Source organism: Bemisia tabaci, chromosome 8 (genome assembly GCF_918797505.1).
Source record: "Bemisia tabaci chromosome 8, PGI_BMITA_v3".
Lineage (NCBI taxonomy): Eukaryota > Metazoa > Arthropoda > Insecta > Hemiptera > Aleyrodidae > Bemisia > Bemisia tabaci.
The window spans coordinates 39,141,852-39,213,940 of record NC_092800.1 but is presented as its reverse complement, the minus strand read 5'-3'; the positions used below and the strand labels follow the sequence as shown (position 1 = coordinate 39,213,940).

At 36.0% G+C, this 72,089-nt stretch overlaps 2 protein-coding genes across 2 annotated transcripts in view; both read right to left on the bottom strand.

The window, feature by feature from the left end:
• Picot (putative inorganic phosphate cotransporter protein picot) overlaps positions 1 to 7,969 on the bottom strand; it is a 63,788-nt gene extending 55,819 nt beyond the window's left edge. Inside the window, exon 1 of the mRNA XM_019051585.2 lies at positions 7,654 to 7,969. Within this exon, the coding sequence (XP_018907130.1) occupies positions 7,654 to 7,720 (67 nt within the window). The 5' untranslated portion in view covers positions 7,721 to 7,969. The remainder of the gene's footprint in view (positions 1 to 7,653) is intronic.
• Positions 7,970 to 13,512: 5,543 nt separating this feature from the next.
• LOC109037090 (Dynein heavy chain at 89D) lies at positions 13,513 to 67,166 on the bottom strand. The gene is given in 49 exon segments (XM_072303589.1): positions 13,513 to 17,611; positions 18,296 to 18,514; positions 19,785 to 19,939; positions 21,195 to 21,366; positions 22,808 to 22,910; positions 26,851 to 27,038; positions 27,959 to 28,111; positions 28,914 to 29,106; positions 29,344 to 29,530; positions 29,869 to 30,013; positions 30,597 to 30,794; positions 31,223 to 31,418; positions 32,374 to 32,491; positions 33,145 to 33,288; positions 33,772 to 33,949; positions 34,232 to 34,420; positions 35,141 to 35,329; positions 36,076 to 36,287; positions 37,078 to 37,189; positions 38,377 to 38,526; positions 38,990 to 39,085; positions 39,552 to 39,578; positions 40,568 to 40,755; positions 41,124 to 41,346; positions 41,848 to 42,108; positions 43,024 to 44,204; positions 44,816 to 45,200; positions 45,791 to 46,117; positions 46,493 to 46,729; positions 47,484 to 47,682; positions 48,444 to 50,233; positions 50,236 to 50,373; positions 51,475 to 51,729; positions 51,862 to 52,038; positions 52,508 to 52,635; positions 53,435 to 53,695; positions 54,420 to 54,567; positions 55,171 to 55,320; positions 55,882 to 56,026; positions 56,440 to 56,687; positions 57,266 to 57,464; positions 58,175 to 58,365; positions 59,439 to 59,712; positions 60,554 to 60,808; positions 61,591 to 61,759; positions 62,985 to 63,372; positions 64,270 to 64,500; positions 64,921 to 64,976; positions 65,891 to 67,166. Coding segments are annotated over 49 exon segments (14,424 nt in total). The 5' UTR covers positions 66,276 to 67,166; the 3' UTR covers positions 13,513 to 15,100.
• Between the last annotated feature and the right edge of the window lie 4,923 nt (positions 67,167 to 72,089).

The following is a 72,089-nucleotide window of genomic DNA, read 5'->3' as shown; positions in this document are numbered from 1 at the left end:
GATGGCATATTACGTCCGCGTTTCAGCGGAGCCGCAACACGAAGCCGCCGACACCGATTCTGACGAAAACGCCTGAAAACAGTTAGTATATAATTACTCTTTCCATTAATTTGGACATTTGCCTACTTTTGGACTTTTTTGTCTGCTGGACATTACTGATATTTGGCCTTTTTAGATTTTTGGGCATTCAGGGTTTGGACTTTTTGACTTTGGACATTTTGTTTTGGACATTTTGACCTATCACCATCTTCACAAGCACGTGCACTTCGAGAATTGCAATCCAAAAAGAGCTAGAGAACTTACACGTGATTCGGTAATTCCTTTCTGTTTCCTTTTCGCTCGCACGTAAAAAAAGCACTAAAGTGCGTCGCAGAAATTGGCCGAATCAGGTGCTTCGTCGTATTTCTGTGCAGATGGTAAAATTTTGAAAACATTACTTCTCCTTTCATTCGACAATTTCAAGGCATTTTGGAAGAAATAATTGCTCGAAACACTCAAGCTGTTTTACTAGGAAACGATGATTTCTCATGTATGTAGGTATACTTTATAGCAAGATTTTCGTACGATTGTTCCTGTCGGAACTATATTGATCTGGACTAGTTAAGCGTTGGAGGAACAACCGAAATTGGTGCCAGGTAAGTTGGCGGACGCGAAACACACTTTGATAAGATGCATAGAGTCAACACGAGTTGCCGGGTCCTATTTCCGGCCCAGGGCGCCGCCGCACAAAGGATCGAGTCAATTAAAGAGGTCGGACATGAAATTTTTGACTAAAACTGCAAATTTGGTGTTTATTTCGTCACGTTTTAAATTTTAAGAGATGTAGTAGGAAGAAAATTTCACTAGAAGACCAATGAAACCACTTTTAGAGGCTTAAAGTGTTGTATAAACGGAGTTATAAGCGTTTAAAGTTTCCAAATTTGGTCCGACCTCTCCTATTGACTCGGTCCACTGTGCGCCGGCTTGATCGATACAGGGCATGACTGGAGGCGGAGCGACAGAACCGCGAGAGCACGAGAGCAGAAGCAACAGGTGAATTCGCCGACCAACGTGATAAACACGGACGTATTTAAATCGAAAGGAACGAAATCCATTGAAACATGAGCTCTGACATGCGTGTATTCTTAAGGAATTCAGGGCTCATGTTAGAATGATATAGTTGCTTTTGATTTAAATAAGTCCGGATATCCTTCGGTCCCGCGGGATTTGACCCGTCTTCTCACGATCAAAGCTTAAAAATGAGGAAACAAGTCGGTACTCGATGACCTTTCAGTGGCGAGGCGTGAGTGATCGATTTTCGATATTTCCCCATTTGAAGCTATGGTAAAGAATCGCGTAACGAGGGAGTTCGTTTCGGGCACCCCGTTTATCGATCCTTTTCCATAGGTTTAAATGGCAGATCAAACGATATATCGCAAATCACGTTTGTAACCGTCCACTGGAAAGGGGACCTTGATTTGATCCAACATTCAAACGGAAAGAAATGAATTCACATCTAGAGCGAATTGCGAAAAATATGTTCACTGAAAAAAAAACACATTGGATCGAGTCCAGACTCTTAAAAACATCGACAAGAAAAAGTACTCTTGATTCAATCGGATTTTTGCTTGGATCAAGAACCAAGCCTCTTAATTTGAGCGGATTTCCTTTTGATTTAAGCAAAAATCTGATTGAATCAAGAGTATTTTTTCTTGTCAATGTTTTCAAGAGTCTGGACTCTAGATCCAATGTGTTTTTTTTCCAGTGTTTGAAATATTTTCTCCATAGTAAAAGTCGCCATACTGAAAATGAAGTTCAACTTCTTTTCCCATTTTTAAGATGTTTTCCCTGGACTTGGAGTTTATGAGATGAGAAAAGGTATGCAGAAATTACAAAAAAATTTCTTTGTTACGGCTCTGTCAGTAAAAATTGCCGCAATTATGCGAAAGACACGTGAGTTTCACCGTGATTTTGGCCGCGAACCTATTTTTTGCGGCTTTCCCACTGATAAACACCGTTTTCGGGATCTTCCCATTTTCTCACGCGACCGATCATCGGTCGCATAGTCGAGAAGTTTTTGCACCCTTGCCCTCGCATTCTATAATTTAAGCGCTGGGTGCAAAAGGGGGATTTCTAGGTTGCGGTGTTTCAGAATCTTTGCTAACGTTTAGCAAACCTATGGAATCCATTGAAACTTTTACTGAATTTTGTACATGATTTTACAATGCTGAAAATGAAACATTTCAGAAAATTCACCCAATAGTTTCCTCTGTAAAATTTAAATTAGCACAGGCGATTCCGGGACACCGCAGCCATGAAATGCCCTTTCTGCACTCAACGCCTCAATTGCTGCTCAGCAATATACATTTTTAATATAAAACTGTTGATCCGAAAAATCAACAATCGGCGCTGAGAAGAAATTCTCAAAAATTGGGCACTGAAAGGACCGTTGCTGTAGGCGTGCTTCGCTGACTGCAATAGGACGATGCGATAAAGCCTCGGAACATAGCTGCACTTAGCGAAAAGTCGTAAAAATGTTTACTTGCTGGAGAATGCAGCATCCGAAACGTGCAATGTGCGTGCATAAACGCAGGTTTATTCATTTCATCGAAGCGACGCAGTAATGCGAAGACACGATTGAAATAATTTGCTAGACCTGCCGCACAGTGGATCGAGTCAGTTACAGAGGTCGGACACGAAATTTTTGGCTAAAACTGCAAATTTTTATTTGTATTTCGTCACATTATAAATTTCAAGAGGTTCATACAGCAGAAAATGTTACGAGGAATGTTACGAATACCAATGGAACCACTTTAAGAACCTCAAAGTTTTGTATGGACGGAGTTAAATGCGGTTAAAGTTTCCGAATTTCGTCCGACCTCTCCTGTTGACTCAATTGACTCGATCCACTGTGCGCGGTAGGCTCCGTCGAGCACTTCGACGAGTTTTTTATTGATTCTTGGGCAATATGCAGTGAATCCTTTACTGCCAATGAAAAACGCGAAGCGAATGTCAGTGGCGTGGCGTGCTTTGCGATACATCGATTGATCTACCATTTAAACCTACGGAAAAGAATCGATAAACAGGGTGTTTGCAACGAACACCTTAATGATCGATTCTTTACCACAGCTTCAAATGGGGGAAATATCGATAATCGATCTTCACCCCTCGCAACTGCCGAATGTACTTTCGAATTCTGCCAAATTGCCCCGGGTAAAATGTTTATTCTTAAGGAATAGTACTAATATTTTTCATCGAAATTTTCAGATACTTCCGATTGAATTGCGAAAAAAACTGCTCTGAGAAATGGAAAGAAAAATTCGCAAGTTTTCCAGGAAATTTAGGTTGTATCGATGGAAATTCGACAACATCTGAGGGCTCCTACGACGTTCTTCCTTAATACAACAGTGTAAATAATTATTACGCTCTTCCATGCGGAGATGAGATCGGCACCGAAGTTGCCAAGGGGCAACTGACAGATTTTTAATAATGGACAACTAGACACCAAACAGAGAGCGAATTAAAGCACCACAGGACATGTTTTCTCATCAAAACTTGATGCAAAACATGTCAAACATACTAAAAATACCCAGAAATCAACAAATAAGAGAGAGATTGGCGCTTAATGTTCATATTTGAGTTGAAGACTTTAAACTCTGCATTATTAAGGTGATTCGATGGATGCCATATTTTGTGTCAGATGGGCATGCGATATATCGCATCAATATTTGGTTCCATTTTTTCAGCTACTCGTCATTTTTCTTCAATTTTGAGATAGCAATTCTGTCGTCAGGAGACTAAAGCACTCACTTACCGATTTTGACAAAGAAATTCAACGTAATACAGGCGTGGTTTTTTTAGAGAGAAAACATGGCATTCGATACTGATATTGAAACTGCACTCGAATGCGATATTTTCTCTCTGAAAAAACCACGCCTTTATTACGTTGAATTTCTTTGTTAAATTGGCAAGGGAGTGATTTAGTCTCCAGACGACAGAATTGCGATCTCAAAATTGGAGAAAAATGACGAGTAGCTGAAAAAATGGAACCAATTATTGATGCGATACATCGCATGTCGTTCTGACACAAAATATGGGGTCCATCGAATCCCCTTAAGTAATGCTGTTATTCCTCCAGAAAAATTTGCTTTCGTACCTTTCCTCTGAGGACGGTCCGATCAGATTATTCATTACGGATTTAAGATCTTTCGTTCTAAGTTTAATAACTGTCCTTTGATTTTCTCGTATTAAAAAAAAATAAAATAGAATGCAAACGGGCAGCTGTGACTGTTCTGGGAAAAGGACCTTCGTCCGGAGAAAATTGAACTCGAAGTTACTGTCCAGAGTACAGTGAAGTGTCCTACGAGCATTTCGGGACAAAAACCACCCACAAAATGCTAACTCAAACCGGGTTACGGCGAGTTGAAATTCGCAGTTCAAAAGACGCTGTTTCAAAGGGTTGGATCTTTCAGTTACTAAAAAGAAGCTGTGAGTTCAGGGCACAAACGTACTGGGTCGTAATACTACTTTGCGCCCTCTAAAAATTACATAGACAGCTTTCAACTTATTTGTTTAGAAACTTGAGAGTTTTCCGTCGAAACGTCTAAACTCACGAGACACAGGACAGAAAACCGAACTGAATCACTATTTTAAAAGTTTCATGTCTAAAACTATTCGTGGGAAATGATTCACACGTCGGAGAGTTTGGAAATCAACTCCTGGAGAGGATATAAGTATTCATGAGTAATTCCAATAGGTAAATGGCAAATATACGAATGACTCAATCATAAGATTCGTGCTTCATTTGATCGGTGTTGAGTTAACAACTTATACGAGCTAATCTTACGCTTAGAAGTTGCATTTCGAACTTTCCAGTGCGTGAATTACATTCCGCTAGAAGGTAGATTTCTCTATCGCTCACATTTTGATGATGAGGTATTGGACGTGGAATACTAATTCATACCTACGACCAAAATTCGACAATACCCAGCTAGGTATGAGTAAATCGTTCCACTAGAAAATTTGTTTTCCTCACACTCACACTGGAAAAAAAAACACATTGGATTTAGAGTCCAGACTCTTGAAAACATTGACAAGAAAAAATACTCATGATTCAATCAGATTTTTGCTTAAATCAAAAGGAAATCCGCTCAAATTAAGAGGCTTGGTTCTTGATTTAAGCAAAATCCGCGACTGAATCAAGAGTATTCTTTCTTGTCAATGGTTTTAAGAGTCTGGACTCTAGATCCAATGTGTTTTTTTTTTTTTTTTTCCAGAGCACGAAAGTAACTACATTTCAACGTTGCCAAATTTCCCCGCGCAGGTTTTACCAGGAGAATCTTGGAAATTTCTAACTGAAAATTTCGGTGATTTTTCTTCTGACCTCATGAAAAAATCATCCAAATTTTCTACAAAAATTCCGCTAGGACATTCTCGTTAAAAATTAAATTGTTCGAATCAATTTTACAACCTTGGAATGGAGTTACGTGCTTTCGTGTGGGAGACGACGAATTTTGCCACCGATTCTTTCCCCGTGAACGATCACAATTTTACGGTCACCGCAATCGAGGTACGAGTTTCCTGATTTTACCACCGAAATGGAGTTAACAAGCGGACGATAAGGCATTTTCAAGGATCTGATAAGAGCAAAAATAACACGATCGATGGACGCGTGGATGTCAAGAGCTAAGGAGTTACAAGCAAACCTATACAGGAAAAAATCCCAAGCATCAACTGAAAATGAGAAAAGTTCAAGGGTCGTTGAGGTTCTCTCCACTTCTCCTTTCGATCTTCGCTGATTAATTTGGGTAGCAGAAGAACAAAGCAAAATAGGGTTTGATTAAACTTCACAAAACTTTCGCCTGGGATGACAATACTGCCGTTCTGAGGAAAAACGACGTATGCGTCTTCAGACGTTGCCAAGTTTCCTTTGATAAAATAGATTTTTCCGGGAAACGTGTTCAGATTTTTTCTCCTTTTCAGAGAATTTCATTTCAGTCAGATCGAAACTATCTGAAAATTTCAAGAGAACCAGTACATGAATTTCTTCAGAAATGAACTTTCATGGGAGGAAAAATGCGCGAATGCTCTTGGAAGAAAACATTGGATGATTTTTTACATGACGTCAAAAGAAAAATACACCGAAGATTTTGCAGTTCAGAAATTTCTAAGATTCTCCTGGTAATTTTTAATAATTCTCCTCATAAATGAACGTTTTATGGGAGGAAATTTGGCAGCTCTCGAATGCTATCATTCAATTTTTTACCTACAGGATGATGTATGACTTCGCAATTTCTTTCCAAATTTTACTGATTTTAGCTTTTAATCGAAAGAAACGTTGGTCAATTTTTAGTCCGAACTGTCCAACATTTTTTCAATAAAAATTTAAAATTTACGAGTGACAATTTAGCAACGTTGAAATGTAATTGCGTTTTTTTTGTGTTGGTGATCACGGATCATATATACGCGAGTACGTTTCTTTAAAAACAATTTTGGGGAATTGACATGAAAAAATTAATACAATTTTCATGACGCACTAAGTGCTCGCCGTGTAAAAAATGGGGAGGGAGGGTTACTTAGATAAAATGTAAAATGTTGAGATAAGAACCCACCACTTCAACTTCAAAGGTCTCACTATGAGAAGGGACTTCTTTGGTGACAGCTCCAAAATTAAAAAAAACCTCTTCTGCACATGCTGCATAGTTTAAATCAGTGAGAATTAAGTGGAGAATATTTACTTAGATAAAGGATGAAAAAAGTTCTTAATCTCTACTCATTCATATAGTAAAAAGACTCTGTACTACGATGACTGTGCGTAATAGGAAAAAAGTTAAACCATGTGTCATGCTTTCCTCCGTAAGTACAAAGTAAGTGCTTGAGGTACACTACATTGTTGTAAGCTTAGATTATCAAACTGATGAGGATTAATGCCACAAGTATTACGGTAGTTAAGTGAGAGATAAGTTTTAGCACAAAAATGTGCAATAAGGAGATACGGGTTCTTCCAGATCTTCAATTGCTTTGACGATTAATCTGTCTAATCTGTCTGCTGGGTCCTCAAGAACCTCCCTTACGATCCCCAACTTATTTGAGTGATACATCCCCCCCCTTCTCCTACATGTCTATTTCTAAAATAATTGACCATCCTTCTACCCTACAACCATTCATAGTTAGGATCCAGGTATCTCTCACTCAACTGGCCCACTGCTGCCAGAATGCACCTTATCAACCCAAAAGTAGGAAATGCTAAAAAAAGACATTTTCAAAAATTAATGTCTGGCAGTCAACTCAAGGGAGAGGGACTGTGTCATGCCTTTTATCAGCCTCCAACTAGTGCCTTAGAAATTCCTGACTCTCAGTGATGTATGGCTGCACCCTCCTTTTTCTCAGAAATGCTCAGCAGTCAGCACCTCACCCTACAGATCTAGACCTGCAGTGCAGTGAGACACCGTTACTTTCGGTTTCGTTCTCAGTAGATAAATCACAGGACTAAATTGAATTACTAGCGAAGTTTCGTGTGCAGATTTCAACGAACTGATAAGATAATGATTTATAACATAACCTTAAACCGAACATAACGCACCTTGTGCACGAGATATTTTCGAGTTAACATGAGAAAATGAAGAGAAATTAATGAAATGAACATGGGAGAGTGTGATGAAATTTCGGAAATACCTTTAGGTGTGAGGAGGTTCTCTTTGCTGGTGGTGGAATCATCCATGTGCTTGGCCGTCATGGTCATCTTGACGTTATCACAGAAAGTAAACAAAAAAGGGATTCAAAAGCGGCGGAGAAAGACGAAGATGCACTGTTAATTACACTGAAAAATTCACTGATTTTCCGAGATCACAGCACGGTTGGGGCATTTCGGATGGCGTAAACACAGCACCGCGAGAAACCACGAGGGTGAGAGCACATTATCGAAAGCGAAATAGGTGAAGAGCGTGCGGAGAAGGTTCGAACGCGACAGACCGCTCAGCTGACTGACGGCCGGGTAAAAATATACACAATAGGAAAACGGCCGACGCGCCGCGGTGGGAGGGAGGGAGATGCTACTCCACGCTCTAACTTCTCGCTATCTCGCCCCCCTCCCCCCGCCGCGCTGCGGCCGTGGTCACGGCAGATATTGAGGATGACACCTGTGCGACGAGGCGGCCTCCGGTATTGCCAATTCTGCCGTGCTAAGGAAGAACGCCGTATGAGCATTCGAGAGTTGCCAAATTTCCCTCGACAAAAAATATATTTTTGACAAAATTCATGCATATTTTTCCTTGAAATTTTCAGATATTATAGATGAAATAACGTACAAAATTGTCTGAAAATTTTCGGAAAATTTTTCACAATTTTCCCGGTAAATTCGGTTTTTATTAAAGGAAACCTGGCAACGTCTGAAGGCTCATACGGCGTTTATCCTTAGCACTGCAGAATTTTCAATCGAAGTGGTCGCTGTTCATTGCAAAATGAAACACGAAATGAAATTTCAAGATTATTCAGGGGCAGCTTCCGCTGCGTAATGCAATCCGCAATAATTTGACTACATTAAGCAGAAAGGAACCAAGCCACATCAGCGATTGCCAAATTTAACAGGGCAATTTAATTTTTTACACGAAAACGGTTGTGCGGATGATTTTTATGGAAATTTCAGTGAATTTTCTGCATGGTGCGAAGCAGATTCCTCAAAATTTTCAAGCGAATCCATTAAAAAACGTTCTCTTGTAAAAAAAACGTTTAATTGTCTAATTTTTAAATTTGGCAATGGCTGATGTGGCTTGGTTTCTTTCTGCTTGGCGCGGTTCAAGTCCGCGAGTTATATAAAAACGTCGAAATTAATTAGACTCATGGTATTTTTTTTTTTTTCAAAAAATTTCAAAATTAAGATTTTGCTGCTTTTATGCGTTGCACGGTTTATAGTTTCCATTGTAGAGGTTTTGAAAATGTTCATGAAATTTAATTTCATAATGTTTTAAGAAGTAGGTGTTGCGCCTGTGGGATCGACGGCGCAGAGATACAACTATTCGTGCTTGATGGACGTCCGTGCTGCGTCTGAAAAATTGAAGGCGCGATGACGCGAAGCATGCGCTCTCAATGCTCTGCTATTTGTTTGTCAATGAGGCGTCGCTCAGATTCGGGAGAAAAGTTTAGAAAAGAGGACCGAATTCGTCTCTCCTACCTTCGGCTGTGTTACTCACGTAGTGCTTGAAGCACCATTACGAATAACACAAACGTAAACAAACACCATATGGAAATTAAGCGAAGGAAAGGATGAACGCTAACGACGGCGCAGAGATACAACTATTCGAACTCGATGGATGTCCGTGTTGCATACGCACAAAACTGAAGGCGTTTTGACTCCAGACGCTAGCCGCCTCACCAGCGGCACTCAGTGAAGCGAAACAGTGAGAGGATTCGGACTAGCTGTGGAAACATTAGAAGATCATATCGATGTTATTACGGAACGTAGGGTTTTTCGAAATGGTTTCATTAAGCTTCACGTGAAATTACCTTCAAGAAGCATCCCATACAATTTATGATGGGACGAAATTAGCAGCCTATACCTGAAAGGCTCGTTCCATTTTGCAGCGGGTTATACCGCGAGGATCTTCAATTCCTCATTTGAGGAGCTTGAAGGACAAGTGGGATAAATGCAGTTTTTACATACATAAAGCCTCTTTCATAGCTTTTAAATGCAGTTTTTGCTTTTAAAATTAAAAACGTGTTTGAAGTTTCAAAATTACACAGAGCCTTAGGACAAAAAGAAAGTTCAAACTTACCTACTTCTTGATGCTTAAAAATTGGATTTTAGTTCTGAATTTTTCTCGGAATATATTTTCAAACTAGTTTTAGTTGAAATCATTAATACCTCTATTTTCTTCCAAATCTACATTTATCCCTTTTGTCTTCCATGCCTCTCATTTACACCTCGCAGACATCTTTTCTGCACGAATAAAGTATCTGCATTACGCTCAGCACATCGTGATATCAAAACTGAGGCACGCAAGATCCTCTCACTCTACGCCTATACTGCTGTACTGAGGAAAAACGCCGTATGAACATTCGAGAGTGGCCAAATTTCCTCCGATAAAACATGTATTTTTTAGGGAAGTTATGCTTATTATTCCTTGAAATTTTCGGATATTTTAGATTAAATTGCGTACGAAACTGTCTAAAAATTTTGGAAAAAAATATTCACAAATTTCCCAGTAATTTCCGTTTTTATCGAAGGAAACTTGGCAACGTCAAAAGGCTCATGCGATGTTCTTCCTTATCACGGCAGTATATCGATGGTGAAACTGCTGAGATGCGTACCTCGGTTTGCGGCGTTGCAGACTTCCTGCCATTATTTATTTCCTACATGAAAAACTACTGAATGTCATTTTTTCATAATTTCAGTGATTTCTCTTCTCTTTTTAAAGCATATATTCTGTCAAAACTTCCAGGCATGACGCTGGTTCGGTCTTCTTTGACGAAATAAAATAGGAACGGAGATTTTGAAACATAGCAACCGAGATGCAATTTCACCAGTTTCACCGTCGACATGCAACTATTCGTGCCTAGGAGATGTCTTTGTAGTATACTGCCGTGCTAAGGAAAAACGTCGTATGAACATCCGAGAGTTGCCAAATTTCCCTTGATAAAACATTTATGTTTGACAACATTCATGCATATTTTTCCTTGAAATTTTAAGATATTTTAGATTAGATTGCGTACAAAATTATCTGACATTTTCGGAAAATATTCACAATTTTCCCAATAATTTCGGTTTTTATCGGAGGAAACTTGGCAACGTCTGAAGGCTCATACGGCGTTTCTCCTTAGCACGGCAGTGTAAAAGAAGTATTGAAAGGTTTTTGCCTTTTCGGATCCTCGCAGTATAAAAGCTCGCCGCGGGCGAAGCGGTGAGTGCCTGGGACAGTCAAAACGCCTTCACTCTCGTGCGTATGCAACCCGGACATCCATGGAGCCCGAATAGTTGCATCCAGGAGTTGAAACGAAAATATAGTGTTCGTCCCATTATTCTGCACTTACTAAGGACGTTTCGCTTGTTTCTATTACTTCGTAACTTAATTCCAGCGTTGCCTATTGTTCCGATGAAATAAACTATTACTGATTTTCATCGCGACATTGTTAATTTCCCATGCAATGCTCTGCTTGTTTAAATACGTATCGACGGTGTAAGTCCGCAACCACGTATCTCGTTTGCGGTATTTGAAAATCGCCGCTCCGCTTTCATTTTTTTGAAGAAGAACAAATCAACATCATTGGTTGAAATTTTCATAGAATTTTCCTCGCATAGAGAAGAAAAATCACAGAAGTTTTTAAGAATTGCCGTTGAGTTGTTTTCCATGTAAAAAATAAAGTATGACAGGAAGTCTGCCACGTCGCAAACCGAGATACGTGGCTGCGGACTTACACCGGCGATATGTGGAGTACCTACATTTTGCAAAAAGGAACCAGGAGCATTGCAATGTTGCCAAGATTGTGCAACTTCTTTTGTCTCAGAGGAAAAACCTGATCATTAATTGACAGTTTCTATTTGACTCGCTAAAAACTGTGAATTTAAGACAAAAATCACCATGCAAATTTTATATTTTTTCATGATAGCAGTAATATTATTGCAAAAGATGAAGTTGCACAATTTTAGCATCATTGTAATGCATCTGGAAATGGAATCAACCTGTAATGGAAATCAACCCACCCACTGTTGATTCAGAGCCCATCGCGGCAGGATCTGAAGCTTGTAGAAAATATGACTTATGCTGCCGTGATAAGGAAGGACGCCGTATGAACCTTCAGGCGTTGCCAAATTTCTTTAAATAAATCACGAATTTTCGGACAAATTTGTAGATATTTTTCTTCCGATTTTTTAGAGAATTTTGTTCGTAATTTGATCTAAAACTTGTGAAAATTTTGAGGAGAAATATTCTTAACTTTCTTCAAAAATAGATGTTTTCTGAGATGAAATTTGGCGACGCCTGAAGACTTATACGGCGTTTTTCCTTAGCACGGCAGTATGTTACTGATCACTTCAGAATGATCGAATCGGGGCACTTGTGAACTGAGCTCAAAAAAAAGGAGGGGGGGGGGGGACACGACTCAATGATGAATTATTTAAAGGAAGCCGGCCCGAAGTTCTCGCATAAAATTTCAGGCAAGGCGTTGACAAAAATCAATTAAATGATTCTTCTCGAGTTTTTTCCTTAAGTTAGGTATTTGTGTTTTCAAACAACCCTCACAAACATACATATGGAGATCTCACCAGTACAAGAAATCGCTTTTCTTCTTAAATATTCTAAATATAAATATATTACAATTTTTTCACTGTGAAATTGCGATATTTTTACATCCTTCAATCAATAAATGTCGATCAATAAAATGAGAGCCATGCATGCATCAGAGGAAACAGGCAATCGCACTATCGCAGTCATTGTCGCTACGAGGAGCCCCTTCAATTAGTAGATAGGCAGCATGCGTTGCACTCTGATCCAGTAGCTTATCTTACTATGTAATTGCGATTTATTGCAACATGTGTGCCTCTTGGGTGGTGGGTGCTATGACACTACATGAACATGACACCTTAACGAAGATTCTGATCCTTCCCCTCTCTCAAGCAATACGTAATCACTTGAACGCTCCCTCACTTGCAAATTTTAAGTCACGAGAGGCTCTTATATAGAACTGACTTGATTTCACAATCCTTTGTAACAAGGAAATCCGAACAACCACCTATCTGGGCTGAATGACACAGACACATGGCATCTGATATGACATAAGTCTTCTTAACTTTTGACAGCTGCTTTAGAAAGATGAATTGCTTTAATTAAGTGGAATGCACTCATGATAGAAGTGGGTACGAGCGACCCCAGATCGATGGCAAAGACGAAACCCCTTGAATTCAGTTTCCACTCATGAATTTTATGGAGATAAAACGAAAAATCTAGATGCTGGCCAGAATAGCTCTGAGTTAAAAATACTCAATGATTTTAGATGACTTCGAGGGATTCTTGAAAAGATTAGACTGAGTTCGGCACAAGATAGTCTCGTGAATTCAAATGTTGCTGGGATTGCGCAACTTCTTACGAGAGAGGTTTGAATGATCCATATTATATTACAATTTCAACTAAAAGAGAGGACACCTGGGTACTTTTATGCCTTTAATTATTTGTTTTATTTTCACACTTTACTCTTGGTTTTTTTTTTTTTCACAGCGGAGAAGAGATTGCCTGATAGCACAATTTTAGTTGCATTATAATGCTTTATTTTACCCTTTGCACTAGATCCAAATTGAATTTTTTCTCTCTGAACGAAAAAAATGCTCTCTCGGTAAAGACTGTCAACATAATACATAATTCACATGAGTTCTCAGATTTAAATTCGCTCAAATTACAAAACATATTTTAGGTACATTATTCTAAAATTTTTGCTTACATTTTTACCATTGACAGATCAGGTTTTTTTTTTCCTTTTCAAAAAGAGTTAATGAATTTGCTTTTTAGATGAAATAATATTGATTAATATTTTCAGTTATTAGAATAAAAATGTCTGACTACTACTTGAGGTTCTGATGTAACATTTTTTCCCAGTAAGTTTTCAATCAATAGAGGGTAGAATGACAGAATAATGACAAAATTACAGTTGGTGCATACAGAGATAGATTTATTGATGTTGGAGCAAGCAATGATTAAAATTTACATGACAGTCAAATGGCCTCTAGATGAGTGAGAGGTTAAAAGGTTGCTTCTTAGCGTTAGGTACAACATACATTGCTCTTTTTTGAAACATTTTCCTCTGCGCAATTTAAACTTATTGAAGTGTCATAATAGTCAGATCAAAAGTCCAATCTTTGCAATATACATTGCTTTAAAAAATAATGATGATCAAAAATCATGTTACATTCTTATGACTATCTGAGTTATGAAAAAATCACACGGTTCCTATCAAATATCAAGTCAATTACTTGAGAACAGTTTGAAAAATATTTGGGGGAAAAAGAATTACATGAAAAATTTGAAAACTTTACAACCTTGTATGTACAGAGTAAGATTTAAAAAAGTACAAATAAATACAAATTCCAGAGCAGGTACTTTTATACTAAACGGCTAACTGTATAAGGTGTACGTTCAATGCAAAGACAAATGAATCAGTGAGTTCGAAAACACACCAACTCGGGTTTTTTTCGATTTTCACTTTTTTACGGTTTAGTGACACTTATGGATAGAAGCATCTGCACGCAAAAGGAAATTTCGAAATTGCAATTGGAAGTGCTCGAAACAGCGATGGGAAAAGGGAAGAATCGAAGTACATATTTCATTGGAAAAACCAATTTTTGGCAATTTCAAGGGAAACAGGTGACCATCCGATTTAGCGATTTTCTTTTTTCGGTTCAGTATACCTTGTACCAACAAGTTATATAAATATTCAAGCGTTATTCAGGTCGAAAAATATAAATTTTTCAGGGCAGACTATGAAAAATCAGTATCTGAAAGTCGGTGAGAACGAAAACACACCAACTCGGAAATTTTTTAACGCTTAATTCTCTGTCATCAAACATGGTGTTTCGATTTTAACTTGGTGCTTTATAAAGTCTCTAAGTACTTGTCCTTTGGCACCAAAAAGGTTTTTCTTAAACTAACTTCTTCGCTCGCTGCGCAGTTTTAGGTGTTTCCTGAACAATTTTTTTTTCCGAGTTTGTGTGTTTTCGAACTCACTGTTTCAAATATACGTATGAGTCAACTTTGAAATGTCGATTCCAATATTTGCTAACTGCCTTTTATGTTTATTTTAATGAACCAAATAGAGCAAGAGGTAATTGACTGGATAAATTTTACTGAGTTGGAAAAAATTTTTAGCCTTTTACGAATACATTTTCTTCAAAAATACACATGACACACTTCAAACAATAATCCTAAGTCTTTGCTGTCTGTTAAACTGTCTAGTCCATCAATTTCTAATTTCTATTTTCACTTCACTTCTCTACCTCTCCATGGAAAATCTGGCTCCTTCACCGAGACATTTGCAGTTCTGTAATTAATTCGTCTCTTTCAAAAAGGATGAAATTTCCAACTTTCCAAGCATCATGAAAATAAGAATTGAAAAATAAGGGTACTGACTAAATTTAACACAATCACGTACTATCATCATTGAGCATGAGACAAACACCGGACAAAATCCAGAAACTGTGATGTTTATCCAATTTGAGATCAGCCTCGAAGACAACACCCCTGTTCTCCACACTTCGTCTTTCAGACGTGACATACACAGGCGTTCGGAGAGTATTTTCCAACTTCAATTTCGAGACTTCGACCGGCCGAATCATCAAAATTGGCATCTCCTCTATCAAAGTCCCTGGTCTACACTCTGCAAGACACTCCCTCGAGCTGTCCCAGCGTCCACCTTCGATAAAAATCCCCTGAACGAAACAGCCGATCTCCGGTCTCTCCTCGACTTCACTCTCGTGCATTAAATTTGTGACGATCGTGTAAAATGAAGAGCGATCCAGAGACCAGCTCTTTTTCTGACAAGCTGTTTGCAAAAGAGCAATGATGTATGCTTGAGGAGTGAATAGACCGGACAGCCAGATTACTACTGGGTCACCTCGTACCGACCAATCCAGAAATTGTAATTTCCGTCTCTCAAAATGTTGTATCCACCCGGACAGAGATTTAGAGTTCATCGGGGAATATTTACACCACTCATCCGGAATGCGGTTGCTTAAGATGTCGACGGAAATTTGCTCCAGATACTCGCTGAGGCTTGTCTCTCCATCTAATGCTTTTTGCAAACTAGTCAGTGTTGAAGACATTACTTTCAAGAGGAGATTGAACACGTTCAATTCTTGCAGCAAGACGGTCGCACTCGGTGTGACAACCATCTTGTATGAGCTCCGAATCTTCACAACATCGAATGGCCGTACTAGCTTTTCCGAAAGATCTCTGACTTGCGAAATCAATGAGTTTTCAGTAGAGGGGCTCATTTTTTCTTCCTCGGATTCTCTTAATGTTGCCCACATTTTTCTTGCTTTTTCAGCGACCTGTTTAACTTCAATATTCTCGTCAAGACCGAAAACACCTGGGTGATTTTGATTTGGAAGGTTTTTGATGCTCCGAAGGAAATCTTCTGCACAGTCTCCATAGGGCAAATCATAATCGACCAAATCATCCTGGAAAAAGTGGAAGCTCTGGAACTGGTCGAACAAAAAGTCACCAAAGTATTCTTCGACAATCGTGTGTAGGATGATTTTGTCGCTTTCTTGAACAACCCTCCCGCCATATAAAATTTCGTTGATTAAATATTTTATAGTCGACCAGGGAAGATTTTGACCTACTTCGGTCGCTTCATTGCAGTAGGTTGCAACTGTAAAGACGGTCAAGTCAAAGTCAGTTCTGGAAAACTCGTACGGGAGATTCCAGCCGATCCTTCCGTACTTGCCACGCTCTTGCACCACAGCGTGGAAAAATGCCAACACATACAAAACCTGACTGAATGCAACATGGTCACTAAGACTCAACTCACTGCCGAGCTGAGAGTATGTATTTACTAAATTTGACTTGAGATCAGTCGTTGGCTCGTAACAGACTTTAATACAGTTGCGTAATAGTTTTAATGGGAACGAGGATGCACAGTTTATCATGATCCACAACCGAAAATCTGGGTGAGGTGTTCTGTTACATAACTGATTACCTAGGTTAGTTACAACATCAAGCTTATTCCAACATTGAATTGCAAGCCAACCCCCAGCAACAGACATCTCGTCAAATAAACGCAATGTAGACTCGCCCAACTCTGACCTTGTTGTTGTAAAATTAAGGCCGACATTTGAAGAAAACGTTTTGAATAATTTTGCTACAGTAAGAGATGGATCAAGATCTGGGGAGTGAATTACTAAAATTGGTGTGGAAGCAGTTGAGTTCATAAAGGCATCTGCTAAGTCCACAGTAGGTGGCATCAAGAATTCTGTTCCGAGGATTGTTGAAACGTAACGTTCTACTGAGTGGCATATGCGACCAGGACTGATGCAGAGAAGCACCATTAATTCTTCAAAGGGTGCCAACTTTCGGACCCAGTGATCTGAAGGGAATACAGATATAAAATCTCCTGAACTTTGAATCTTCTCCCACTCGGCAGAATTTTCAACTATATCTGCAGGCAAAGTGTGAAGTTTTTGAGGAAAAGACTCGCTTAGTTTCAGTATTCGCATCCAGTCCTCCTTCGTAAGCCAAGTTACTGGACTCTCTTTTTCGCAACTGTCTGATTGAAGCTTCCTGCGCACCAGGTTCAAGGCGGACTGAGAGATGGAAGATCGGATAAGGTCAATTTTAATTGCCATTTGGTACGAGAAGAACAACTCATGATCCTTGAAGACTGATGAGCAGCCAAATTTGTAAAGCTCGAAGAGCATTGCTTGGCAGCGTGTTGAGACATCATCTTGGGGTTGATTGACAAAAACTGACTTTAATCTTGATTTGAAAACATTCAAGAAAGTTTCTAAAGAGTATTGATAGATATTCTCGATTAAAGAGGCTTCTATAAAAATAAAAAAAATTGGAGAGATTTCTTCTGCGAGAGGTGCATACACAGTTCGTTTCTCTTCCACGCTTTTCAATGTTCCTTTCACAGCCTCCAGTTTTTCTTGAGTCTGAAAATATTCCATCAAATTAGTGCTTGAAAAAAAGTTTAACAATTCAAGATAAAAGTCAATTTCCAAGGAGAGAAGCATTAGATTATTATGATCAAATGAAAATTATGAATTTTTCCAAAAATTATTTTAAAACTATGAAATTAAAAAAATAATTCCTGATTTAATCATTTGAAATGCTCTGGGACGACCTAGATGACTTGGCTGGGGCCCGTTTTCTCATCATTTTTAAACCAAGAATAATTTTTTTGAGGGTTTCCGCTTGTACCAAACCAAAATCAAATTTTGAGAACCAAGCAATTAAATAATTATAATTCATCTAAAATTGAGCTGAGTTTAACAGGAATGTACCAAGTTCTATTAAGTTTGAGCAGAAAAAAAGGTTTGAAGTTTTATGAATCTCCAAGATACAATTTTGAGGACAAGATTCAACGACTATTTTCTTTTTCAGAATTTTCTTTCTCCATTTTGACTCTTCGGTAGGTGAAAATTTGCAACTGGTTGAATTCAAAACCACTCTGAACTCATTTTTTCTTCCTTCAAAATTGCAACTCGATGGGCTTCTGTTAAAATAAAATCAGCCCAATTCATAGTTCTATTTCGTACAAATTTTAAGAGAATATATGAATACTTAGAATTCTGAAAATTAATCCAAAATTGATAAAAAGCCAAAAAGGAGCATACCTCACAAATTTCATTATTTAGGATGAGAAGAGGCTCTATTTCTTGGGCATGGTCCAAAATCCTTTCACTGGATTTCAAAAGAGTTAAAAGAAAGGTATCGCCAAACTTTTTTGCTGCTTTTTCCATCGTCAAGCCATCATGCAGCAACTGAGTCCGTTCTTCTTCTAAGGACGAATCAACTAACTTTGAAGTTAAACTCAGTAACTGATTTGCAACGGCCTAAAACAAATCATTAGAGTTAAGTTCAATGTGATAGAACAAGTGAAAAAAATAGTAAAAAACAAGATTTTAAATTTTTCAGAGGCTTAAATTTTATTTTTATTTTTTATTTTGCAACTTTTTGTACATAGACACAGGCAGTTATCGTACACGTCACATTAACATAAATTTGATACTTAAATCTTATGTTAACAATATTACATCTAAATCACTATGCATTAATTTGTTACATTGTGATCGAAGAAATCGTCTACAGAGTAGAATTCATTATTAATTAAATACACTTTTAGTTTCAATAATTTGTTCCCATCTCCTTCCCTGATGTGCTTGGGAAGTTTATTATACATTCTGCTCCCTTCTCTGAGTAGGGGATCTACTGCGTTTTCAAGTTTTATGTTGGACTTGTTCCGAGTGTTATGAGAATGCACATTGTTGAAAGTTTTGAATTCGTCAAAGTTTTGGAAAACATATTTAAGCACATGATAGATATAGATGCTTGGGACCGTTAGTAGATTCATTTCTTTGAACTTGGATCGGCACGACTCGTTATGATCACCTTTTAATGGTTCACTGATTACTCGACCATCAATTATCTGACCCTCCAGATCTCCCATATTGTAAAAATTGAGTTTTTGGTTTAAGACAAGTAAGCTGATACAACAAAAACATGTTTCTTGGGACAAATTTAACATTTATATGGTTTTTTGTGTCATTTTTTCCAATTAAATGACTATTTTATACAAATAAAATTGGCCAAGTTTGTGCTCTTTTGTTACAAACAGCGCCTGAAATGGCATTTTACGAGTCTTTTTATTGTCGTTTTTATCAATTGACTTTTTTTTACATTCGACGCAGCTGTCACCACTAAACATCCCATAATCGGGGTATTATTGTAGGTAAAAAAATCAGACAAGGTGAGATGCAGTTTGGCTGATTCCGGTTAAACACACCAATATGTCATATCAGTGGGTTGATTATTGAAATTGATAGACAAAGCTATAGACAAAGAAGACAAAAAAGATATGGAGGGATCCTATTGGTGGAAGCGGGTGGTTGCAATGGACAAAGGAGGTAGGTAATAGACTAGGTAACGGCAACCCACGAGGGACCCGATAGTTAGTCCATCATTTTCTCCCTTGGTCTATAGGAACCACCAATTTCAACTAATAGGATGGCTCCATACTCCCTATGTCTTCTTTGTCTATCGCTTCGTATATCAATTTCAATAATCGGCCCAAAGGTCCAAAAATAAACTAGATGATACACTTACTTGTCTCGTGATGCTGAAATCAATGACTGCCGTTTTCGTGAACACTATGGGTGAAAAATTCGGGAAGGCTTCGAGGGAAGTAAAATACAATTTTAAATTACTGCTGAACTCTTCCAATTTCCCATCGAAAGAAACCAACGACTGGTTTACATTTTCTGAAAATGGGAAAGAGAGAACAAGGAAATGAACTAAGGCATATCGGACACTTGGGAAATTATTGAGTTTTGACCATTAATTAGATGTTTTTCAGCAAAGAGATCTACCCACTGATGAAATTTGGAAAAAATGTGCTATCTACTGAGTCACTTTGATACACTTTTTAATTGCATCCTTTGAACATTAATTCTGCCATACTGAGGAAAAACCGCTGTATGAACATTTAGACGTGACAAAATTTCTTCTATAAAGACAAATTTGCTGGAAAACTTGTGTTTATTTATATTGAGATATTCTTTGTAATTTTATCTAATATGCCTGAAATATAAAAGTAAAATATTCATGGCTATACTCAAAAATCGGAAGAAATTTGGGAATTTCCAGATATTCATGCAATGTTTTTTCTTAGGAAGGCAATTTGGCCCATGAGCTGCAGCTTTAGGAGTGATGATTTTCCTTCAGTTTTAAAATATTCTCAGTTCCCCTGAGTTTCCAAGGATTTTGGGCACACCACTTTGCCTTACAAGAAATTACAAATTCAAGGTTTTCCAATTCAGGACAAGAATAAGCTTGGAACGATGAGAAACTTTCAGCACCGCAGAAAATTCTAAGGTTTGATGCTGAGTAAAACTTTTGAACTTCCCGCAGTCAGAAGAATTTGCCAAATGGACCAAGTTTAACAAAACCGTACTAAGTCAAATTTTGGAAAAAATGAGTTGAGAGAGGATTTGAATTCAACTTGCCGTAAATTTTTTCCTGATGAAAATTCAAAGTCAAGAAAGAATATTTTAAACAAGGAAACTCTCAGGCGTTGAACTTTGTCCTTGGGTTGAGTTTCATGGAGAAATAAAACTTTTAACCTCTTTTCCTTCATTCTAACTTGATTTGCTTCTGTCAACCTTGGTCCAAAGATTCCAGGTTTTCCCCAAATTATCAGAAAGTCAAACGATCTCTAACAGATATTGGATTGCTTGCCTCTTTTTGGCTCATTCAAAACCTTGACCAGATCAAGCTTGCTAGCGCTTCTCTAAGTTAAATGCATAAGTGATATTCTACGAATAGTTCTATGGAGCACCTGCAGACGGTGCCTCTATCTCATGGCAGCACAATAAAAACGCAAACATAAGATCACCTGTCACCGTGACAGTTTTGGTCTAACGCGACCAATAAAAAAACCGTTACTCTGACCAGCCCCACAATTAACATGTTGAAAGCCCCCTCACTTTAAATTAATCAATTTTCAATGCTACTTACTGACTAATTTTTTGTCCAGAATATTGTAGATAATAGGGTCTATCATGTCAACTTCTTCAAAAAGCAAAACTCCTCCATCCTTAAAAGCATTTTTCAGAAGAGTTAAATGATTCGGGTCTGCAAATGAAGTGATTTGCAGGTTTTTTTCATTTTCACAGATCCAGTTGAAGGCCTGAAAATAAAAATTATAAATGGAAAACTCACAAATTTTGCATTTCTTGAATCAGACGTAACAAATAATCAGCACCATTTTAAGTTAATAACAAATTAAGCCCCACAGCTTAAAATTTGAGAGAGAGGAAGGAGCTGGGCCAAAACTAAAAATAATCATAGAGTATGCCCTACGGTTAAAAAGACGTAAATAGTTTGAAATGGTTTCTACACAAAATTTGTATTCTGAAACTTCAAACCCTTTCTAGAAAGCAAGTAGAGGCAATTTTTGAAAATTCTTCTATTCACTTTTCTTGCTTTTATTCATTTTCTCGCACTCCAGTAGGTGTTTCCTGCAGACTTGTTTTAAGAGGAATAACTTTGATCAAAATAGAAGATGCTGGAGATGCCTTTGAATATTTCCTACTAGGGCTGTGTGAATAGTGAATTTTCCGAACGAAGCGAATAGGGAATAATTTCGGCAACTATTCGCGAATAGCGAAGAGAATAGCGAATAATTTAAGTCAATTATTCACAGCTACGAATAGTAAAACAAATAATTTGAAATGACTTTTTTAAGTGTGAAAATTCGGGAATATTATGAAAGTCGACAAAAAAAAATTTGATAAATTGTTTTAAAAATTTTCCATTTGTTCATACACCTGCACAGAAAACAATGAAACGCTATGATAGTAGCCTAGGCTGTTAAGAATGTGTTTGAAGATCCCTGGGTGCTGGCTTGACTGTCCCTGCAATTGCGTATGCATTCCCAGGATTTGAAGGTAACTGCGCGGACAGTCAAGCTAGTGTCGAAGGATCACCAAACACATTTTAGCATTCTATTTTTCTCGGTGTAAATGAAAAAGTGTTTTTGAACTTTTTTTTCTATATCGGACATTTCTGTGTCTTTCAATCCTTAATTTGGGCTCTTTGCTACTTCCCCCAATCGCAATCGCGCTCGCTGTTCGTAAACTCGGCAAAGTCGGTAAAGATCAAAGGAAATCCGCCGTTCGTGATTTCTCGGGTGGAAGCAGAAGCCTTGCGCAGGTCCTCGCGACGTTTCTTGACTGCCACTCGGAAATTCGTTATGGCGCGAATATTTAAAAATGTCAGTTCAAAAATTCACTATTCGCGACGGCGCGATTATTCGCAATTTGCAAATAGTGCGCGAGGCACACGAAGCGAATATTCGCCGAATATTCGCGGCGCGAATAGTCGGAATTGCGAATATTCGCACAGCCCTATTTCCTACATTATTTGATTTTTTTTTTTTCATTGATAAATGATACAAATTAGTGGATAATTGGGGTACTAAGTACTCGGGGACACATTCTGAATTGATCGATGCATTGAAAGTTAGAAGTAGAAATGGACGTATTAATGCTAAAAGGAACTATGTTACACGCAAACCCAATGCACATAGTTCCTTTCAGCATAAATACGTTGAAATGTAGAACAGTTACCTGATTCTGAGGATCAATACAGAGAGGTGATTGCCTGGCACGCCTAATGAGAATTTGATTCTCTACTTGAAACTCATCCATGAGCATGCCCTTGAAATTTTCACTGAAAAATAGAAATATTGTTGGAATTAGGAAGGTCTGCTATCCCAGTTTTTAGTACACTTTAAAAACCTAACTTTTCAAGGCATGACATGTTGCGCAATATCAATGTGCCTTCAACACTTTCAACTTTTTAGCTTGTGAATACTTCTTGATAACATTTTTAATTGGAAAAAAGTGAGGGTTCGACCCTAGCTTTTTGAAACTCTAGCGATTTTCTACAATAGAGGTAAGTTTCCACTAAACTCTGATGATCCCAGTAAAGCAACTAAAATTTTGAAATTTTTTGCTTCCTGTAGGTAAAGAATCTGAATTTTTGTATTGTACTCACCCTTCATATTTTCTGTGACAACATTAATAGTCTAAAATGCTGAATTTCTCTGATAAAAATTACTTACTAACTATCTTTTTATTGATAAGTGTGCAGTGGACTCTCGATAATTCGAAGGAAAGTCTGTTTCCCTTGAAAATCTCTTGATAATTCGAAGAAAATCAATGTACGTATTTTTCTCCCCTTGTTATTTCGAAATTTTTAAGCTGGCGCAGCCCTCTATAATTCGAAATGGCGACGAAAATTCTCTCTGTAATTCGAAGTGTGGGAAGTAAATATGGTCCTCCCTCTATAATTCGAAATAAGACGGTACATTCCCTCTACAATTCGAAGTCAACAGTTCATGTACCTGGGTGTCTGAAAGAGCTGATAGGATTGTCAACATGTAAACAAGTCTCGCGTGAGTCTCCCCGCGAAAGGCTTGATCAGCTGATCAGTAAGCAGCTGATTAAACAAAAATAATTAATAATTAATAATAACTTAGTGTAATTTTTACTTCCGTAAAGAAATAATCTGATATTTTTGGTCATTTTTGGCGTAAATCCGTCCATTTGTCCCTCTGTATTCGAACCTCTCTAGTTCGAAATTTCTTCACATGGAACCTCTTGAATTCGAATTCTCTTTATTTCGAAACCTCGCTAATTCGAATAAAATGCCGATTCCCTTCAATTTCGAATTATCGAGAGTCCACTGTATTGACTGTATGTAGAAATATATAACAATCAATCAAAAAGATCCCAGAAGTTATCATGTTATGTCATGAAGGACCCTCAAAAAATGAGTGACCATATACATCTATACAAGGAAGTGTGTGTTAAAGGAGTGAGGGCTGGGGAGATGGTGTTAAGTATGCATTGAGAGCCGCTGTGATTCAATGAGAATTTGATTAAGAGCACATTTCTGTCAAAGTTTCAAAAATTGATATAGATCGATATCACCGTTGAAAACTTTATTGTGTAAAGGAATACCTGTCGTAGCTGAGGAAGAGAGCGCATATTAAGCAGTCTCCAACTAATTGCTGCTTGCTGATTTTTGCCTGCGTTACTTTACAACGCCGTCAGTACCACACTAACTGGAAAGTCCCCTTCTAAACCAATGCATATTTTTTGTGTGATTGGTTGGCCTAACCTTGGGAATAGAATTTTTTCTGGTATGAAAGGCTGGGATATGGTATAAATCAAGCTGGCAATGTGACTTCACAAATCGCATCCAGGAATAGTTAGGATGAAGTTATTGGCAAGGCAAAATGTTTGGTGGCCAAGCCTAAACTCAGATATAGAAAGCATTAGTAAATCTTGTGAAGCATGCCAATCACTAAATTTTAAACCTTTGTCTTGTGAATCTGTGTCCTGGCCCGTCACAAGTTCTCCTTGGGAGAGAGTCCATGTGGATCATTTTTATTTCGATAATAATACATTCTTTCTCTTAGTTGATACTTATTCAAATTGGTTAGATGTCTGCCAAGTTAAGTCTACTTCTGCTGAAAGTGTTATAGCTAAGTTAAGTTCACACATTTGTACCTTTGGGCTTCTCAAAGAAATAGTAAGTGATAATGGCCCGCCGTTTGATTCGGCAGAATTTTTAGACTTCTGTACAGCCAACAATATTTTGGTGTCGAAATCGCCACCGTATCATCCGAAAAGCAATGGTACTGCAGAGAGAGCAGTACGTACCATCAAAAGTGCTTTAAAGAAAGGTATTATGGACGCTAAAAATGTTGAAAAATCATACTCCTTAACAAATATTTTATCAGAATTTTTGCTTCACTACCGAAACACTCCAACCACAGTAAAAGGAAAAACCCCAGCTGAATTAATTTTTAACTATAAACCTCAAATTCCGCTCTCGTTATGTAAACCACAAGGACAAACATTTAGAAAATTAGTTAAGTTGGAACCTGATTGCAAAGTCTTAGTAAAATTTAGCAAAAACCATGAAACAAAAATAGGTAAAATAATTAGAAATGTAAGCCCAACAACCTATTTAGTAAATTTAGATGGTAACACTAAATTAGTACATGTAAATCAGTTAAAAGTAACTTCTTTGTCAATGGATTCGCTTCAGAATAAGGCACCAGTTCTTGAGTCATCTAAACTTGAAAATTCTTGGGTGAACAAGGAGAGTTGTCGCCGGTATGTGGTGACTAGTCCTTTGCGTCATCTGCAGCCAAATTTGGCATCATCCAAAATCAGTGCCCCAAAGCAGTCTTGTCAAAACAGACCGGTTACATCTGTTCCAGTTCAACAACCTTGCACCCAGAAGTGCGACGTTCTGGCAGAATCCGGAAACAGCGTGACCGCTTAGATCTTTAATTGTCAGAATTTGTTAATTCCTCGAAATTCTCTTGTTGACCTTACATTTAAAACAATTGTCAAAAATTTATAAATTCCTTGAAATTCTATTTGTTAACTACATTTAAAATAATTGTCAATTTTTAATTTTGACTTTTGGCTTACCATGTTCAGAAAAAATTCCTGGAATGTTTGCAGTGGGTCCCCAAAAAATGAGTGGCCATATATATGTACACAAGGAGGTGCGTGTTGAAGTTAGAGGGTGTGTGTTGAAGTTAGAGGGTGTGGGTGCGTCCGTGCTTTCTATCACAGTTCCTATACAGCGGGCCGATTATTGAGATTGATAGACAAAACTATAGACAAAGAAGACAAAAAGGATATGGAGGGATCCTATTGGTAGAAGCGAGTGATTGCAATAGACATAGGAGGTAGGTAATAGACTAACTGATGGCAACTCACGAGAGACCCTTTAGTTAGTCCATCATTTCCTCCCTTTGTCTATCAGAACCACCCAAATTAACCAATAGGATCGCTCCATACTCATTATGTCCTCTGTATCTACTGCTTTGTCTGTCAATTTCAACAATCAGCCCGCAGGGCTTTTCTCATGTCAACTGATAATTTTTTTATTGACGGAAAAGCTAGTTAGGATTCTACGTACCTGGAGCTATGCAGTGGTAGCGATAGAATATAGATAGGTAACGAGCTTGAGGTCGAAAAACCTTTTTTTTCCGAGTTAAGTCAGGCCTCTAGATTGATGGGTGCAAGAACGACCAATAAACGGGCCTGTAAACTTAAGAGCCTATAAGGTGCTAGTTACCCCTTTCTTTACTCACTATCGATATTCTTTCGTTTTGCATTAATCATGCGTGATTAAAATGATTTATACTTCATATTGCCACCAAAATGACTGTTGGGCGTAATAATGGCCTATAAACCACTTTTTTAAATTAAATATATTAGAGTGTAAACCCAAAATGTATCACAAAATCTACCCGGCATTCTTCAATAGAAGGGTTCGGTCACCCAAAAACACCAAAACAGGGTACCTGCATAGAAAAGTCTGCGCAGTACATCAAAAACAAAACTTTAAATGCGTTTTTCTCAAAACGCGGTTTCCAGTTATAGGCTGTTCGTGGTGCCGTGTCCTTAATTTACAGCTAATAAAATTAATTTCATTGACAGAAATTCTTTGTCCTATGATCTCGAGTATACACTCAAATCTAGAAAATTTATTTAGATTAAATTAGATTGCCTCTTAATTTTAGAGAAAAAAAATTCCCAAACTTTTCCCAGTCTAAATGAGTATCAGAGTCAAATACCTAGTGTGACGTGGGTTGAGGACGTCGACTAGCTCATCCGCTGCTTTCATCTTGATTTCAATTTCTCCTTTTTCAATTTGCAGTTTCTCTTTCTCTGCGATGCTCTTCTCATAAGAATCGTGTAATAGACACAAAGCAACGTTTGCCTCTTTCATTTTATAATTCAGCTGGCTGATATAATTTTGAGCCTGTGAATAAACAAAGGAAATTTTTGAAATTACCTCAGAGAACACATAAAATTTTGCCTTGGCTTTAGTAATCGAAAATAATGCAAAATGAAGCATTGACATCAATTTGTTAGTTACAATTAATTGGATTTTGAAATGAGGCAAATTTTTTAAAAATACTTGAAGTTGTGATTTTAAAAACTGTGCGGCAAAATGTTTCATGGATAATTTGGCAACTTACAACCTTTTTTTCTCGTGGACTTTTAACGATCAATAACTTATTCACTTGTATCCTAATTCTTGAACTCCTTTCTATCGAGAATTTTTCTGCTTTTGATATTTTCGCAAAAATTTGCGCTCAACCTACACCAATTTGGACATTGAATTTAAATTCATCACGGGTCACTAGACAAGGTTTGAACTAAAACAAAACGTCACATGTTTCCTCTTCAAAATCCTACATAGAAAACGAATTGCACGACAGGAAGTTCGAAAATCAACTCCTGGACGAGACATTAACTAGAATTTTCAACACGGATTAAATGGAAGTTAAATTATACAGATGACGTCAATTATACTTTTGCCATTTCACCAATGTTAGTTGTAAATACTTATGACTTGTTTAAGAGTGAATTTCCAGACCTCTGATAGTATAGTGTAGTTCGTTTTCCATGTGAAATTTTGAAGAAAAATAATTTTGCACGGTGCTTCAATTCATACCGTATGTAGTAGCTTATACATTGCATATTGTACATGTATTTAAAAGCACAATTTAATCAGAATATTCATAAGTCATTGACAGAAAATTGTATGAGTATACAATCTCTCTTAGACAATTTCTCTCACTCACGATGAAACTGTCTTTGAGCATACATGCACAATCTTGACAAAAAAGTCTGTAGAATCGCTAAAAATCAAACTATGAATAAAAGAATTCTTACAACTTTCAGTTCATCTTCCAGTCTGGAAATTTTGCTGTTCTTTGTTTTGATTTCTTTGAAAACCAGGCAATACGCCAGGATTTCTTCCATCAGTAAGTAAAGTGTATAGCCAGCTTTACTAATATCCTTCAACGTCTCCATCTTCTTGGCTGGCTGAAAACAAGAATTTGAATGGATGTGATGCATGTGGAGTCAATGAGATGAAGGTTAAAATTGAAATGCAGCTGGAAATTCATTCTCTATATCAGACTTTATCTCATTGACTGGGTTTCAAAATTCTTGCTCTTACTTAATTTCTTCTAACTAAACTTTTTTGGCACCTAAAGGATGTATTTTCAGCTATCGAATTCCTAGGAATTTTAAGGGGCAGAATCCAGGAACAAATATGAGTCTTCAAGATTTCTTTCTTAATAATTTGATCCCTTGATTCATTGAAATTTCTTCTACTATTATTTATGAAAAATCGCTTTTGTTGACTGACGGCCTCAGAGGCTTCATTTAAACTTAAAATGAACTGCGTTTAACAGAAAGGAACCAAGCCACATCAGCTGTTGCCAAATTTAACTGTGCTATTTAATTTTTTACGAAAGGACATTTGATTGAATTCCTTTGAAAATTTTAAGGAATTAGGTTCGTAGTATAGGGAAAGTCCTCTGAAATTTGCACGAAAATCCACACAACCGTTTTCACGCAAAAAATTAAATTGCCCAAATAAATTTGGCAATACCTGATGTGGCTTGGTTCCTTTCTGTTTAACGCGGTTCAAATGGCGAAACCAATTACTCGCTCAGTTTCAAAAACAAAAATTGCTATCCTCTTTTCCGAGAAAAAATCCGAGGTTAGTATTTTACATCTACCTGGGTAGATTTCTAGTTTCTGGAAAAGGCTCATTCTTTACTTTCTCCAAGAAATAGGTTGAAAAGATTGAATTTAGTTGGCAGAACCAACTCATCACCTTCATATGAACTCGGCAAGCTTGCTGCTGTTTTTGCGAGATAATATTGCAATCCAGATTGATGAGATCTGACACGAAATCAGGTTCTGACATGATGCTCTTGGCTCTCTTCCATGAGATTTCCTTTGTTCCAAGTAGAATTGCCACACATTCTCCTATGTTTTGGACCACTTCTGGTGGAGCTACGTATGAACTGTAAAACACACACATCATCTGGTTAGAATTTTTTATTGTTTTAGGAAAACATGCATGTGAGTAAAAATCTGCTCTGATGGAATCACATCAAAATTTTTACTTCAAATGAAAAATCTGACTGAAACTTCCAAATCCCTCCAAAATACAATGGTGATACTCCTGACATGGGTGACTATTTTCACCCACATTAATCCAAATTAGAGAGGACGAGAGAAGTAAAATTCTGGGAATTTACCAGATTTCTGAGATATCCTCTTGATCCAAGTGGCGGAGTGTTTCTTTGGCCGCAACCAGCGAGGGCGCAATTTTAGAAGACATTTCTTCTACTTCACACTTTTCGTCAATCAACTCCTTGGAAATAACTTCCATCTCTTTCTGTCTTTCGCTTACTTCTTCTTTCACCTCTTCCCCTACTTTTTCCGCTGTAAGGAAGACCATTGGAAGATTATTAAGTGCAAGGTAAGATATTAAATTGCTCAAAATCATTCGGATCTTCAGGGTAGAGACTTTGGAATTTTATTGTGAATTTTTCGTGAGACAACCTTTGAAGTTCCAGAAAACTATCATATTTTCCTTAGGATTATCAGTATGAATATTAAATTTGAGCTTCGACTGCAAAAACTGTAACCATTAACCTCATTGAAGTTCAGCTTTAGAACTATTCCGTATGCTTTTGAAATTGACTCTTTTAGTCTAAATGCTGATAAATTAAGTGAAAATCAAATCAGTTCAAATTAAAGGGGAGTGTGACATTACATACCAGCATTTATATCTTCTAGCGTTTTTTGGATCTCCTCTGCTTTCTCACTGATCATAAATGAATGGATTGCAAGCTTCGCTTTTAACTCCTCTGCATGTTCAAAAACTTCTTTAATTTTTGCGATTCCATTCTTGAGGTTTTCTTGCTGAAAATTAGAGGGAAAAATTGAAGGAGATAAGGATCAATTTCGCTGGAATACTCTTAATAATATGAAAAGTTGGATGTTATGCTGTGACCCTGGCTTCAAGAAATTGTAGCACGAACAGTGTTTGAGACACATGGCAGCCAAACAGCAATTTGTCAGTAAGAAATCGCCTTTGGCTGCTAAGAAATGAAACTAGTGGCTAAGGCTTGGCCGCTGAGAAAATCGTTGTTGAACTCCGTTTTTAGGATTTTTTGCCGTATTCCTGACTCGAGGCATTTCGAAAGAGCAATTTTTCATTTTGGCCCCTAAGAAATCTGAGATGGCCCCTAAGAAAAAAAGTTGCAGGCCAGATGGCTGATACGACTTCGTGCCAAGTTTCAAACACTGAGCATAAATGAAATTCACTGTACGTATCTAGGACCAGGTGCTTGCGTCAAACCAGGGTCAAAAACATTTTTTTACTACAGTTTGCAAGCAGGATACCATGCCAGTTTAAGTTGCGTAACAAATTGCATGAATCATGTAGGTAACAAGTGTATCCTTGTCAATTAAATTGACGATAAAAAAAAGTCAGAATACCTACCTCAGTGCAGAGGAAAGAATGCCTTTCATCTAATAGATCAAGTAAAGTGTGAATGCAATTGAAAAAGCTAGAGCACGTAACGTAAACTTGTCTCTGAAATTGGGCCCTGTATTCCATAACATACTTATCAATTGTTGTATGAGCATAGACCAACTGTTCTATCACACCCTCAACGTAATCGTCCGGTAACAAATCTTGCTGAAAATAGAAAAATCAGTCAATGAGATGACATATTAATGTAAAGGATTAGTGATTGTTTTGACAATTACAGTGCTTAGGGATATTTAAAAGTTGCGTTACAAATTACACAGGAACAACTTTGCTATTGTCACTTTGCAAAAATCACCGTTCAACGATTTTTTTACTATAAGGCTTCATGCTGGGACAAGAATGTTAATTACACCCCAAAAAAACCTGTTAATTACATGGATGGATTTGAATGCAAAGGCCGGTTTGATCAATGATGATGAGAGGGAGAAACATTTTTGTTCACTTTTAACTTAGAAATAAATTAAATTAAGGAATTTCCACATGAAGAAGCTATTCTAGACTTTGATATTGTGAGAAATATGGTGATATTGGAGGAAAAAGAGAGTAAGGGAGAATTTAAGATAAAATAAACTTACGTGGGATAAAAATGTATTAGCAATAATGCTGAATGCCTCTGCAGGCCAGCTGAAGCCCCAATTCAGGTACATACTTTTAGCCAAGCCAGGATAATTTTGGCAGAGCCGTCGCAGCGCGTTAGTCTCGAGAGACACCGTCATTGCAATATGGATGTTTTCCACACAATTTATCAAGAATCTTGACCAGATATCTTCACTGTTGAATCAAATAATATATGAATTTACTTTAGTTGGCGCAGAAAGGTTAAGATTTGATGAAAGAACGAGCAAAGTTAACTAAGCAAGTTACATGATCAAATCAATTACGAAGGTAAAATAAAATGCACACTTCTGACAGTAACGCTGCTCTTCGCTAATGTTTCATTTTCTGGGATGAAAACTATTGGACAGTTTTTCTGAAAAATTCCTGAGGGTTTCACACATTCGAAAATATTCACAAATAACTATGAGGTAAGTTAACAGAGACGAAGTCATATTGGGTTTGGACAGAGAAAAGGAGGTTTGAAGATTTATTCCTCAATAAGACTCAATGTTAAGGACGAAAATAGAAGACTGTTTTCATGTTCAATATATTTTTTCTCAACTTCAAAAAGTTTCTGTGAATTTACCCTAGATTATGAAGAAACTACAAATAAAATTTTAGGTTCGAGTGTTTCTTAGTTTTCTGGACAAAAACTGAACATGAGAAAAAATCAGGCGGCGTCTGATCTACCATAATAGCGCAGAGATCAGTAAGAGCATGCAGGGATGAACTTTGAGACACATAAAAGCATATGCTAATCATGGCTCATACAGGAATGCACCTACTGCTCTCTTTGCTATCACAGCAGAGATATAATTAGGCTGATTCCGATTATATTCATCCAATGGGCCTACATTTTGCAATTAGGAACTACAGTTTCTGGTTCATCTATAAAAAAAACTTATTTGCATAGGGAAACTAATGGTACATACATTGGTTCTGAACTGAGCCAGATATTGTAATTTCTATTTGTAAAATATGGACAATTTTGTCTTGTAAGTGGTATGAATAGACTTTGATTGTAAGAAGTAGGTAAAGAGGTAGGCGACACTCAAAATAGATAGTGTTGAGATGGATTAACATAAAATGGAATAGAATGTGTCTTTGTAAAGAAATTCTTTAGACTTACTCAGTTGAATTAGGAAGGTCATTCTTTAGTTGACTCACAACAATCTCCTTGTCGGTTGGATTGAAAAAAGTTGGACGAACGCAAGACGTAATTATTTCGTTCAAAATTTCATAACAGCCTGCAAAAAAGTGGATTTTTTAAAAAATTATCTTCATTTTAAACTTCAACTACGTTCAGTAGACATAGCTGAGTGAAAAAAGAAACAAAAAAAAAAAACACAAAAAAACTAAATTGAGGGGTTTCAAAATGTTCATCCTTGCTTCAATCTTTTAGTGAAAAGCTTCAGCACTGAACATAAAATATCTACGCTACACTTCAAAATATTTAAATCTCTCCTGACAAGACAAACATTGATTCCAAATATGATCAGACCAGTAAAAGACAAAAAAGACACTTATTCTTTTCCCAAATCTTGTGGAGAAAACGATTCACACAACGGAACATCTAGAAACCAAGTCATGAATGAGATATTGACAAGTGCTTAAACCATAGATCAAATGGCTGTAGGATGAAGGTACATAAGTGACTTCATTTGTATTTTTGCCATTTAATCAGTATTAATTATAAACCCTTCTATCTTCTTCAGGGGATGATTTTCAAATTTTTCGTAGGAAGATTTGTTTTCTTTGTGAAATTTTGGAGAGAAAACAAGTGTGGTGCTAATATTTATACCTTGTCTAGAGGCCGATTCAAAGTGTCATAGAGTTTTAGATGCAACCAAACAGTAAAAAATCAGTGGGAAAGTTAGAATTTTGCAAAAAGGGAGATTACCGTCATCTATTATCTGAGTAGTGTCTAGAAAAAGAATGAAGTTTTTCGTTGACACTCCCGCACTGATGAGAACTTGCTTGATTTCTCTCTCGAAGTCAAACAAACTGTAGCTGAGAGAATAGCTGATGCCAAAAACTTTGCAACCTGCCAAAAAAACAAAAATGAAAAGATTAAATTTGACACCTCTGATATATTGTTTATTAATATTTTAGGTTTGGTTCCTTATACTTTCTCTTGTTCTTCACATTTTGTTTTTTCTATTAGCTTTGGTTTTCCTTTTTGGTTGGCTTTTTTGTTTTTGGGTTGATTTAATTTTAATAGCAAATGTTTTTCCCATTTAGTTCCTCTGGGTACTCCTTTAATCTTAATTTCTTTCATAGTGTTAATTGAGACTGTAAGAAGGTTAATTCGGCCTTGGTCGTTAAGAATTCGATTGATGTCTAATATAATTTCAGGTCAACGAAATTGAAGCTCAAGTAATCCGTTATTTCAACCAGATTTCAATGGAAAATTAGATAGTACTCTAAAATTTTGGCATGCTTTGTTTGGTGTTACGGTATACTTTTTTGAGAAAGATGAGTTATTTCGTGAAGAAGACAACAGTGAGGATATGATAAATAATCTCACCAGCGGTAAAAGCAGCCAAACGAATGAGGCTCTGCTTCCCGATGCCACCTGGGCCAAGGAATAAAACGTGACCATCGCTTAATCGGAATATGCGCTGAAGACGGGTGAGATGCTCTAATGCATCGTTGAATAAAATCATTCGCATTGGTGCATTCTGCTCATTATACTTCAATAAAACCTGAAAATTATTCGAAAAAATATAATTTGATCTCATTGTAAGAAAACCTCCTTGAAAGTTTCATTGGTCGCAACTGCAGTATAAAATGATGTTCAAGTTGCATTTCTCACAGACCTAAAATTGCAAAAAAAAGTGAGCATTTCATATCGTCCGTTTTTCCCTCTTTCGATTACACTAGCAACAGTACAATTCTATCAGCACTGCTGTGGCAAAAATAAAATAAGATAATAAAAACTAAAATAAAATAAAAAATAAATAACTAAGTAATTTAAAAAAATTTACTTCTTCAAAGAGGTGAAATACAGCATCATAGTCGAGTAAATCTTCATAGTCCCTGCGTGGATTTGCGTCTCCAATTACAGCATTGCGGAAGTCACCAAACAGCAGCGGATCCCGAATTACATAGTTCAGGCTACTGGGAAAGTACTTCTCAATAACCCCTTCAAATAAATTTTGAATCAGACTGTTATCCTGAATCAGGCACATGATCATAGAACAGAAGTTAGAAATTATTTTCTAGAATTGACACAATTTACATTCCAAAATCATTTTGTACATTTGAAGAGACTTGCCATCGATATGAAAACTATTCAGAGTATTTAGGATTGCATAATAATATTTCAGTGACTTAAATCAAGGTAATTTCCTTCATATTATATGAATTAAAAAAAAAATCCCTGAAGGGATGTTCAGGAATTTTTCACTACTATTTTTACAATTTTTAAAACACCTGTCCTAGTGACTTTTTTGTGTAATGCTGTATAAAAACCCAGTCCCTTGCTTCTAGAAGCGATAAAATATTAATGGATGGCTCCACCCTACAATATTTGAAACGGTGGATACTTATACTCTTTTTAAAATTAAAGCCACCTTCAGCAAACACCATCCTGAAACAGTCGAGTAGCGATCTTTAGAGGGGAGTAAAAACTAATATATTCTATGCTGAAGTTACTGGGACAGCGCACATTGCAGAATTTCCTAACTTTTCTTATGAACTCATTAATTTTCTCTAACTTTTCCAGGGTCGCTTAAATTCCTGAACTTCCTGGATTTTCTCTGCCTGCAACCACCCTACTATTGCACAAGTTAATATCCTAAAATTTAGGACACTCAAATCCAGGACTCATGCTTTATTCAGCTATCAGAAACAAATGGAATCGGAAAAACAAACCTGAAAAAGGGCAAAATTACCTTTTTTGTAATAAGTCGATCACAGGTCACTCGGGTGAACTCATTCCTCCAGACCCTAATGAACTGTTGGGCGGTGGTGAAAATCCTACTGGTTGTGAGGCACAGCCCAGCCACAACTTTGCTGAAATCTCGCAAGCTGAAAGCGTAATGGAATTTGTGTGGTATTGGTGGGGCTTCTGTTCTCAATATCTGGAACCAGCAAAAATTGGGGAAAGAGTAGATTAATATGAATGTTAGAAGTTGAATCCGGGAGCTGAGTTTTGTCAGCACTCATGCAAGACGCATCACCTATCAATGAGCTGAAACTGCACTGAAATGCACTGACTTAAGTGTCATGGTGAATCATTTCGAGTATGTTAAAGTATGCCTGTTTTTCCAGACACGATTTGGCCTCTGGGTCACAGCATCATTTAGAACTTGCTAAAACAGTAAAACATTTTCGAAAATACAACCTATATAAAATCAGAGTGGTATTGGTGAAAACGATTTCCTGATTGCAAATACAAGCAAGTTGAGAAGAAAATGTTACTGACTCATTGTTTAATTCATTTTTTTACAGCTCGTCTTACTTATTTATCCAATATTAGAATTTTTTAGAGTTTTTCTTGAAACTGCGTTTTTGGAGTTGCAAAATTTAATCCGCCATAACTCTGGTTTGGTTTCACATTTTTGGGAATTTTCTATCCCAAAATATTTGCAGAACCAGTTTTTCACTTTGGCAGCAGTGGCACAATTTTGGGCAAATTTAGACTGGGATCCTTTTCCACATAGATAATCCTCAATACTTACTATCGGTATCAGCGGCAAAAAAGACAACGTTCATATTTGCCGCTGATAATTCCAAAAACATGGCTTAATAAAGCAAGAAAACCTTTAAGTAGTACTAAAACTGAAATCCGTGTAAAAATTTGAAATAATTGTTGTACAAAACTTACTTGGAACATCTCGGAAGTTGCTTTGATTACATCTGGAACAATCGTCTGTATATCTTTTCCGAAATCACGAGTATGATTTTGCAAAATTGTTGAAAATATATTCGTGACAATTAAGTCAGAGAGCTGGGTCACGTTGACAACGTACACCAGAGACAAAAATCGTGGATCAACTCCGCTTCCGTTATGACCACAGCACATTGCTGCATAATAGCCTTAATTAAAAACAAAAAGCCAAGGTTAGAACTTAAATAAATAAATTTTTCTCTTTAAATTTTGTGAAGAGCAATGAAAATTTCCAAAATAAATTCTAAAATCACAAAATTGAAGTCTCCTGGAGGCAAATTCCGTATTGTGCCATAATTTTGATAAACTTTGCTATCAAACAGATTTCTTAAAGCCCTTAATTTTTCTCAATAAGTTAAGAATACAAATTTATGAGAGACAGTATGATGACCTAGGGTAGGGTAGGCTCACTCAGCCCAGCTGTTTTTGATTTGATGCGGACCAAATCTGGGGTTAAAAAGAAGCTGAGCATTCTCTCTAATGAGAAGTGTTATTACCATTCTGTAGACACCAACCGCATTAACTGTTTAGAGTCTACCATAATTGATATCTTTAAAAGGTATTCACTGATAGTCGCTGGATAAGAGTGCTTGATCTAGGGTGTAGATCCCCTTTACGGGAGCAGTCATGGAAAAATCACTGGCATGATCTCGATAAAAAAAAATTGAGTTTCATTCAATGACCAGCATAAATACATAGATTCACTTGACAAGGACTGAAAATGAGGGAACAGCCTCTATTGTGAAGCTAAGCGGAGTCTGACTTGGTTGCCGTGCTAACACACAGCACCTGAGCGAGTGCTATATGTGCTGTATACTTTTTCTAATTAATTGTTTATCAGTTCAGTACGATGTGAATTGATGATTAATCCATTCAACTTAGAATTTTTTTCTTCTTTTTTTAAAAAAAAAATACATGTAATAATAAATTGTTACTTACCTAGATCTTTGACATTTCTCCACTGGATGTTTTCACCCTGATGATAGAAACCATGTTTCTCATACAATGAGCGCAAAAACGCTATTACTTGTTGACAACCATGCTCATCCGCCTTCCAAAATAAAAAGGAAATCCAAATTAGGGGTAATGTTCTTAGAGTACCTGTTACAGGGTGTCTAGTTTTTTTCATTTTGGGAAATCCTGATTTTTGACTGCTAAATCCTGATTTCATAATTTTTCCAAATCCTGATTTCATAATTTTTCCAAATCCTGATTTCATAATTGTTCCAAATCTTGATTTTTTGCGGAGATCTCAAATCCTGATTTTAAGACGGATTTTTCCTCAACTCTTGATGAAATTGGGATTAAGTCCAGATTGACCTCCAATCCTGATAGAATCGGGAAAATCCTTTTGATAAACACCCTGTGTTATGTTACATGATAAACATAAGTTATTTTCGATATCTTTTGATTATTTTTAGTAACTTATAATTTCATTTCTACGAGAATCTTGAGGGCATAGGATATTTTCCACTGATCAAAGATATTTTTTGCACTTCCATCCGTACTCAATATGACTACGTGAGAAAAATGGCAGGTTACATTGGATACAGTTGCGGGATAAAACATACTACAATGGGTCACTAAACCTTTTTTATTTTATTGAATATTCTGAAAGGACTATGTGAGGAGATAACGTGGTGATTTTTCCGCATTTTCATGGAGCCAAAATCGCGGAGAAAACCGCTTTTGAAAAATCTAAAAACTGCAAGACATTTCAAACGCACCCGAATGGCGGGAAACTGACGCGGTTGATGTACTGCGGTAGTCATATCGCAATCTTCTTTCATTTTCCTCTGATGTTTGTTAAAATAAAACGTATTTCAATGTGGAGTTGCTACTTGTTTATTACAGCTAACATATGAATGAGATTTTAGTCTTGAATTCAAAAGATATAATTTCGACTTTCGTATTGTTCTCATATACGAAGAATAGATAGACATTTGACGGACGTCGTGGAACCCGTGCCCGCCTCTGATTGGTGCCGGATGACATAATTTGGTGCGGCGTGAAAGAGGGGCGTTTTAAAGTTGGGTACAAATTGAGCGATTTGAACTGCGCATTTCTCGGTAATTGAGTTACTTGTTTGCGTTTTTAATGTTCGCATCGTGTTATACGCGTCATTTTCCTTCAGAAAACTATATTCGCAAGTCAAAATTCGTTCATGGTTTAGTGACCCATTGTGGGAGGTAAACAATTTCAAGATGAGTTTAAAGTAATGAATAAAGATATGCCTACCTTTGGTGCGCTGAGGTCATCAAAAAAGCATACCAATTTTTTCTCCGCAGGCCCATAGATACTTTTTGTGCGTTTAGATATCATTGTTTCTAAGCAGCTTTGTACGACAGAAGAATTTGTTTGTGCAGAGAAACTGATTTTCAGTTGTGCCTTGAGAAAAACAGGGGTAAGGATTACAACTTGACGGACAGTAAAATTTGCTACGTAAACAATTTTTAAGTGTTAAACTATAGCAGATTACTCCATAAAAGAATTCACTCCAGCAAACCAAATAATATCAGAGCTATCTTTGGAATTCTACATTCTCTCAATTCATGAGACTCTAATAGAAAGAGAATTACTCTGCTCTAGAATGATGATTACATTCATTAAAACTGAAAGCTGAATTTCAGATAAAAATCGTAAGAATTTTAAATTTTAGAATTTGCTGTGAAATATTCTGTTTTAAAAGATAAATTCAATTTTGACTTCGCTAAATTTACATGGAAGAAATTGTTAAGAAAAAAAAAAATCTCCCTTGAACTTCGGTTATTCTCTTCAGATTTCTCAAAAAAAAAAGAAGAAAAAACTGAGTGTATTTTGAAAGAGGCGTAAGAGCAAAGAATCAACTTACAAACTCATCACAGCTGAGATTTCGTAAGAAATTGTTCATAATTGCTGTCTTATATGTGCTTCCTTCGCTGATCAGCACAGTTGGATTTTTCAATTCCTAAATCAAAGAGAACAGGTGAGTAGATGTTTAACAAGATATGAAAGGTCAATTAAGTTCCTTAACTAATACTGAACTTCGGACTCACTGAGGACGGTAAAGACTTATTTTATTTGTTAATGCTGATTTCTTTTTTACAAGAAAAAAAAAATTATAAAAAGGCGAGAACTCAACACAAGACAAGAAAATAACAATATCATAAAATTAAGCCCTAGAAATATAAGAATTTTTGGATATTAGTTTGAACTTGTGTTTTTACACAACCAATATCAAATGAGATGATTACTTTGCGTTCATGTTTATAGGATTTCCTTAAAATTTTATCGTTTTTCAGAAATTTTGGGTTACAAAATTTGAAAGCTTTATTCAAAATTGAAATTTGCAGATTGGAAAAATGTTTGTAGGAAAATATTACATACACTCCGTGTTTTTAAGACATTTTGGATTAAACAAAGGTTCAACTTACTAACTGGGGTTTTCCTTTGAAATAATGCTGAAAAAAAGACAAAATAAGACAATTAGTGTGATACAAAGAACTGACTGGTACTGATTTAGGCAAAAATTTACTAAGTAGATATTCTTTAATTTAACCATCCATTGAGAAAGAGACCTCAAAACGCATAGACTCAGCGTTGAGTTAATGATAACAGAGCATACAAAAATGTTCCAGATACAAACACTATAAGAATATAAATGTTCAAAAATGTCAAATCGAATTGGAGTTATTGTGGGTGTATAGGTTTGCGCAATAATAACATTGTTCTAAACAAAAAATTTAGTAAAATTGCCAGATTTTAGTGAAATAAGCCTTTGAATGGCAAAATAATAAATTAAACTGCTCGCAATTTGGTCTATTGGTCTGAGATTTTGTTTATTTTCCCATTCTTTAAGATCTGATTTTTTTTACTGAACTGGACAAAATCTTGACTTCTGAAAATTTGAACGCTCTGAATTAAGGCCTCTTCGCCAGTGGACAGTCAATTTTTTTTTTAGTACTACAAGCCCTCTAACAAAATTAGTATTATTTGGGATTAAAATGGATCGCATTCAGCAGAAGGAAATTGACCCGGTTACAGTGATGTAAAAATTGTGCATCTTCATCTTCATATAATTGATAAATGCCTAGAATAGAAAAAAAATTGTTTTTCTACCACAAAATTGTTAATTTTAAAGGAGAACAAAAGTGCACATTTGATTTCTTTAAAGATATTTAGTACTATTTCTGTGCAGTGAACAAAGGATCTCCGTTAATCAATACTAATTTTCACTGTGTGCAGTTCATTATTTTTCCATCTATCAGCAAGAGAGTTTTCGTTGACCGCAAGTCAAGACTTGAGCGAAACCCATAGAACGATTCTGCCGAATGGGAGTAAATACTCATGTGCAAAGGGTAAACATACTCAAGATGATGAGGATCGCTGTTTAAAATATTGAAATTCTTACTGGAATCTATAATTTTAAATCAATTTAACTGTTTTGCACCTCATTTATCCGCTGCAAGTAGGAGAGTAATTTTGAGGAATCAGCAGTTGGAATGAAGATGTCACGGAATTTAGGACAAAATGTTCCACTTGGTGCAGATGGCGATATTGTATCCTCCCATGCTGACCAGCACTTCTTTTCGACATCTACGTAACAGTCGTACAAAGACTTTTCTGATGGCAAGCTCTCTAAAACATTGAAATTTTACAGCGGTCAAAATTTTGGTTAGAAAGCCATTAACATTGTCTACTTTATTTATCTCTTTTTAGACAAAGGTAAAAATCTAATTTTGGAGACCTCCTTAGGCTGGAGGAAACCATCATATGCACCAGAACAGTTTCTTATATCCCTTGGTTTGACATGTTTTTCTTCCACCATTTTCCTTCCTTTAGACAGATTTTATTATGTTTGGCTTGGATAAATTTAGCTGTGTTTATCTAAAAAATGCTTGGCTTGAACATTTTATTAAATTTGGTACCGCCTTAGAATTTAAAAGAATAGCTAACTCGAAGTTCATGTCTCCTTTTTACATGGTTTAAAACATATAAGTACTTACGCAATCCGACGAGGTTGTTCTCGTCTCTATCAACCAACGAGAAGCCGGTTAGATTTTTAACAAAAGAGTCAAATGCATTTCTTTCAGCAGCTGTGATAATTACTCCAAAAGATGCATACAACCCCTCGATGAAAAGTGCCTCTAAGATTTCATCCGGGATTTTGTGTTTTTTTGATTTGATGTTTTGTAATAGAACGTCCATAATAAAACAGAATTGAGTTACCTGTATAAAGCATTAAAAAAATGTAGTAAGTACAGAGAAGTTTAACAGATGATTAATGTAGGACAGGAATTTATAGTCACAACTTTCTCAATTTTTATAAAAACTCAAACTCGTTTCTGAGTCTATCTAAACTCTGTCCGACTGATGTATGTGTAACCTACAAGGAGAAAAAAAACAAGAGGAAGGTCAATTAGGAATAATAACGTTACATCCACAATTTTACAATGAATTTAGAAGAATTTTCAAAAGATAAAAATACAATAGGCACTGTACCAGTAAAAAAAAAAAAAAAAAAAAAAATACTAAATTAATCTTTCACAAAAATTTAAAAGTCAAACCAAATAGAATATAAAAAGACAAATCTGGCATTTGTGAACTAAAATGCAAATATTGTGATCAACTTATTCGGGTCAAACAATAGGAAAGCAAGAGATAGAAGTACCAGAATATGTAAGGTAAAGAAGGTGAAATTGAATAAATAAGTGCAAAAAATACACGTACCATGTTCAAGCTTGATAAAGGTAACACGGTTTGAACGGGCAGTCGCCTCTCTTCAAAATCATGTTTTTCGGCCAGGATGAACTTCAAGATGGGTTTCAGGTATTTCTGTGAAAATTCTCTGAGGGATTTGATATTCTCATCGTGACAGAACTTATTCAACCATCGCTCCCAAACCGCCTCATAACCCAAGTCCGATGGGCAGACATAAATTAGCCCAAATCGAGACACAATTGCTGGAGGCGTGTTGTGAAGATGGCTCACCTATAACATTTTGGGACATTTTTTTTTCAGTGTGAAAATTAAGTAATACAAGCAGTGAAATGCACAGAACTTTTTTCATTGGTCAGATTCAAAAGAGTAGGGCATAAAATGTAGTCTTGCCCCAACAATAGGTTCGTAAACTACATGCCTCAACAGAGGAAATTTTGACTCCATTGAATACTAATAAAGATAGGTGGATAGGTAAGCAAAACAGTCAAGTCTACATTGCGTTGTTTCAAAATCTCATCGCCTATTTTAATTTTTTGGAGGTAAACTAACCAAATTGTTGCTAAAACTTTTGTGAAGTTATTAACCTTCATATGGGCAAGAAAAATTTCAATAATTTTTGAATAAGGATGTTGGTTGGTTTCCTTCTAAAAATTTAAAACAGGAGAGATTTTGAAACACTGCGATGAAGATATGACTATAATTTCTAACTCCATCCAGATTGACAATGGACTTCTTAACTTTGAACAAAAAAATCTCTTCCTTTGACACTTTAAACGATTCAATGTCCAAAAAAAAAAACCCTCTAGAATTAAGAATAAATGCTGAATTAAACAAAAAATATCTTTAAACGACCTATCGCTGAATCTACAGCTATCAACAAATGAACAGCTGAACTCTGAAGAATTCATTTTAAAGTGCACTATTCCAAGATTCCTGACAATCCTTTTTTTCTTCTTTTTTTTGGGGGAGGATATAGGATTGAGTAATGTTGTTTCTTGCAAACTTCCAGTATTTTCTTGCGAGCAAGTGTAAAGAATATATCTTAGAAATTGTCTGCAGTAAATTTGGTTCAATTTCTCCCAAAACTTACAATAAGAATTAAATTTTTGAAAGCTTTTGAAGTATGCATTTTCTAAGTTTAGCTATCAATGAGGAGATGATTAAATATACTCAAGCGTTCCAGACCTCGAAGAGCAAAGCACAGTGTGACAGTAGCTGAATCCGTTCTCCATTACCAAGTGTCAACAATTTTGTCTGGTCAATCACCGAAGACAGATTTTCCACCCAGGTTGAGTCGATTTCTCCATCAAATAAAATGTATTTTCTTTCTTTCGCGTAGTTTGCGGCATTTATTGTTCGGAAAATTGAACTGAGCACACCATCTCTCCACACGCCTCTTGAATCGACACATCCAAAAAGTTCATCAACAGAACAGCTCTTCGGATTTACAGGGTGGATCTTTCCTGAAAGACGTAAATTCTTCTGAATTTTCTCCAGCGTCTGAAAAATCACCGATTTACCACTACCAGATGGACCAACAAGCATGCACGCATGGTGGATTTGAAGCATGTAGTATAATTGCGCACACTTTTCGATTTGCTTGTCCACCAAAATGTAGTTGTTCTCCTGTAAAGACATTTTGATAACAGCCAGTAAATCTTTATCAACAGTCAGATGATAATAAACTTCTGCGAAAATATCTTTCAAAAGCTCGTTGAAGAGTTGAACATCACTCTCAACTAGTTTTGGCCAAAACACGTCCTTTAAAGCTTGCACAATCAAAACAGTTTCATCCGTTACATCTTCTTTCTTGGCAGCAGCAGTTACAATAGTCAGTTTGAGCGTCCGTATACTAAAATCATACTGGAGCTGTTGCGATAGTTTGACAGCTGCTAACTTGAATAGCACAGTGATTTTTTTGGACAGAATCTTCGCAGAGATAAAGCCTTTAGAGTAAAGCAAGACGTAGGATATAAATTCTAGGTCTGGCATGGTGCATGCAACCGGCCGGAATAATGATTTTAGATGTTCTGGAAATGAAGAATTGCTTGTCGGATTAACTGTTACGAAGAGATTGACACTGTCTTTGAAGTCCAGCACTTGACCGTCCAAATTAAGTTTCTTCAGGTTATTTTTTGATGCAGAGAATATAGACTGGATTCGGATGGACAGAGCAGAGAGTGTTGAGGAATTGACTTGGCTTAAATTCTCAAAGACGCCCCAAGCACCACACTGGCAAAGACCTTTCAGCCACAACTGGAAGACGCCAAGTTCCATTGAGCTAGTACAATGGATGACGATGCACAACAAACCGAGTGTTTTGGCAAGATCTCTTACTGTTTCACTTTTACCAGCACCAGCAAAACCTGGGAAATAACGAAATAGATATCAGCAAAACTGTAACAACAAGTTGATTTGTCATGAAAATAGTAACAGTACTGGGGTAGAGTCTACACGACAAACTTTGGCAGGGGCCGGAAAGCAGTAAATCAAGCAAACTGTATCGGGCAACAACCAATTTAGTGATTGTTTAAAGTAATTTTTGAGAGCATGCTATAGTTAAAATTTAACTTTAATTGTTCCTAAAAATTAAATGATAAAAGCCAGCGATAAATATATAAATTAAAAATTATTTGGTGTAAAAGAATAACTTTTTTTAACATAACAAACTAATTAAACAAAAACAAACAAACCGCCACTTAATTTAACATTTTCAATTGTAATTTGTATTTTTCATATAATATGTAATTTTTATATTGTAATTCCTAGTGTTTTTTGACTTGTGCTATAGCTCCAATAATGGGGCTTTCATGTATGTAAATATAATAAATAAATAAATAAACCTACTTTTAGGCCAAAAAAAAATATTTTATTTGTTTATTATTTTATTCCCCTCAATTTCCTAATTGGGCTATAAATTAAAAAAAAAAAGAGGAGGTGGAAATAACCTGACAGTCTATATTGAGCAAACTCTTACCTACTGGCGAGGCTCCAAGGTGAAAGTACAAGGCCTGAGTTACAGTGAGATAAAACCTGTCTGAGAGCGGTGTGATGACAAGTCTTTCGCTGAGCCCAGAATATTCAAAACCATAAGAAATAACTGTAGAACACTGTTTGATTATGAAGTTATCCATGGGTTTTTCCCAATAAAACCGCAACTGCTTCTTCCATTCGAAGTCTTCGTTCGAGTTAACATTGTTCTGCACGAAAGTTTCGATGACATCACGGGAGTGGATATCGACTACAATCATGTTACTAATTTTCCGCCTGTCCAGAGGTGATAGATGATCTAGAAAAGCTGCAAGTTCTTCCAGCTGTTCATTTTGGATGCTGAGATAATCTTTCATTGCATTCACTTCACCCTGGAAAAGTAAATACCGCAGGTTTCAAAAGAGAAACAAAAGAGGATTACAACTCACGAAAAAAATTTATTTCTGGCCAGAGGTTGAACTTCGAGTTTATCACAAAAAGGTATTACTCAAATCAGTTGTTCTATCAGCATAAAATCATCTCTGTTCTGATATAATAGTTCAGTTTGGCTTCACTGGATAGAAAAATATCTGCGAAAAGTCACATCATTAAGCATTACCTAACATTAACTTTCAAACAAATTTTTTAGAAGTGTAAGCTGTGTAAAAAAGAGAAATTTTGGGGGAAATTTTTATGAATGAATTCGATTGATGGAAATCTCAAGGCAATATTTACACACCAAGTATAAAAATTTAGAATAATAAAAGCTAACTTATTTGCGGTCAATGATTGAAATGTCCCCACAGATGTGCTTTGAGTTCCAGTCCATCCTTAGTGCGACTGATTTGGTCGGAGACCGAAACACCTTTGCCAAGACATTTTAATCATTGACGTGAAAGTGAGTTCATTTCTATTGCTTTACACTTTCAAACTGAATTTTTCTTGGGTGGTTTTTCCTTTCTGTGCTGCAATATTTACAAACCTTATTTATGTTGCTGAAGACATTCTCAACTTCCTCTGTCCACCAGACTGAATTAGCGGCATAGATAATCATTCCTTGAAAGTTGAGAATCCATTCTGCACGCGGCTGTTTGACCTTTCCATAGTCATAAACAGCTTTCTTGATTAAATGCCAGCTGGTTTTGCGAATTTCGTCCGTCACCGAATTCATCCATTCTTCTAGAAAGCCGACAGCCTGCTGCGGAGACTTCAGCTTGATAGCTTCACCTTCATTGGATACAACAGCCGAAACGGTAAATTTCCCTTCACTGCTTTCGTTAAAATCCCAGCTTTGTATATTGTCAAACAACTATAGACAAAAATTATTCACCGAATTACAACGAAAATTTTATTTGCAGGAAACTTTCTGTGATTGCTGCATGTTTGCTTAAAGATTTGATTTTGTTATTTGATAGCTGATTGACGTTTTGTGCTATGGAGAATTTACAAATGGACTTAGCTTGCTTCAAAAAAAAGTTCGATTTGTTGTTAGTAAAGGTTCAGGGTATGTGCGGGAATTTCAGTTGAATATTGTGCCTGTATCAATTTCAAAATTGCATTTCATTAAAATTAATTTAAAAAACTAAGAGGAAAAAATTGAAATTCCATAGTAATCATTATGACAGAGATATCCATATTAGCCATAAGGTTTTTTCTTTCTGTCTAAGAGTTGGAAGTTACAAACCTTGATCAGGAAGTTTTTGATGTGAAAGGGCTTCAGGGTTCCCAGAATGGCCAACAGTTCATCATCTGACAAGAAAAAAAAGCGAGGGAACATCATGCGTTTTCTGTCCAAAATCTGATCTAAGGCCTTGCGACATAGCTCCAATTTCAGGAAGAGATCATGAAACTCTGGTATTCTGGTGGAACTATCTAGACATTGGTCTAAGACACGTGGGTTCTTGAAGGCCTCGATCATTATCTGAAATGATGTGAAAATCAGCATTTAAGAGAAAAACATTGCAGAGAATTAAAATGTATGAGTAAAAAGTAAAAACCATTCGAAAATTGTCATAAAATATTTTGCCATCATCACATACAGCATCACTTGATTTTCAGCAAAAATAAAAAAACTGAAAAAAATAAAAATTGATTGATGAATCTAACATGACTAAGTACATTACATTTAATACCTCTTAATGGCTGAATGCAAAAAATGAGTAACTCAAAAATCATTGATTATGTTTTATTTTCCCCTAGGAAAGTAAGAAAACATTTTCCTTGCAATTTTGTTTGAATTCTTCAGGATGAGTGAGGAAATTTAAAGGAAATTTCAATAAAAACTGTTGATTGGTTTTCCTTTGAAAACATAAAATACGAGCGAGACATGCAACGTCGCAATCTAAGATATGCATTTTGCGACTCTTGCTATCGATATACGACAATTCATTAATAAATATGGATTCCCATTGTGTACGTGCGTATAGGCGGCAGATACACCCATTCTTCACAATTTTAAGACTGATAACTTTAAATTTTACCAATTGATCGAAATTTATTAGATAAGGAATTCTACATATATTTTTTTCCAAAATGAAAGTTTTGAGAATATCACATCAATTTTGAATGGTTGGAAAAGAAGATGTGTGAAAATGTGGAAGCAGTGCTCGCTCTTTTCTCTTTTTTAAATTTGCTGAGCACAAACAAATACAATGATAATTTTTTCATAAAATTACCTTTCTGTACGTTTGATCAACTTGATCAAATATTTCTCTTTCTTTGGGGAGCTGCTCCGATAGAATAGAATTCGAAAAAACTCCAACGGCTAAGTGCAGCCAGAGAGATTGACAGCTGACCCATTCATCCAGGACCTCACTTACATTTGAAAGATTCATTTCCCATTTTTGAATTGTTTGCAGAAAAGATCCGACAAAACTGTAGAGAAAATTCAACTTTACAAACTGAAACTTAATTGATAAGGAGTAGAATAGAATTCCGAAAGATGGTTCAGTCACTTACTTTTCTTCCTTTTTTGCCCGATGCAAATTTTTGCAAATATTTGCACCCGATTTGCATCGGGCGAAAAAGGAAGAAAAGTAAGTGACCATAGTTCCCGATAAAGAAAACAAACAAGTAGCAAGACGGTTCAGTAATTTTTCGTTCTTACACGACTGAAAACTTTGAACTTTTAAAGTTGTTGAGTAAGAACTTTTCACTTAGGTTTGCATTTTGAATTTATTAAAAACTGAAAACTAAAATAATAATTGATGGTATGCATCATAATGTTTGGTCTCTTTTTAAATCTGATACTGGCCTAAACATAAGTTTGAAGGCCAATTTTGGCAAGTAATGCAAATTTTTTGGCATTCAAATGCAAACTAGCATGTTTTGCCAGAATTGGGATTTAAGTTCATGTTTACGCCAATATTAGACTCTAAAAGAGCCTGAAAATGATTAAATTATCATGTTTTTTCTTTCAGATAAAGCCTCAATGAGCAAAAACTCGTAGAGTTGAGGAAATTCAGCTAGAGTGGGCTCAAAAAAAGCCCTTATCAATATTCCTCCTTTGGTATCTAAGACATTTTTTTCAGAGGTAAAACCGATTTTTCTTGTCCCATCAAGGAAATGTTGAATTAATAATTTTAAAAAATCCCGTAATAAATTTATCTGTCTGGAAAGAAATACAAGGCACTTACTCCGAATTGGCCATCGTCTGCAACATCATAGTATGATCATCTAAAAGCAATAGAATTCCCGAAACGTCTCCAAGCATGTAGCTGCTGTCACAATCACTCTTATTGCCTTCATATTTTACTATCTGGAGCTGCATTGCCTCCCATGTTGTGACGATATCCTTGATACTCAGCTCAATCGCCAGCTCTTTGAGGGCGTTGTTGATGATCTCGAGACACGCTGCTTTGTGGTCATACAACTCCATCTCAAAGACGCACAACAAGTTGAAAGCTTCTGTGGAAATGTCAAAGTGTTTGCCTGTCCTGCTCATGAGCTCTTTCCAATGTCGACTGCGAATCGCCTCATTTTTAAGCTTGACGAAGAGCGGAATGGACTCTTTGAACTGGAGCATTGTTGTGAGGAGGGCACTCCCAGCTTCCAGCGACTGAACAGCTTCTGGAAGGTGTCGAAACTCGGCCAGAAACACCTCGATTCCATCATACAGGATCTGCGAATTGAAGTTGAGCCAAGACGATTTACCCCACTGCTCCCGAGCAGCTTTCTGACGATGGTACAACTCATAGATGACTTCCATGCCCTGAAAGTGTGCAAAAGCGGCCAGGTAACTATCATAACTGAACTTTGGTAGGTCGAAAAGCTTCTCAACTTTCAGCATTTCGTCCCTCTCAGAGTTCATTGATGCAAATAACGTCCTCCATTCTACGATTATTCCTTCTCCAAGTTTGAGGTTTTGCTTTATAGAGCCAGGTCCTTCTTCGTAGTAGCGCTGTGTAAACACTTCTGTGCTCTCGCCAAACTTCATGATGTCATTCCTTGTTATTTGAGCGAATACAGACTTGGCTGGTTCTAAAGATAATTTCCGATACATGGATAAATCTAAGAGCGAATTCCAGTCTGATTTGAGGGAGGAGAATAACTGCCGATCCTCAGCTGACACTGCGATGTTCTGCAATGACATGATGTGATATCGCTCGTCGACTTCTTCAAAAATAAGCTCTGCGTCAACAATAAGAAGCTTGATATCTGCGATAGCTTGGAGCACGATTTTAAAAGATACAACTTCACTCACGCCTGTCTCCAGGCTCGATTTCAACTCAAGCATTTTTTCTTGGAAATTATTCATCACCTTGCGAGTGTCATTGGCAAGCTTCTCACCAAGTTTATTTTTCCAAAGAACCAAGTGAGTTTTCAGACTGTCGATCAGTTTCGTCAAGTCAATTCTTATGCATTGAATGTCTGTAAATGTCTCAATTGCATTCAATTCTGCTAACATGTCTGAGTAAAAACTGAACTTCTCTTCGTATGCATTGAATTTTGGGTTTTGCGCAGCAAATTTCTCTACATTTGCATCTTTATCGAGCAACCAAACACTTTGATACTTCCTCCATTTGGACAAATATCTACTCAAGTCTTCTACTAAACGGTGGGCTGTTAGTTTAATTTGTAACAACACATCATTAATTGCTTTTACACCAATTAAATCATCATAAAATGAGAATAAATGTTTGAACTCTTTGTCTTCAGAGAAGACTTCCGGGCACAAGAGACAAGTTCCATGCATCCAGCGAGGGATTTTCATGAAATTCTCCATGAAACGTCTCACTGTAAGTATTATTAAATTGTAAATTTGAACAAAATTTGGTTGCAAATATACATTTTGAGGGCCTAGTAGAGCTTCGATCATGATTACTGATTCTTTACCATTCAGAAAATCATCAAATCCTCTGAGGTTTTGCAAGCATACGTCGATGAAAGTGTGAAAAATTTTTTTCTCACAATTTGTGTAGTAAAATATCATGAAAGGAGATTTGCCAGAGTTAGTTTGTAGAACCGTGGACTCAGTTTCATTAAAATTGGCCCGAGTAGCTTGTACAGGTTCAGGATTTTGCTCATTTTCTCCACTTGAATTGCCTCCAACTTTTCAAAGAAATCCTGTCAATAAAAGAAAAAAAAAGTTGATTATTGATATTCATACAAGTAAAATCAGTTGAACAGATTCGCTTTGCTTTTGGATATGAAAAATGAGATTTTTGTAGTTGAGATTAGAATGAAAACTTTGGGAAAAATTGTTGCTCACCCCTTAATGACCACCTCTTACTTCTTTTGAACAATTGCTCCTGTCGGATCAGGAAAACTTGAAAAATGATGTTTGAGTGCTTCAAACCAGGATTACCACTGACTGCTGCGACATTAAAGTTGCCTAAAGGCTTTTTAAATGTAGTTAGTGCTTTACGAATCGTTTCTTAGAGGGTCCATAGACTGAACCTCTATAATTCAGAGGCATGATGAGAACTCTCCAGCCATTGTTACAGGTTTGGCCTGACATGAACAAAAAAAAACGGTCACTGTGACCAACTTGGTGGTGAATGTGTTAAATATTGATTGCTTGGAATTTTTCCGTATCAAAATGAGTTTATCGAAATAAAGCCTGGTTTCGTTTTCCTCAAATATCAAAAAATTCACTGCCTATTAATTTATGCACGATCATTCGATCAAATTGATGCATTTATGCTAAAAGATGCAATAGGTGCTATATGCGAATGAATAAAATCAAAAGAAACTATGTAGCACAAAAATCCTACACACATAAATGGATATGAACATCCTTTAGATTTAATTCATTCTCACTTAGTTCTTTTCATTATAAATACATCCAGATGGTGAAAGTTGCTAAAATTATTCTATTTAGTAATTTTAATTGCAAAAAGATTGGAAAAAAAGAGGCAGGTAGAAAACTTGTTTAAAATTTTACATTCCAAGTCAAAAAAGCGTAGGCAATTTTTTGAACATTTCTCATGCAAATACTATTAATTTAAAAAATTCTTTCTTTTCTTAGCCACTTATTTTTTTAATTTGTTATTTTACTTTGTCACAAGATTAAAAAAGAAATTCAGAACTAAATGCTACCTTTGCAAATAATTATAATTCAAAATTGTAGAAAATTTTGACTCTCATAGCAGTAAATCATTTCCTTAAAAATTGCTTTACGATGCCATTTATTCAGTGATATTGTATACTCAGCTGTTAACGTACAAAACAACTAATAGTCCCCAGACGATGAGTGGACTGAATGAGAGAGAACAAGTCAAAGGCACCGATTAGAGACATCTTCTGGTCGAGCTTCTCACTGCAGCTATCCATTTGCATGACCAGATTCTTCAGGTTGTTTATTTTCAGTAGAACCTTCTCGGCGTAGGATTTTATTTGAAGCGAAGACCAATTGATGCGCACCAAGCCCGGATGTAACTGGTTTTCAACGTCCCTTAGGTGGTCCTTTGCAAATAGAAGCTGCAAGAGATTTCAACAATATTTTAATAACCATGCGGTTAAAAAAACTAAAAACCAGTTTCAAAATTTTAGGGATTCTTTCAATTATTATAAGATTATTTTAAGAATTATCGTGAAATGAGAGAGCCGTACCTGAGGGACATCGAGTCGATTCACAAGGGCACAGTACTCATGGGTCATATTCTTGATGATTCTATGGGCGTCAAATAATGGAATTTCAATGGCAATCAGTGTCCGAATGAGATTTGGTAGTTTGAATCCTAGTTGTTCCATCAGCTTAGCTTCAGAAATCACTTCGAAGAGGGAGTCCTGAAATATTTGGCAAACTAGTTATGACTAAATTAGTAATATGTAGAACTGATAACAGAGTAATGATAATATCAATAAATGAAGCTAACCATTTATGTATTAAAAAGCAGTGCAAACCTTTAAAGGCATAAATCAAAGATTTTGATTATGTTCAGTTCGATCTTAGGATTTTCCGTCCTAACCTCCTGGAAATTCTTTAATGTAATACCATAATTTTCGAACAAGCAGTCAAGACAATGAAGAAAATTAATACGGTTGAAAAGCTTTTCCTTTCCGGGTGTTAAACAATTCTGTGAATTTACAGTGTTATCTGGAATTTTAATTCTATCTAACCTTTCCGTTCAACACTTTTTGGATTAAATTGTCTCTGAATTTTTTACCGAAACTCTAAAGAATTGTTCTGATGAGAGAAACTCATCACAGATAACAGGAACGCTTTACAATGTGCAGGAGCAACAGGTGAACTTACCGTAAAATTCATACGAATCCCCAATTTCAGTTCAATGAGGAGTGCGTCTTCAATGAATTCACCCCATGCCAATGTATGAATTCGTTTCATTCTTGCCTTTGGGTTGATGGTCCCATATTTTGTCGAATCTACAGGGTTAAATAAATAAATAAAAAAAAAAGATCGATTTGATAATACAAAGAAACTGAAAGAAATTATTTTAAGGCTATGATAAATTTTCCTTAATTTTGATGTCAAATTAATGGTGATCAGGTGTTTTCAAAATTAAAAATTGCGGATAAATAGGAACCGTCAGGTATTCATTAATAGAAAGTCAAATCATTTTTTGTTCAGGTTCATGAGAAATTATGAAACCCTTATTTGATTTTGAGACGTGACATAATGGATCACGAGCTAGAGTTAAAAACGGTAAAAATATGCCAGCGTTAGAAATATGCTGAAAGATAATATCATCCTTAATGATTTTTTTAAAAAAATAGGAGCCTCTCTTTTTTTTAATCCTTGTTGTTTCTGTCTCTTTATGTTCAAAATTTGTCTCCAATTCCGATCATACATGGTTCTTACAATGTCTTAGCGGTAGAGACTGTTGTAGGGAGGACATTTTTGTACTACTTTTTTCCATCTCAAACTTCTCATCTGTCTTTTGCATAGTTTAAAACACCTTTGAGAGCTAAGTCGTGCACAGAGGCAAATTTTCTATAAAAGCCCTTGATATTGAGTCTCATGGGGAAATAAAATAAAATAAAATTTAATCCTCTTTTTTTGGTTCAAACTTGATGCAAATTAGTGACTTCATCTTAAAATTCGTTTGAAAATTTGCAAAGTTTCAAGAAAATACATGCTTCATCGAAGAAAATTTTGTAACATTCAAAGTCTCATAGACTGTAATTCTTCCTTAGCACGGCAACATTGAATTAAGCTACGTACAAAGAACATCTGCTTTGGACTGAGATCCTGTGAGCCATTTCATGGTGAGTGCAAGCGGGCTCATAGCAGTCGGCGAAACTGCTGGAATAAGAGCGTCTTCAATGTCTAATTTAGATTTCTGAGTTTTCTTCCGTTTAGTGTGCGATTTGAATTTTGACACAGACTTGGATGTTCTGGATCGTAACTGCTTGAGGTGTTTCATGCTGATCATGCGCAGATTGTTCTCTTTCGCTTTCTTGCTCTGCTCGTTTAACACCAAATCTAAGCCAAAGAAAAAAAAAACAACATAATGAACGAATGAATCTAGGCATAAGCAGTTCATAACATATGGAGGTTTCAGCAAAGTCTCAAATATCTGGACAAAGTGACATAGAGAAAAAAAAGGAGGTGATTGCATCTTGAGGTTTGTTTACCCTGTGACGTAGGTCGGTACAACCTGGCCAGCGAAATCCGGAATTCAAAGTATGAAAAACGGACCATAATGTCCCATTTTTTTGCTTAAATCAACTCATGATATAATTTCAAGCACTTTTTAGAGAAAGACTTTTTTTCCATAAATTATACCATTTCCAAGAAAATTGATGATAAAAGTCGCTGTGCCGACCTACGTCATCAAAAAAATTCCAAGATGCCCGAAATGCAAACACCTCCTTTTTTTTCTCTATGACAAAGTGGGACCAATCTGGTTCAGATAAATCAACATCGCAATAATCGAAAAATTAAAAATCAACACCCTAAACGAAAGGAAATTGTAAGAAAACAGTGGGTCTATCCATCCAGATCAGTCTTGATTACTGACGATACGGATGATGGCAATTCCGATTGTCAAGATACTCTTGTTGAAGAATAAAAAAATATTTTCCATTTTTTTAAGATTTCGATTTCTTTAAAGTCAGATTAATTGACATAATTACGATTTTTAAGATAAAAACCAGTTCAAAGACTTTAAATTTTGTTTCATTATATGACCAGAGATCATACAAACCTACAAATCTGTCGCTTTCTACCAACTCAATAACTTCTTGGGTCAGCGCTGTTTCTACGAGAGGGACAACTTTTTTCGACCAATTGTTATACTTCTCGTCTTCAAACTCTTTCATCTGCTTTACTAATACCAGGTATTCTTGGAAAACCTGAAAGAAAATCAGTTAAAACATATGTCCTATTATATGAAGTTTATAAAACCTTACATAAAACTTTAAAAAGTTTTTTTTAAATATTTTTTTTATAAAAAAAGCCAGTAGCGCTACAAGAGGCACTCAGATGTGGTGGTTTCTGAGAAAAACTGTTGGAAGGGGATGTCGACCCACAGTGATGATGTCCACATGCAGGGTGTCTAGAAAAATTTTATTTCCTTCCTTCTTGACTGTTCAGGTTTCCTGAATCCAAAGAAACGCATATACAATCATAGCTCAATGGCTCCGATTTGTACTGGTACAAATCAGTAAAGGCTCAAATTTCCGACAAAAGAATTTACTACAGACAGATAGAGAGCGCTGTGGGGCTGAGTGTTTAGCAGTAAAAAATTACAATCTTGCACGGGAGTTTGCGCCTCTCCCAGTTACACATTTTCTCTCTCTAAATCTCCCTGACCAATTTCAATTTTATCTCCTTAAATTTCCCAGTTACAATGGTCGCTGGACCCCTGGCATGGCGCTTGTGAGGCTCAATTGCAATGACATTACAAATCCTTGCAAACACCCACAAATAAATATTCTATCATGAACAATACTTACAGTGTTTTTAAAACTGAGAGCAGTAATTGCGTCAACTTTTTGAAAAGCTAGAATAGGCCTCTTAATGCGGTGAAACAAGAAACGCTCCCAAAATATGCTCCCGGCCACCGGAGGATAGTTACGCAGAAGCGGTGGTGATGCTTTCTGACTCTGAAATAAATTGCAGGTTGAACAATTATTCCAATAACAAGGACAAATATAGAAATCCAGCTGCAAAAAAAATCAGCAATTTACTTTAATAAAAAGCACAGGACAGTTCAAATGAAATTTATTGGAGATAAGTAAACACTGAAACAACACAGTCGTAATAAATTCATGCCTTGATATAAGAAGTATCTCTTTGAGAAGAAGTTCAAAAACTTATGAAAAGTAATGTTGAAACGCAAATTAAATACAGAGTTTAATTGATCTCATTTTAAAGTTTTAAAAATGTGTTGGTTACACTCAACAATATTTCATACTACTATGCAGTTTTATGCTTCATTGTTTATGGGCTAATTATTTAGGCTTCGATAGAATCTATATCTCCTAATGTGTTTTTCTTATATTTGCGGCATTTGTTTGCAGACTGTCTTGGCGTTGTTATTTTCCAAAATGCTTGTATTGGTGGTATTTGGACATTGATTGAGATTGAAAAAGACTTGCAATAATAAAAGTCATGAAAACAATGTGACACTTCACTCGCCAAAAAAGCGGAAGTGAACAATGTACCTGAAATATATTTTCGACAGTGGTAACTTCTTTCATAAACTGGTGCAAAATGGGCTCATACTTTGTTTTCAACTGTGATTGAATTGTAGCTCGAGTATCGATGTAATTGAATTTTTGTAGGATTTCGAGAGCTTCTTCAGAGCTCCTGAGAAAAATAAAAATCCGTGTGTAAGTTAGTTTTGAACGTGGCAAAAATTTTGATACAGTTTGTTCTCATTGGATGGTCATCATTCAATCCAAAAGACTTATGCATGGTGCTTGACATCTATTGAGAGAATGTCAGCTTAGGATATAGTAAAAATCTCAGGAGGCAAAAAAGGTCTCAGGGAAAAATTACTTTCTTGAGACCAAATTGTAATGAAACGTTGGTATTTTCTTGTTATTCACAAGATTTCCAACCAACCATTTGTTTATGCAAATGAAAAAATGCATTTTCCTACGGATCCTACATTGTAAAACTGGCTACTTCTTTTAGGACCTTCATTCAGAAGTCCGGGACTGTTGCATTTACGAATTTAACACTATGCACATATTAAACCGAAAAATTCCAAATTTTACCTCAGTAGAGTGAAAGACTCGTTGATGAAATATTTGGCCTCGTTTTCGATAGCTGCCACTTGATTTTCGAACCACTGCATGATATTTTCCCAATGCTCTTTTGAATCTTTCGAAAAGATTTCAAAATCAGCTTTCACTACTGGATGACACATCGATTCAACCTTCTTTACCACAGCATCGATCTGCACCGGATCACTGATTATCGACTTAAGCTCTGCTCCAAAGATATTGTGGAATTCTAACATTACCTAAAGTTGAATGGAGACAAAAATTAAAACAGAGACTTTTCTCAGGGGTGGGAGTAAATCTTGGTTTTAATCAAGTAGAGTTGCTATCAATGCATTGATGGCAACCTAACGCAAAGTGAATGAGATAACTAAAGGAACTAAAATAGGTAAATTTTCTTTGTTCTTGAATTACACTATGCCCTAGAAAAACGGTTTCTGTCCACAGAGGCAGAATTGGACTACATTGTGCAAGTTCTGTAAGTATATTCTAGTCTATCGATTAAATTTACATAGCAAAGAATTTTAAAAAACATGTTCTGAATAATAAACTTTTTGAATTGACCAATTTGTTTTGTTAGAAATTCAGAGGGAAAACTGAGATTTTAGCATGGTTTTTTGAATACCTTGTTCCTCTTTAATATCCTCTAAATATTCACTTCAACAGGTGAGACGATCGAACCTTGACTGATTGAAGAACAGTTGTTTACATTAGCAGATGGACAAAATAAATTTTAGCGATTATGTAAAACTGGACTTCAGAGATCCGAACACTGAAAAGAAAAATTGTTAGCCCACAAAAATTGAAGGAGTCAATTTACCTTGGAAACATGGTTCAAATCATCAGCTACAGCAGCCATGTAGTCAGACTCTGAGAAAAGCATCTCTTTATTGAATTCCCATCGCACACTGGTGCCAGTTGTCTCAATCCTCATCCTTGTGTCAAGGTAGCTTTGCCGCCATGCAACAAGCAAATCCACTGCTTCGTTTGTCAGCTTTTCCACCTTCCTCAGGTCCTGACTGAAAAGATCAAATAAAACTTAAAATTACTGTACAAATTTCATTGCTTCAACTTTATTTTTTGATGCGTTCTATGTTGATTGCATTTGGCCCAATATTGGTGAAAGAAGAACATTTGAGGGACCAAAGTCAAGATTCAGCTGGAATTACCTTTGACAAAATCGTTGGAATTTCAAACTATTTTCATGTGCTCATCTTTAAAATAAGATAAGAAGTTCGGATAATTGATTCCACATTCTCAGAAAGGGAAAATAATGCACTGCAAGTTTACAATGAAAATGAAACTGATATCTAACTTCGACACCGATGAGAGTGTATTTTTCCCTTCATGCTCCACAGAAAAATTGAACTGATTATTTTCCACATAACGTAAGTGCCAAAATTGAGAATGCGAGAGAAACAAGAAAAACTGTTTTATTTGCTTTGTTGGCAATCTTCAATTTCAAAAAATGTATGTTCTTTTAGTAGGCTATTTTTAAATCAGACACGATTGATTATACTGAAAAGAAGAAGGAAAAAACAAACCCTCTATCACCGAAATAAAGATTGGCGCTTACGTCATTTGGAAAATAATTAGTTCAATTGATTGACTGCCTATTTGTATAAGAGTCGTTGCTACTATGGGCCTCAAACACACGAAAAAGGATTCTTTTTTGCTTTTGACGCTCCCGGAAGTTCCATTTTACGAAAACTGATAAAATGGTTCTTACTTGAAGAGCTTGGAGACATTGAGTAGATTTTCGACTTTAAAGCAGAGTGCCCATTTGATTCTCTCCAGCAGAGTTGCCATATTTTCATCTTTAGAATAGTAAACTGAGAGATACCAGATGATTCTGAGCCCTTCCATGAGATCATACAAGCAGTTTTTGATCTCACCTAAAGAGTCACTTTCCATTAAAACCTGAAAAAATGATGCATTTGTTTTAGAACTCACTTATTTCATGATCTTGGACAACATTGGCACAATTGCTGTGGCTGTAGCTTTTGCGTCCCTAAGCAAAGTAGCAGCACTGGTACTGTATTTGATTCCTACCTGCGTATGGAGAGTTTGACTGGATTCAGAGGTGAACTCTGTCATAATGTGAAAGATTCCCTCCATTACGATCTCGACTTTAAGAGCTTTATCTGAGCTTAACAGTTCATTTCTGAGAAAACTAGAGGCACCATCGTTCTCTATGAGGAGTATTACAAAATCGGAAATACTTAAATCGCAAATCTTTGTGAGAGCTCCAACATTGGATGTAGGACACTTTAAAACAAATATTTCTATTTTTTAAATTCTTTTTTTGTTCAATTCTTCTTAATAGAAATTTTTGTTTTTGCCAACTTTAGGAGAGTTTGAAAAAGTAATTGTCAATTTGGTCAATTCAAAGAAAAATTTTATTACTTCAGAAATGATTTACGAAAGGAATTGGCATGGAATACCAACACCGGAAAAAATGCTGATTCAACATTCTGGATGTTAAAAAAAAGTGCGACAACTCACAAAACATCCTGACATTGCTAGAGTAACTGCTGTGGCAGTTAACTCAGCGTTTTGTGAGTTGTCGCACACTTTTTTCATCCAGAATGTTAAGTTAGCATCCTTTTTTTTTCGGTGAAGGAATTCAGCACTGACAAAATTTTTATCGTATATGATGTGATGTTCCACATGACCTCCTGAGTATGATGAGCTCTTAAAATAGAATTTTTGCTTTACTCAAGATTGGCTTACAGAAAGTTTAATTTTAAAAGTTCATTGTGCTCAGGAGGCCGAATAGAACATCATATCAAATAATATCAAAATTTACCAGTTTTTTTGGTATTGTGTGCTTAGTCCCCAGAGCATAAATAACTCAGTTCACAGGTAAAGCTTGATTGGCCAAAACATGTTTTTTTCATGAAGCAAGCCAAATTATTGAACGCTTAAGGACCAAATATTTTCTTTAAGCAAAGTTTTTTCTTAGAAATACTAGAGTAGCATTACAAACTTACTTTGAAGTGACAGAGAATAGTTGATAAAAATCTGACGTTATCTTGCGTTTCGACAAAATGCCTCTTTAGATCTGCTTGAATGTCTTTGAACTTGACAAAATGCTCTGAAGTTGTAAGCGATAGCAGATTGATGACTTTCAACACCATTGGGGTATTAAGCTGCTCTTGCAAAATGCTTAGCTCAGCTTCTAACTCATGCCAGTGCGTGTACTCAGCAATTGGTCCGTCTCCAATAGGTTTCTGAGGAAAATTTTGAGCCAAAAATAATGTGTTACTTTAGCATGACACGTCATAATTAATAGAGTTACCTGAGGAAAAAATACAAGGTACTATGTAAGGAAAAAATACCATGACTGGTGCAAATCTATTGTATGTAAATTATTGGTGCCATTTGATGCTGGGTCCACACTTCTGTCGGAGAATTCAAAGCCAGGAAGTACAAAAATTAAAATCATGCTTAAGTTAAACAGTTTTAAAAATTCAGATGGAACAGTGATTGTTGCCATGAATGTGTAGTATCCTTCACTAATTTAGACTTTTAGAAAACGCCTGAGGCCTGAGGACTCAATCAACCCTTGAGCACTTTTAATTATAGATGGTTCTAGATCAGACAAAATTGATTAAACTGTTACAACTCTGAAGCGAAAAATTTGAATTGCACATTTACTGGGTCTTTTTCAATCACATGCAAAAATAGGAAGGCGAAAAAAAAGGTTTTGAAAGATGGAAGGCTTTCGGAAATGGTAAAGGCAGCTGTGTTGGCGAGAAAATAACTTCTAGTTCGGAAAAATTACCACTAGTGGTGTATACCAGCAAAAGGGGCTGAAAAGAATCACCTTGAAAATTGTGGGGAAAGGAAGCTTTTAAGATGAGAAGGCTAAATCCAGAAGTGGGAATGCTTAAAACTTCCTGCATCCCTTTTTAAAAATTTGATTTGATCTTTCTACAATTTGATTAAACTACACAGATCTAGATTGACACATTGTTTGCCTTTATTAACACTCCAGCTATTCTGAAGGAATTTTCTTGTTTTTCTATCAAAAGAATTGTTATCCAGACCAGGTCTGAATCAGAGAAAAATACCTCTTCAAACGATCGAAATCGTCAGAATTTACCATACCTCAACTAAATCATGACCATACTTGTAAAAATTATATTTATAATAGAAGGGGGAGGGGGAAGTCCTTACTTTGCTAATTATGCGCTCCAAATTTTTACTCAGTCGTTCGTTCCATAATTTCACTGCCTCTTCCAACTTTGTTACAACCTCTTCATTTTGACTCAAAAGTTTTGGTTTGAAATCTTTGCTTGTGAGCTCTGGTAGATTTGGCACTGGCAAACTAATGTCACCTGTTAAGTGATTTTGTGTCCTGAGAATAAAACGAAAAAGGCATGAGACAAAGAAAACGGGAGGCACTACGCTTACATTTCTTCATCAAGACTTTGCCTGCGACATCACACACAGACGTCACACTTTACTTTGAACAAGTGATGTACAAGAAAAAGTATGTTTAAAGGTAGAACCAGGTAAAAAAAAATTAAAATCAAATTTGACTACATTTTGCAGTCAGGAACTACAATATCTGAATCATTTTGAAAACAAAATATGTGCCATTAGTTGCCGTAGGCAGATAGGCATTTATATGTATGAGCCAGAAATTTTAGTTCCTAATTGCAAAGTGTTGTCCGATTGTTGAGGGATCGGACAGATTTAATCGTAATCATCAGCCTAATCACATCAGATGTTGTCTAACTTATTTTTTTCTTTACTTCTTTAACAAAAAGTAAACATCATTCTGGTTTAATTAACATTGAGTGAATGCAGCTATACCTCCACTGATTCCAATTTGGATATGAAAAAGATGTGCATATTTTTTTAGTTTGAAATTTTTTTTTACATCAAATGGACTTTATTTTGCAATTAAGAACTACAATTTCTGGCTCATTTTAAGAAAAATATATTTTCTATCAGTTTCCCTGGGCAGATACAAGTCATTAAGTTATCTGTGAGCCTGGAATTGCAGTTCCTTATTGCGAAATGAAATCCAAATGAAAAGAACATTTTGTAGGTAAACAATAGTTGAAATCGAAATAAATAAAAAAGAGAAATGTGTTGCTTTGCGTTGTGGATTAAGTAGTGATATATAATTACCAATCAATCATTTTGATGAGAGACTCAAGTTGCTTAAGCATTTCTACTTTAAAAGGCTCGCATTCAGCATTGGCATCATCAAGTAAAAGAGCCGATGTTCTTCGTGACGTCGCTGAGGCTGTGCTTGATTTCCTACGAATTGTTGACGTTATCTCACCCAACGGCATTCCTGATAAAATGAAGCAAAACACATGTTCTCAATGAACCTTCACTTGTGTGTATGATGTTACCTTATATTATTAAGATTAGAGGAAAGTGACAAATTAAATCACGATCAATGGGTCAGTTGTGCTAGTGAGGGTATTGATTTTGATGGTTTAGGCTCGTAGATTGGCAAGAAACAAAAAGAGCTGTACAAACGCCTGGTTCTTCCAACAAATATTAATCGAAATATCGCTCTTTGAAAAACACCTGGTATAAAGTTACCCACTTTGATAGTACATACTATGGTTCCATTAATTAGTGGGACACACATTAGCACTGGTTGCTCAACTTAAAATATGGATGAAATTATGGTGGAAGGAACCATGGTTTGCACCATGGCAGAGGAGGACGTCATATGCCACGTCTTTTGAAGGGCAATATCTCTGTTTATATGAAACCTAGAAACTTGATACACGGACAGATCTTATTATTTTTAGCTGATCTGTAATCTAAAATCATCAAAACACGAATTTTTAACTAGTACAACTAGCCAATTAGTACAGAGAATGACAACAAACAAAAAAATAAATTCCTTCACAAATGTTGTGCCCTCAAGAAATGGCAAGGAAAAATGCATAGAATCAGTGTTAAATTGTAATTCAAACAATAACAAATAAATGATCTGTAAAACTACCTATGTAAATGGTGAAAAGGGTCGATTACACCCCAGATAAAGGACATTTTTATCATGGACATTCTGAAAAATGTGATAATTGAATAATACGTAGGTAGCAGGATCGTTTTTTCATGGTCTGAACATAAAGATTAGCTATAAAAGAAATAAGTTCTGTCCAAAGGCCAAATTTCTACGGTAATTTGATACTCCTAAAACCTATTTTCTAAAAATTATATTCACCAACTGACTGCAGTAGACGCACGGGTTGTAGAGACGGTAAGTTGGAATTTTTTAGCCAATGTGCGTTAAAAATCCAGAAAACTGAAAATCTCAATGGAGGCTGCTCTGTACGATGGGTCCAATTAGACCCACAATGCGTCTGCAGTTGCCTTTATGAATGGTCGTAACTAGTGTTGCACCAAAGAGCGTATCTCTTTGAGGGAAAATTGTGCTCGAATGAGCTTTTTTCCTCTGCACTGAGATTTCTTGTTTTCTGGATTTTGAACGAAAATTGGCCAAAAAATTCTAACTTACTGTCTAAAAATTAGATTAGTCAATTTCGTCAAAATCTTACCAAGGTGTGCTGCTACGAGTTCATCCAAATCAATAGCGCCCTCAACACTCTCCTCAATATCTAAAGGTCGTAACATTGTGACCTCCTCTTCCGTTTCAGACTCTGGTGTTTGTGGATCCTCCTGCGAATCTTGAGCCTCAAGGGATCTACGTTTGACCACTGGCACGACTTCCACCACACGATCTTGCTCAAGGAAAGCTTCTTCGGCAGCAAACTCCTGCTGCATTTTGAGCGCCATTCGCCAAAAGTCTGACGGTCGACAAAAAGCTTCCATTGTTGGCGGGTAGTGAGCCTGTTTTGTGCCGTCACTGTCATCTTTAGTCCGCGATTTCCGTTTCAATTCCAGTAAGGGGTCTTGAAACTGGCATGAGATGAGGGACATGAAAACCTGTCGTGAAGAAAAAATTATCAAGTTTCACTGAAAGGAATAATGGACAGATTTAGATCGCTGGGAAAAATTTCTCATAACTGAACGAAGGAAACTGTTGTAACAAGCTGGTCAAGTCTACGACTCCAAAACAAATGTTTAGCACTGCAGCTTTTTTTTTAGTGCGACAGCATTGCATCAAAAAAATTGAATTACAGGTTCTGATTTTTGAGTGTTAGGTTTTGAATATAAAAAATTGGAATATTTTATATCTATTCTAATGGAAGTATTTTTTTCCTTTGATTCATTTTTTCAATTTTTTTTTCTATTATTGTTATTTTATCACATTCGGATGTTGTTCATTTTTCCACATAATATTTATCTCAACATTTCTTTCTCTGTGCACACCTACGAATCTAACCATCCAATCTTAGGAATTTCGTTGATTTTTGCATTCTCGCCTCTAATTGGTTGAATTAATCAACAAATTTTGCCATTATTGAGCATTCACAAATCCCAAAATTGTATCATATTCGATTTCAAACATTCGCACATTGGGTATGCCCTATATTAACATTTAAAAAGTTGAGCAGGTATAGTTACTGCGCAAGTTAAATAAAAGTTAACATGCTAAAGTCAAAGACCTTTAAACTGAAAAACGCTTTAAAATTTTTCGATACCTTTGTTCCATTAAGTGCTTGCAAATACTTTGATTTTAGCACAAAATAATTCCACAGATATTAAAAGGAAATATTTTCCTTTTTTTTAAACATATAAAATGGATGTTATTAATAAAGTTACATAAGCTCATATGTCCTTCTCCCAAAAAATAGCTCTAGATCTTCTAGCATTTCTGAGAAATTCTGAGATATCAAAAGTCAGTAAAATATTATACATACAGAAATGATGAAATCTTACTTGTTTAATTAAAGTCCGGAGACCAGGCAAAAAATTTCCGCTGATAGACCCAACCAAGAAGTAGACAGGCATCTCAGCCACAGCTTCTTCCCAAGTGTCAGTAAGTGGAACTGGATGGTAACATTGACGGATGAAGTAAGCATATTGCTGGTTCATATCAATTTTGTTTCCATTCACTGCACCAAAATGGCAGTGAAGTTGTGGGGCCGGCACTACTTTCGTCACAACTTTCTGGAAAAATAAAAAAGGTTTTCATCCACATGCAAAATAAGTTGAGTTTTTCAATGCAATTCTTCTATTCCACAAATTTATTTTACACATAGTTATAATTATGGGGAGTTTCTCTGATGATCCCCAGAGAACACAAAAGGAAGATAAATGTTGGAGGCTTTGGAAATTATAACTTCCGAGTCATCTAAAATTAAAGATTTTCCTCATTTATCATTCATACACAACTTAGGGACTTAAGTTTCACAGGAAATTGTTAAAATAAGTTGGGGGTTTTTCATCAGACAAGATTCTAGATATTCTTCTTTTCAACTTAAATTCTACTTTAAAGACGGGAGAAAAATTATAATTTAAAAAACAGAGAAATGATTGATTGGACATACCAGTCACGAATAAAAGTAGAGAAACTCAAAAAAAATTTACCTTAACAGTGACATATTCAGGAGGTGGCGTAGGTAATTTTGGAGCTTCTTCCACCACTAAAAAAAACAAAAAATTGATTGTTAAATTTCTAAAATAAAATTTAGTAAAAAAAGCTCTGAAAAAATGGACTATTCATGGATAGGTAACATTTTTTGGGGAAATTTAGGAGATGTAGTTTTTTAATTTATCTTACACAAGCACTATCTATGAAGCTACTTCTACATTCTCAGAATGTACAGGATTTAGTAATGACTAATGTTGCTTTATTTACGATTACATTGCTTTTGGGGTACCTACCTATGCAGATTATCACAGGCGGTAATTTTTTAATCACACCGCATATTTTTTTCTCTCTCTTTTTGCAAAAAATACCATTACTTACATTTTAGAAGAGGTCAATTGTTGGGTGGTGAAAGTTGTAAAAAGTCACTTTTCTAAAAAGTACTTTAGAGGGAATCAAAGTAAATCGCAACTTTCTTCTCTGGAGGCCCCCAGTGAATCTCATGACAACGTTGGATTTAACGATATTTTACAGAGATTAATTAACAGACGTGAAAGGACAGCCAGGGCAGTCCCTTAAAAAGATGACAGTAAGCGAAGGAGGGAGGAAAATCCCTTTCCAGCATATCAATGACTAAAGTAAAAAAAATGCGCACTTCCGAGTGTGATGATAAGTCGCTCATGCTTCATGTTTTTAAAATAAAAACAAACCAGTGATTTTTCTTGAAATTTTAGGTGAATTTTTTCCATTTATCCTTCATTTATATTAACAGACAATCTTGAGGAAATATTTTGGTTGGTTCCCTTTAAAAATTAGAATGTAATTAATTAAAGATTCTGAAACGCTGCAATAAAGATACGCATTTGTCGATTTCAGCTATCAAATTCAGAGAATGAGATGCTTAAAAACTCTGATTGATTTGCTAAAAAATTGCCTAGCATCACTAAAAATAAAGATATAAAAACATACAAGTGACAGGACTGCGTCTTCCTTTCTTCGACTTCTTCGACTTGGAGTCCTTTCTGCCTTTTCTCTTCTTGTCACCATCGTCATCCATGCTCTGCGTTTCCAGGCCATCATCTTCTTTTGTGGCCTCACCACCGTCTCGCTCCTGCAAATCTGCTTTTATTCCGGGATCTGGTTCGTCCGGATCAGCGTGAAGAGCTGAGGATTCGTTGACCTCATCAAGATCAAGCTTCTTGCTACCTCTCCGCTTTTTCTTGATGTTCCCTTTGCTCTTCTTCCGTTTCGGCTCAGTTGTTAACGCTATGACTGACTCCGGTTCTGGTTCCAGCGTCTGTGCAGGTTGGGCCACTAAAAACGGAAAGAAAGTCAGGCTTAAAAAAGAATACATCATCGAAAAAGGGACTGTAATATAAAAATCTAGATGTTCACTTCCAGGTTTTAATGGTGAAACTTTTTTTTTAAAAAAATTTACTCAGCACATCCTTTTTATACTTTGCAATTCTTTATTTGTTTGTAATTGTAATGGTTAAACTAAAACGCCCTTCACCTTGTCTGCTGCTGCATTTGAAAATTCCTACTCTAACTTCATTAGGTCAAACTAGCTATTTTGGCATGAGATTTTTGGCAAGTTTTTTACAATATGTAAAGAAATTATGTGAAATTTCAATACTTAAAAATGATTTTTACAGTTATCCACAACAAAAAATGATGAAAATTTCAACAAATTGCATTCAAAACTACTCTTAACTTATTTCTACTCAAACTGCAACTTTGTGTGTTTTTGTTAAACTCGCTCTGTATAAGAAGCAAAATAAAAATTTCGTCAATGATATGAATTAAACTAGTAAGAGTACGAGGTTAGACCATAGTATAAAAAATTAAGCTTATACCTTCCTCCTGAACATCCACCTCCTCAAGGACTGTTTTGTCATAGTAGGTCTTATAAAAAAACACAACAATCCGCTTGTGATCATGACTGCCACAAATGGGTTTATCCAAAAACTCGTCAAGGAGCGTACTCACGACTCCTTCTTTACGATATAGAAGGTTATCGAAAAGAATGTAGTTATTTTCTTCATTGAGGAACGTTAACACCCTCTCTTTCAGCCACTGTTTTCGGAAATCAAAAGACATTGCTCATGACTAAGCAGAGAAGCTGCAAACTAAATTCCGGCATTTACATTGATTGATGAGAGCAAAGAACTTGAACAGGGAGGAAATCAAGACGAACTAGAAAATGCACATGCATTGCTCCTTTTCAAAAAAAAAAAAAAAAAAAAAAAAACTGATATTTTTATGATAGTCGGATGGGTAAGTAAAATTATCAGACTAAAAGAGATGAAATATGTGCAGCTAAGGCATTACAAATTGAATATTACTTTAATGGGACATTATGGTAACTTTTGAGCAAACACTTAAGAAAGCATTACGGGATGGATGCCCTCTCCTCTTAATAATAAGTCATGACAAGAAAAAAATCATTGTGATTGTAACTTTGAAGCTTTAAAATTTAGGGCTTCTCTCAAGCCATACTGCCTCCCTTGAATTGGATAACAGCGCTGAAGTAAACCGTTGCCATGGAAATAACCTGTTGATTGAAAACGACCGGTGGCAGGACTAGGTTTTGGAGGGGACAAAAGAATCATACGATCTTCTATTCTTATTGAGTGTGGTTGGCACAAGGTGTGCTAAAGAAACTTGAAAAAAATAAAATAAAATATTGACTATTATAATTACAATAATTGTACAATATTGTAGTGAAGCATCTTGAAATTCATACGAAAAATAGTTGACAATTAACAACTTGATCAAGTATTTTAATTCTGGTAAAAATTTGAAAATTTTGAGGAGAGGGGCAAAAGAGGGCTTGCAGTAAAACTAAAAACTTCACATACTATAGTTGTATAAAAATGCATTTATTATTAGGAGTACAAAGAAGAACTTATGATTTAATTAACAGCAAGAAACAATATCACAAGGCAGATTGCATTTTATGCAGCGAAAATCATAAATATGCAGGTGAGAAAATCAAAAAATAAAACTTATGAATTATTATTATTAAATTATTAATTTAGAAAAAACGATTGAACACAATAAGGAACTAAAAATAAAATGCACTATATACGAAGTTACTGTTACTGTATAATTAAGTTTCAGTTGTAGATTAAGTCAGAGATTCAAAGTTCGAATATAAAATTTTAGTTTATCATTAAATAACTTTAAAAACAATTTTATAATACGCCCTTCCACAGGCTATCTCTTCAAATAATACCTTTGGACAGGAAGGTGAAATAAGTAAAATAATATCAGCTATTATGAATGAATCGATCACAAGTGCATTCGTCACCTTCCAGCCAAAGTATCACAAGCTCTATACGACATTTAAAAATTTCTGCCTCCATTTTATTTTTTACAGAGAAATTCTTGGTTGAATCTGTTTGAACATTTCACTGAATTTAATCGGTAGCACCAAGTGAAATTTTTGGACAGCTTCGTTCAACAATTTCTCTGTAAGAAAATAAAATGGCAGCGGAAATTTTTAAATGTTGGATGGCATTTGTGATACTTTCATCGGAAGGTGACAAAATAAAACATTACAGGTAAGAAGAGATCTAAAAGTATCCATCAAAAAAGCGCTAACAGTTTTATAATACGCCTTTCTACGGGCAGTCACTTCAAATAATACCTTCCGACAGAAAGGAGAAATAAGTAACCAACCACTTTGAATGAATTGATCACAGGTAACACATAGTGATGATTATTAAAACAACACAGAAAGGATTAACATATGGATCGCATTTAGCAAAAAATAACCAGCGCTGTTACAGTGTTTTAAAAATCGTGCACCTTCTCCTTCTCTCTTAAAAATACATAATGTAAGTACAGTATTAAAATTTACAATTATTTTCCCTTAAAATTAACAATTTTTCCATCGGAAGCCAAAGCTATTTGCTGTTCTGGGAGATTGCTTAAATATTTATGAGGAAGCAACATTTTTACAACACTGTAATTGCACTGGTTCCTATTTGCAAAATGCGATCCATATAAGAAGATAAACTCTCAGAAAAATAATAAAAACTCCAACAAAAGCATCATTTGTGATCAACCAAAATGGATTAAAAAACATAAAACTAAGTAATAAGTAGGTTTGGTAAGATCAAAAACAGGTCTTGAAAAATCGAGTCTTGTCTAGAGGCAGAGCAGAAGAACTAGTTTTGTTAAATTCAACAACTGGATCTTGAAAAGGTGGATCTTGCGGAAAATTTTGAAGCGAAGAAGAATCAGAGGTATCTACAAGAACATAGGTGTCATTACCATCAGGTACATGATCCATGACGTTCACGTCAAAGCTGATTGGCACTCCATTAGCCAACAATCCTTCCCAATTTATTTGGGAATTCAAATTTTCTTTGCCCATCTGGAATATGCAGAAATAGAAATAATTAGAATTGCTGAGAAACTTTTGAATTGAAACTGAGTAAAAGCTGAATTCTGAAATGTACTGCTTTAATTGTAAAATCAATCAAATCATTAAGGCCTATTGCATTGATTTTTCCAGCGTGTACTGATACAGGGACAAGATGCACTGGCTAATCGTTCTAAGTTAGAGGGAGTATGTGGTAGATGGCTACAAGCCTCGATCAATAGGATGCGTCGAGAGCTCTGTGGGGTACAAATTTCTGGAACGGTATAACCGCACCATTTTGGATCTTTTGGTGTTACTTTCCTTTTTGCTGGCCCTTGCAGGGCTTCCTATAGTTAGATAAAAGAAGTACTTTCCTGTTATAATTTCGCAAAACTAGGCTAATGATTAAATAAAAAATTGTAATGGAAAAATTCTCCTTTAACCCAGCAACATTTTCTTTCTAAGTAAACATGCACACTTCAAAATACTGTCTCTATGTTTGCTTTGAGGGTTGTAATTGAATCAGTGAGGATGAGAAAATGCCAACTTACAAAAATGTCAATGTTCAGGGGACTCATTAAACTGCACAGTAGCGCATCCATGTGTATTTACAGTGCATCCACTGCAATTTAGCGTTTTGAGTGTCTTTCCATACACCTTTGTTGGCACTAAAAAGCTTTTTTACACCAGACCATTTCACCTACTGTGCAGTTTATGGCGTCTCCTGAACATTTTAATTTTTTCCAATTTTTCATTCTCACTACTTTAATTAGAAGTGATCTATCCATCCTTTTTGGACAGTGCAGATTGCAAGTTCTTGCATTGACTCTTTGTTGGATGGACTGGGTGGTGGTGGAAGTCGAAAATAGGAAGTGCTTCATACAAACGTCAGTCAGTTTCTAATGTACTTAAAGACACTGTGGCTTGGCTTTTTAAGACTCAATAAATTATTGCCATATTTAAAACTGTAGTCAGATGCAAACTAAGTGTAAATGATGAAAAAATTAAGGTTTTTAGCTTGCCATGAGAAAGGAGAATCATTCTTCTCCTTTGAAACATCTCATCTATTAGGAGTGACATCACACTTTAATACAGATTTTGACTCAACCTGTATAAACATCAATTAAACCCTAACTTCACTTTCCGGGTTCTGCAGACCACTGGAAATTTTGTAAAGATTATAAAATATAGGTACAAGACCAAGAACTCACCTCTTTGCAACTGGATGTTCTGGGTCAGTATTTAAATAGTCCTCTGACAACTGGCTGAGTTAAAAGCAAATCAGTCTTCAAAAAATAGAAAACACAGTAAGCAAGTTAGGGATGCTATAGTCGCCGACACTTGTAGGCACTATGTAGAGGAATTACCACCTTGAACATGACCAAGAACTGCTTGTGTTCAACTTGGCGTTGTAGAGAAAATCCAATGAAACCTCCTGAAAAATAAAACAATGAAAATTTCAAGCTGGAAGAATACAGTACAGTAGTAAAAGTTATGGTTAATAAGTTGCCTACCACAATGTTTTAAATACATAGCGATGGTGAAACTGCAAAAAGCGTACATCAGTTGTATTGCTTCAAAAATCTCTGCTCCTATTTTATTTCTTTGAAAAGATACCGAACCAACATCGTGGTTTAAAATTTTCAAAAAAAATCCTTCGAAAAGAGCGTTGGAATAACTGTAAATATTGGCTAGACCACGAGTTCAGAACCTCAAGTTTCCTGACTTTTCTAAGCCAGCATTGATTCCTTGACTTTTGAAGGTTTTGCAGCTCATCAGAAACCCTTTGAGGATTACAAAATACATATACAAGACCAATTATTCACAACTTTCTGACTAGATGTTTAGTGCCAGTGCTCTCACAGTCCTCTAACGACAGGTTCAGCAAGGTTGGATCCTCCTCCAAAACCTAGAAAACACAGTGAGGTAGTTGGGCATGGTATAACCGCCAATACTTAGCTTTAGGTACAGGAATTAGCACCTTGAACAAGAACACTTGTGTTCTACATTGAATGGTAGAGGAAACCCACTATAATGATGCCCGCTGAAAACCAAAACATTATGAATTTCAAGCCGGATAAATACAGCAGATTACTTCTGTGGTAAAGAAGAACGCCTTCTCAGCATTCATATGCTGTCCAATCTATCGTGATAAAAGCGAGAATTTTAAGGGAAATTTGTAAACATACTCCCTCCAAATTTCAGAGAAGATGATTCGCAATTTTAGATAAAATTATTAGTTGGATAGAAAATTTTGAGGGAAAAAATTCCCTAATTACCTCAAAAATTACTTCTTGATTGAAAGAGATTTGGTAAAGTGTGAACGTTCATACAGCTTATATCCTTAACACAGCAAAGCAGGGTGTAATTGTTAACACATTCCTTGCTACAGTGTTTTAGTTGCGTATCAAAAGTAAAGATGCAGTTGCGGTGTTTATAAAATCTCTGCCCCTATTTTATATTTTGAAAGGAGACGAAACGAACACTGGCTTGAATTTCTCCCAGAATATTCTTTTCATAGAGCAGAAAAATGTAATTCAGTTTTACAAATGAGCTGTGTACATAATAGATGGACTTAAAGTTCACAATCTTTAGTTCCTTGACTGTCCAAGCTCCCCATTAAAGTCTCTGACTTTTCAGGTTCCACAGACCACCAGAAACCCCGTTAAAATAGTTCAAAGAAACATGTACAAGTTCAATAACTCACCTCTTTAAAACTCGACGTTTTGGAACAGCATTTCATGAGTCCTCTGATGACAAACTAAGTTAAGCTTGGAGGCTCCTCCAAAAAGTGGA